The 72,089-nt window shown below is 36.3% G+C and overlaps 2 protein-coding genes across 6 annotated transcripts in view; both read right to left on the bottom strand.

The window, feature by feature from the left end:
* The window catches only part of LOC142344237 (uncharacterized), a 22,950-nt gene extending 6,496 nt beyond the window's left edge, over positions 1-16,454 (bottom strand). Inside the window, exons 1-3 of one of the 4 annotated variants that reach the window (XM_075395791.1) lie at positions 16,379-16,454; positions 7,688-8,692; positions 1,023-1,166 (exon numbers count right to left, since the gene is read on the bottom strand). In XM_075395791.1, the coding sequence (XP_075251906.1) occupies positions 1,023-1,166; positions 7,688-8,679 (1,136 nt within the window). In that variant the 5' untranslated portion in view covers positions 8,680-8,692; positions 16,379-16,454. Of the gene's footprint in view, positions 1-1,022; positions 1,167-7,687; positions 8,719-12,835; positions 12,961-16,378 lie in introns of those variants that run through there. The other 3 variants (XM_075395788.1, XM_075395792.1, XM_075395790.1) reach the window with 3 other exon arrangements.
* Positions 16,455-22,522: 6,068 nt separating this feature from the next.
* Positions 22,523-63,434, bottom strand: LOC142344894 (transient-receptor-potential-like protein). 2 transcript variants are annotated; one of them, XM_075396943.1, is made up of 8 exons: positions 62,906-63,434; positions 55,689-56,347; positions 54,586-55,105; positions 51,668-52,368; positions 41,003-41,017; positions 27,664-27,846; positions 27,338-27,394; positions 22,523-22,817 (listed from the first exon to the last, which is right to left on the bottom strand). In XM_075396943.1, the coding sequence occupies exons 1-8, from the start codon at positions 63,108-63,110 to the stop codon at positions 22,590-22,592; spliced, it is 2,568 nt and encodes an 855-aa protein (XP_075253058.1). In that variant the 5' UTR covers positions 63,111-63,434; the 3' UTR covers positions 22,523-22,589. The 2 variants fall into 2 exon arrangements, with proteins under 2 accessions (XP_075253058.1, XP_075253057.1); XM_075396942.1 differs by lacking the exons at positions 22,523-22,817; positions 27,338-27,394; positions 27,664-27,846; positions 41,003-41,017 and having other exon boundaries at positions 51,027-52,368; positions 62,906-63,432.
* Positions 63,435-72,089: the final 8,655 nt, after the last annotated feature.

Raw genomic sequence — 72,089 nt, 5'->3', positions numbered from 1 at the left:
TTCAAATGGCAGAATCATTTTGCTTTAAATTTAATTTTCCCAAAGACTGATTGTAGCAGTTTTTTCTGTTTCAAATTTGCTCATAAAATTACAATCCATCAAAATAACCTGCTTGCTTGTTGAGTTTCTTTGGACATCTGAACAACTTCAGTTTACTGATTGATTGAACCCCTAAATGTAAGTGATCGCTTGTCTAAACTCAGTTTTTTTCAGAGTGGAAATTTCGAAACGTAACAGTTAATAGCAAGAGATCAAAGCAGTTTAACCATTTTTCTGTGGAAGTGCATAAAACTAAAATAAAATCTCTTCAAAAGTTCAAAAGGTCACGCCTTTTTCGCGCGTTAGCCCAAATCAAAATTCCTGAGCAAAACTATTTCTTAAAGGACACAAATTGTGCTGTGCGTTGATTTTGGTAACATTGTGTATAGCAATGACATATATATCAGGCACTGCATGTCAGGCCTGATCTCATAAAATATCTTCAAACATTTTTGCCTGTTTGTCTTTTTGCTGTCAAATTTTTCAAGGTGCATTTGAAACAATAGTAACTCTATAGTTACTAACGTTCTTTTGTAAACGAATACCTGGACCCTATAGTGTCAAAATAAAACAGTACTCATTCTTAGTAAAAAAAAAATTCATAGTACTCATCGCAGTAAAAAAACTCAGTACTGAATCATAATATCCTAGGACTTTCTTGGTTCCAAGTCTGATCAGTGTATGCTAGTATTCATTTTTAGAATAATTTTGACCTCCATATTCGATTTTTTCTCCTTTTCAATCTTCAAACAAAAACCATCAAAAATTTCGGAAGAAATTGGTTCTGACTTACAGTTAAGCAAATAGATGAAGGAGTAGATGAAGGAACCACATATCTAGAAAAAGGTTTCATATCTTGTATGATCAATTAGTGTCCGTACACAATTTAGACCAACTTCTAAGTTCACATATTTGGATTATAATCCTCTACTAACTATTAAATTACTATTTGTTCTTCCCGTGTATGTATGGACAGTACTAACCTGACGTTTAAATCTACAGTTCCGTCTTCACTCTCGTGGCCACTGACGTCTTCATTGGCAGAAGTTACAACACTCTGTGACGTCATATCAATGGAGGAAGCTCTATTCAGTCCACCCACTCCGTGTTCGAATACAAAACTGGACCTCAAGAAATACACAAATGACTAAGATAGGAAATAAGATGCAATGGAAAAATATGTCAGAACTGTGGTGAATGTGTTGATTTTACATAACTGAGTGTTGAGCTATGGGTTTTCGCAAGCGGAATAAAAAGCGTTTTTAACTAAGTAAAAAAAACAATTTTTCAAAATGAGAGAATAACCAGAATGATATTTTACAGAAGAATTTAGAGATTTGCAGGAGAGATCTGATTATTAGATCAAGATGGTGATTTGATTTTGGGGATGAAAAAAGGCTCAAAAATCAGCTGTATATATACCCATCATCAGTGCGAGAAATTCAAAACACAAAACTAATCTTAGCTAATTAATCTCACTCTAAAATTAGTTATCTAGATTCACCAATTTGAACCGAATATCGATTCTAAGCACCATTTCTTGACGATTCATTTATATAAAGTCTCTGATCAAAATCAATTTGCTTTTTGTCTTTCTAATCTGGTATGTTAAACTTTCTTTCTTTTTCTCATTAAGTTTAAGACTATAGTTTGACCGATATTCTAACACCCCCACTCAGGCTTGAGCTGATTGCGTAAAGGCTGTTCCCATCAAAACTGTTCTGAATGTTTCCACCTTTGATACGGGTAAAGATCTCGTGAAGATGTCGGCTGCCATTTTGCCAGTAGGAACGTGATTAATTGAAATAGTCCCATCTTGCGTCTTGTCCCGATTGAAGTGAAATTTTGTCTCAATGTGTTTGCTCCTCTTGTGCATGACTGGGTTTTGGCATAACTTAATACAACTCTGGTTGTCCTCTCCAATTGCTATTGGATGTTTTTGTTGGATACCGAAATCCTCCAGAAATTGTTTCAGATACAATGCTTCTTGAACCGCTGCTGCCATGTCTTGATATTCTGCTTCTGATGAAGAAAGAGCAACTGTGGCCTGCTTATTGACACCCCAGCTGAGTGCTGCGCAACGTCCACTGAGCTTGAACTAGTAGCCCGTCGTTGATTTTCTGTCGTTACGTCATCAGACCAGTCTGCATCACTTTCCCCCACTAAATCATAACTAGCTTCTTTTGTGTAAATAAATTTTAAACCTTTGAACCTTCAAGATATCGCAGAAGTCTTTTTCCGCACATCCAGTGTTGATTGGTAGGTGCATTCATGTGTCTGGACAGAATGTTGACTGTAAACATGATGTCCGTCCTCGTCTGTTTGGCCAGATACAGAAGTGATCCAACCAAGTTTCCGTAGATCCTCTGGTCCGCTTCTTCGTTTCCGTTCTGTGCTGTCTGAAATTTTAAATTCAAATCAGCTGGAGTTCTTGAGGGTTTGCATTGATCCATTTGAAACCGCTCAAGCATTGTTTCTATGTAGCGTTCTTGGCCGACTGTGAATTTGCCCTCTTCTCGTCGGATTCTTAGACCCAGAAACCAGTGTAATCTCCCTCTGTCTTCTATGTGAAATGTTGTTTCGAGTGCCTTTTTGACATCGGAGATCACTGCCATGCTTCCTGATGTCACTATGATGTCATCAACTCAGACCATGATGAAGGCGTGACCCTCAGTCTCTGCTTTTGCGAACAAGCAATGATCATTCCTGCTTCTGATGAACCCCTGTCTCAGTAGGAAGTTTGCCAATTCCTTATACCAGTTGTTATCTGCCTGTTTAAAACCATAAATTGATTTATACAGTCGGCATACTAACTTCTCCCCATCTGATCCTTGTTTTATAAACTCCTGTGGCTGTTCCATATTTTCTTCTTCCTCTAATGGTGAGTGAAGGAAAGCTGTCTTGACATGCTGGTGCATCACATGGCCCTGCTTCGTTGATAATTGATGTAGAATCCTGAATGTCTCTGGCCTACAGGTAGGCGCAAAAGTCTCAAAGTAGTCCAGTCCTTCCACCTGTTTGAAACCTTACGCCACATGGCGTGCTTTTTATTTGTCCACTTGACCACTGGGTTCAATTTCACTTTGTAGACCCATTTGCCCGGTATGTCTGTGGGTGGTCTCTCTAGGTTCAAAGTCTCGTTGTCTTGGAGTGCCTTGCCCTCGTCCTTCATTGCCTGGTGCCACTGGTCCCAATCGTCATCTTGCTTGGTTCTGTAGACTGTTTTGGGTTCCACATAGTCACCCTCAGTCACAGCAAGATGGGTCTTGACTTCTCCAAAAAATTGCGGAACATTCCTTGCTCGTGTTCCTTGTCTGGGCTCTGCCCTGTCGGCTTGCTCCAGTGCCTCTTCAAGAAAGCCAACTGCCTGTGAGATTCCTTCGTTTCACTGTCTTCCAGTGACTCCGAGTCTCTGAGACTCCCTCTTGTTGCAGTAGATTCTTCATCCAGTGCTGTTTCCTCAACATCTGAGGCATCTCGTCTCAGTGTCGTTTCTTGAGTGTTCACGCTCTCTGCGTAATGCCACTCTTCCTTTATTGCAGTAGATGTGCCCTGCTCCTCTTTGTTGTCATCGTCTTGATGACCATCATCTGGTGCCAGATCCCCAGTTGCTGTGACCCCTCATCTAGTAGGTTGGGCGTCTCTGTATTGTCAGGGATTGAGCCCACTTCGGACTCCTTGATGATCACATCTCGAACTGCCATAACCTTGCGTGTGTTGGGTACGTAAAACAGGTATCCGTTGTCTCCTTCGGTGTAACCCACAAACTTTCCTTCTGGTGCCTTGGGTTCAAGTTTCCTGACATCTCTGTCCCGCTTCCTCACGAAGAAAGTGCAACCAAAAAAAGGTAGTTTACTAATTGAAAGCTTAGGTTTTATACATCGCATCAGCTCTGCTGGGCATTTTTCTTCTCCTCGTCTCACAGTCAAGTTCCTGATCCTTGTTGCATGGAGAATTGCTGCTCCCCGCATCATCTTGGGAAGATCCGCGTCAATTAGCAAGCATCTTGCCATCTCCAGCAGTGTCCTTTTGCACCTCTCAGCTAACCCATTCTGATGTGGCCTCTGTGGTATGGTCTTCTCCTGTAGAATGCCTGCACCTAAACAGTACATATTTAACTGCTTCGAGAGAAACTCCTTCGCATTGTCTTGTCTCAGTTTTTTGCGCGTCACCACACTGAGAACAAAATTCTTCAGGCTGGCGAGTGCTTCACTTTTTGCTTTAAGCAAGTCCACAAACACAAACTTTGTGTACTGGTCTGCAAACACAATGCAGAACCGGAACCCTGACAGTGGCTCTACTATGAAAGGTTCCATCAGGTCTGTGAACACCCTTTCTAGCTTCTCTTCTGCTTGGGTCTCTGCCACTCTTGGTACTGGAGTCTTTGTCATCTTGGCAATGCGCACACATTGCATACATCATCAAGTTCCCCCACTGTCTGCGGTCCATTCCTGATCACATCCGCTTGATTCAAATGACCCAATCGTCTGTGCCACTTCATTGCACTGTCAAGTTTCACGCTGTTGGAACTAATCTTGAATTCTAGAACGCTGCAGGGTAAGTAAAACAAATTATTTTCCTGTGTTGGTTTTACCCAAGTTCCTTTCTGGAGTTTCATGCAGCTATTTCCTTTCTCGAATATGAAGCTATGTCCCCACTCCGTGCATTTTGAGACTGATAATAGGTTGGAACAATAGTCTGGCACACACAAAACATTTCTGAGTTCGCATTGGAATTCCCCTTTATTTGAGGGTATGCTGATCCTCACACAGCCTCTGCCCATCACTCTTGCAGCCTCTCCGTTCGGATTTCTGACCACTGATTGAATAGGCACAAAGACCAGGAACGCATCGATGTTCTTCACTATGTGATCTCTACAACCACTGTCCACCAGCATGCCTGCTCTCTTCCACTTGGTAAGAGCTGCCCAGTATTGCCACTGACTCATGTTTGCCTCCATCTCTTTGTCCGACCTTTCTCAAAACAGTTGCTGCATTGTGCTGTCTCCTTCCTCATGCAGTCCTTGGCAAAGTGTCCGGGGATCCCACACACAAAGCAATTTCCTTTTTTGGGTCCCCTCATGAAATCATGCTTCACTGCCAGTGCCAATGAACCACTTTGTCCCTTGTGCCTCAGTGGTGTGCTCTCATGGAAGTTCTGCAGCCTTTTCCTCAACTCTGTGAAGTTCGTTGCCGGGTTAAAGCTTTCCTGTATAACAAAACTTTCATACCTCAAAGGCAGACCATTAAGGACCAAGGCGTTGACGAGGGTCTCTGAGACTGCTTCCCCGGCTTTTTGTAGCCTTGTGAGCAACTCCTATCCTCTGAGGAAGAAGCTATCCAAATCCTCATTATCCTCGAGCTGCAGTCGAGCTAGCTGTGCCACCAAAGTCACCACTGTCGGAGTCTCCACAATCTGAAATCTCTCTTGCAAAAGTTTCCAAGCCTTTGCTCCCTTTCTGATGCCGTCATCTCCCACACAGTCATGTCCATCAACATGAGGGTTGTTGCATCTAGAGTCAGTGCCAGATGACACCACACATTCTTCCGTTTCTCCTTGATGTCTGCAACGTCCTTCTCATATGCATCCTTCAGCACCTTGTGGTTCTTCTTTTCATCATTGCTCGCCCCATTGGCTAATGGTGCTAGCTCATTGGGTTGCTCCTCCGTCCCAAGTAGTGATTTGTAGAGTCCCTTCGTCTGCATCATTGCCACAAATCTTGTGCTCCAGATTGGAAAGTCCTGAGACTTTCCTGTGTAGGTCAGCAGCTTCACTGTCTGTTGATCCATCGTAGTTTGAGCAGGCGAAACAGTTGTGAAAAGAAAAGGTACTAAGCAGAAAAGGATTATGACTGTCAACAACAAATTAGTTTTGTTTTAGAATTTAGCTTTACGACTTAGAAAATTGCTGGGCCCATAACCTGTTGGGCTCTGGGTTTTCGCAAGCGGAATAAAAAACATTTTTAACTAAGTAGAAAAATTAATTTCTCAAATTGAGAGAATAACAAGAATGATATTTTACAGTAGAATTTAGAGATTTACAGGAGAGATCAGATTATTAGATCAAGATGATGATTTGATTTTTAGGGACGAAAAAAGGCTCAAAAATCGGCTGTATATATACCTATCATCACTGCGAGAAAGTCAAAATACAAAACTAATCTTAGCACCATGATTTACAGTGGGGTCGCTAGTGTTACCCAATATGGTTTGCTTCTGCAGATTTCCTAGAAATCAGTCGCAGGGGATACCATAGATGGTATGCATTTACACTTTTCTAGGAATTCGTTCACATTTCCGGTGGTATCATAATCATTCAATACATGCTGGGAAGATTTTACATCAATCAATCTCACTCTAATATTAGTTATCTAGATTCACCAATTTGAACCGAATGTTGATTCTAAGCACCATTTCTTGACGATTCATTTATATAAAGTCTCTGATCAAAATCAATTTGCTTTTGTCTTTCTAATCTGGTATGTTAAACTTTCTTTCTAATTCTCACTATGTTTAAGACTACAGTTTGATCGATATTCTAACACTGATTGTTTATTTTAGCGTTAATTTTACATGAAAATTTTGCTTGATTTCACGGGCCGAGGATTTCCCAAAAATAATAGGGAAAAGAGTGTTAAAATTAAAAAATTACACCCCTATTTCTCCGATTAATTAAGCGTGGAAGCGTGTAATTATTAAGGCCTAATTTTGAAAGTACAAGTGGAAGGAGGTAGTATGGATTGAACTGAAACTCAGGCTAAGAAAATAGATGAAAAAGGCTGCAAAAATATTTCTCCTTACTTTGTACAGAACAGCTCGCTATTCTTTGTTAGTCTTTGTTTTCATATGAAGGAGAAATCGCAGAAAACTGATAGATTTAATATTTGCTAAAAAATCTGAAATAATCAATGAACTAAAGAAATAAGTAGATACCAACATTTTTCAGATCGAGACAAAATTTTTCGCGGGGACTCAGAAACTTTTAGACAGTCTTGTTCAGTTAAATTCAAGCAATATATGTAAGTTTTAATAGTTATCACTCATTAATGTTCTCTACTTAAATATGAAGCAGAAATTCCTCAAAGTTGAGTCTAATTTAACTATTAAATGCGCAGCTGAAACTAAACGGAAGACTATGCTCAATTACTATTTTGGACCCCACAATTGTGACGACATCTTTCACTAAGTCGGAGGGAAAAAATTAAAATCGAGATTTATTTATCGAGATCGTGGATTTGATTTCCTTTCCTCGCCTGAGTGACAGGAGTTTCAAAACTGCAGTTGGAAAACTGCCGAAACGTTTTTAGAGCGTAAAAAAGACTACGAGAGAATATCTTTTAATTTTTAAGCCGAGAAAATCAATGACTCATTAACTGAGCCGGAGTCTTCTCATGACTCGGAGCATTACTTTGCAAAACGTAAACGTACTTCGTACAACTTAAGACACGCTGACAAAACAGCAAAAAATACTGTTTCGCATTTTCAATGTTTTTTAAGTTTCCGATTGTTTTTCGAATGCGGCTTAGAAGTAGTGTTCTTTAAGAACACTACCTCCTCATACCACTTCACCAGGTCATGTGTGGGGTGGGGGATGGGGGTGAATTTTTAATGGGGTATAACGGGAGGGGGATTCTAGGACAAGAGTCTACCGATGATATCTGTTGACACATTTGGTAATGTCCCAAACATCATCATCATCGTCATCTTCATGTCGCAACATTCCCTCATCTGTCGTCAGTTTCTGCTCGCCAACTTTCTCTGCTTCTGCCCAAGAGCGCTGTAATGGAAGCAGCTTACTCAATTGCGGAGTTGCCATTCCCGAAAACGATTCCCGAGTGAGCATTCCGATTCCTGAGTCATCGAAACCGAGGGTTAAATTGGGTTCGGACACTTCTGTCAAACTGCTAATGCTGTTGCATGTTTTATCGTTGTCCTCCGTTATATAATTAAGAGCAGTTTTGACATGTTCGCTCTCTATATCTTGTTCGCCCTCTTGCGATGGATTTGTAACATTGGTCCGTATCATAGTTTGTTCCATTTCCTCTCTGGGTGGTCTCGCCGTTTGCATCCGGGAGGTCGCTGCATCTTCGATTTTATTGCTTGCGTTTGTTTTAGCGATTAGTGGCTCGATATTTTTGCGATGTGTTCTCGGCGATTTTGGAGTTTTAACTCTCTTTCGACATTTCTCACTTTTCGCGTGTTCCGTTTTAGAACTCAATTTGTCACTATTTTGTACCGAATTTTCGTTAGTAAAACCGTTGAAGTAATTGAACAACCATTTTTCTTCAATATTCGTCAATTGTTTGAAAATTGCAGCCACATTTATTGAGTTAAACTTTGTCGTACTAATGCATCGTTGATAACATTTAGAAATAATAACTAAACAAAGACAGCTAATAGCACTAATACCGAATAATTTACTAATTAAAATAAATCGTTGCTCTTTTACAAGCTTGACTTTGTCCTGAAATATGTATTCATGAAATGCGAGATTTTGTCGTTGAACAGCGCCCAAATAAGCTGACAGAAGAGCTAATCCAAAGGCGCATGTTATTGGTAAGATCGGGAGATAGCAGCCCAAATCACGACATATGACAATATTGTTGATTTTCAATCTTTGGGGCATGATGAGGGCGGCCATCTCGGGTGAAAACCTAAAAAATTGGCAAGAGGTTGGGATCTATTCCCCCCCCCCCACCTCCCAGTCTTTCTTATGCCCCCTTGGAGATCTATTCTGTTTCTGCAATATAATATTTGTTATAAAGCACGTTACTATGTAAAAAAATAGCGCGTGCACCTCCCGGGTTGCTCATCATACACAATTCTTAGTAGTCATACTAGGTCATATATGATTCCTAGTATTCATACAAAGTCATATGATTTGTATGATTTCTTAGTAGTCATACAAGGATCATATATGATTTCGTAGAAATCATACAGGGATCATACAAAAAAATTCAAAGCCTAAAACTGTAAACCTTTCATTTTCTTTTGATGTTGAAAAAATTTTCCGGAAATCATACAAGGTCATATATGACACATAAAACTTTGATTGGTTCCACAAGTTCCCGTACAATGTAGTCAGAGGACAAAATAAATTATTATATCGCATTCGCATTCCACATTTGATTCTTTGTGTGGGCGAAAAAAAATAACTTTCCAACTTAAATATATTCAGAAAACGAATTTGAGGTTATCTGCAAAAAGTGTTGCAAACATTTTTTTATAAATGAGCATTTATAGGTATAAACTGGCTTCAGAGAAATTCAGAAATTTATTTATGTTTTTGGTCTTATTCTTTAATTGCGTGCTCATCTTTGCAAATGATATTGTACGTTTGGGTCTTTTGGCGGATCACAAAGTGATGCCGGGGAATCACATAAGTGAGTCCCTGCCAAATGAAATTTTTAAAAGACAAATGGTTTTAAAATTTATGAAAAATAGATGTATGATTCTTGGTATTCATACTAGGATCATATATGATTTCCTAGTAGTCATATATGATTTCTTAGTTGTCATACAAGAATGGTACTAGGCAATACGTTATGATTTGTATGATACCATATCTGATCCTTGTATGACTACTAAGAAGTGGTGACCTGGGCTTGGGGGCGTAAAAGATTTATGCTTACTAAGCTGGGGGGAGGAAGGGGGGACAGAATAGATCCAAATAAGGCATGTGCGTCTGGTGGTGCAAATAATATGCAATTACTAATTCGGGGGCGGGGCACAAACGGAAAAAAATCAAGATCTCAGGGGGTGCATAACGTACTGGGGGCAACAATGATAAAGATCCAAATCTTTTCCTTTTGTGCTCAACCAGTACATTATACATTCCCTAATTACAGAGAACGTGTCCTTACAAAGTAATTCAATGTGTAGAAATATGGAAAAGATCTCCAATTTCAAATGAGAAGCACGTTTCGTTTTACTATTTCAGTGCTTTCGGATCTGGCACTGTATAAAGGCTGGTAGCGGTGAAAAATTTTTTTCACCGCATTCTGCTAGTAGCGCTGACAAATTTTTTTCACCGCTCAAGCGTTGACAAAAAATTTTACCGCTGAAAAGCATTGATTGCAAATCTTACACTTTACTCAAATTCACCGCAAATCTTGCTTCTTTCAGCAATTTTTAGCGGTGACACCTCGACCCAGGATTCGTTGTAATTTAATCCAAGTATAAAAAATCGAGTATTAATGTATTTTGCCTAACGCTCAGAGAATACCAGTATTTATTCAGAACTATTTCAGAGACGTTTTGATTTTCAGTACTGATTCAGAACAATTTTGGAATAGTTTCTGCATCGATTCTGAAACCTTTCTGAATCAGAGCAAAATTCAATATCAAAGTTTTCTGAATTTCCTCTGAACCAGAGGAAAATTCAGAATGCGCTTCTGAACTACCTCTGAATCAGAATGAAAATCAGAAATAAATCAGAATCTTAAAGAGAGACACAAATAAAGTTTTCATCAAGCGTTTCAATTAGTTTTTGGAACAAAACGCCGAGAAAAAATGAAAAACATCTGTGCTGCTATAATCTGGTATTATAAAACAATTTGATATTGCCTCTTTGTATAGTTATTAGACCTTTGACAATTTTGGTTTTATACACGTTTATTACAGAACATTGGGATCTTTTCCGTTTTTGCCCCCCGTACGTTATGCGCCCCCTAATTACAACGCACGTGCCATTTCATAGCAATTTATTATGTAAAATATGGCACGTGCGTCGGGGAGTGCTAGTACTATGCACCCACTAAGCTGGGGGGTTACAAGCGGAAAAGATCCGATTTCCTGTAAATTGTACAATTGATAAAATGTACAAATGATCAAAGCTAACGGCACTAATGTTCCAACAGCAGACGCCATGTTTGAGTAAATTCAATTGCCCTTTTTTATCATTTTTGCTTTTCCTTGTCGCATGATATCCTCTCTAATCTCTCTGAAAATCCTCTTCTATATTTAGTGGTTTTTCAACTTCAAAAATCATTGTTTATCGCTTTTTTATTGTCATTCGCTTTTTGGATTGTGATTTTCGTCAAAACTTGGTTGATTAAAGGAACTTGAAGAATAATCTTTTGAACAAAAAAATTTTGGATCTTTTTCGTTTATGCCCCCAGCTTAGTGGGTGCATATTATTTGCACCACCCGATGCTTGTTCCATATTCCATATCCATATTCCATAATGACACTGGCTCTGTAACTGGCGGGTGCATAACGTACTGGAGCACAAACGGAAAAGATCCCTCAATTGATTTGAAACGGACCTTCCATTTTCCTTTAATAAGTAAAATATTTTGGTTTGCACCACCAACCTTTGTCACAACATCCCATATAAAAAAATAGCACGTGCGCCTGGGGGCCTAAAAGATATAAGCCCACTAAGTGGGGGGACAAAACAATAGATCCAATTTTGGTATGATTGCTGAAGAGTTGAAACCCGGGAACATGAAGAGATTGTAACAATTTTTGTGAAGTGATCTAATTAGGAGTCAAAATCTTTGAATTGGTCTGATATAAGTTCAAATATTGCGAGAATCATTGTTTTATCAGAAGGCAGAGTCTGCAGAAACTCAGGCAGGGCAAAAAAATTCAGTCATTTTACCGATCTATTTCTTTCCTTTTAAGTTCACGGGTCTTTCCCATTATAGCCCCCCCCCCTATGAAAATATAGCCCCCCATTATGGTATATTTACCATAATTGGGGGGCTATAGGTTATCTGACCACTAAGCTGGGGGGGGGGGGGCTATAATGGGAAAGACCCAAGTTCACTGAAAAAATTAAATTGAAATAAAAATTAGCATCTCCGACAAAAACTAAATTACCATTTAAATCATGACAAAAAGTGGTTAGACGTTGTTCAATTTCTTTAAATTTTCTGCACAACTATAACTCACTTGTCGCATTCAAGGTTCTTGAAACAAGCGCTTGCAAGTTTTAGGACGCCGAAAATCTGTTGCGCAAAAAATGAGATGCTAGAAACTCTCGCCAAAAATCCGAGATGCCACAAATCTGATGCAAAACATGTGGTAACGAAAATGATTCCAAAAATAAAAACAACTTTTCAACAATTTTAACATTGTTTGTACCACTTTTGAGATATATTGTTTGGTATCATTGCCGTTTGTTCTCCCAAGCTTAGTGAGTATTATTTACACCAGCAGGAAGGAGCAGTTGCCTTTTTTACATAACGGTTTACTATGTAATGTCACGTCCCCATTTTAGCACAAAGATTAATGGTCAAGTTACCCATAGCCCCCCCCCCTTGTAATTTGGCACAGTTTTTTGGGGACTGAAGAGGGAGGGAGACCCATCTTAAATAGGGTTATACAAGGTATAGCCCCATGGTAAACATAGACTTATGGGGGTTAAAATCTTGCGGGGGGATCTATTCTGCTTCCCCTCCACGTGTTTTTATGACCCCCAGTTACAAATTATATGTTGTTACATAGCACGTTACTATGTAAGAAAATAGCACGTGCTCCTGGGGATCATAAAACATTTATGCTCACTAAGCTGGGGGGGCCGAAACAGAATAGATCCGGGGGGGGGGGGGTTAATGCGGGATCTTTTCCGTTTGTGCCCCCCAGTTTAGTGGTCGCATGTTGTTTGCAACCCCCCCTCCCACGATCGTGCCATATTTTAACATAATGATTTACTATTTAATGGCACGTACTCTGTAACTGGGCACGCAAAATGTATTGGGGGGGCACAAACGGAAGAAATACCTAATGCGGTAGGGATTTCGTCTTGATAGGTAACACAACATAAAGATATTTTGTCAAAAAAGACTCACCTTCGTTATCTTATTTCAAAAAAGTACTCATGTCTTCTATAGTGATCACCTTCTTAAGAAATAAATGCTACTGAAAACATAATTTCCACGTGCTCAACTATAGACAAAATACGGGTCCCTTTGGCAACACAGTGTTTTTTATCCAAAAAAATGTAGTTCTTTTGCTCGTTATAACGTAAAATGTAGCAATTGAAATTAGGGGAGAGGCGTTAAGTTTTATGACCTTTTGCTTGTGGGAGGGAGCAGAATAGATAAGATGATAATTAGATTGAAAATCCGGATCTTTTCCAAAATTGCCCCCTCGTTGAGCGCCCCCCTGTTATATAGCACTTTCAATTACATAGTAAATTTTAAAAGACGCACGTGCAACTTTTAGAATGTCAGATCTTAACAGTGCCAGATTTTAGAATGCAGATTTTTCTTTATACAGTGCCAGATCCTAAAGAACTGAAACATGTAAAAATGTGCTTTTCACTCGAAACTGGAGATCTTTTCCATATTTCTGCATTTTGAATTGCTTTGTAATGATACGTTCTCTGTAATTGGGGAAGATATAATGTACTGGGTGAGCACAAAAGAAAAAGATTTGCATCTTTTGCATTTGTGCCCCCAGTACGTTATGCACCCCCTGAGATTTCGATTTTTCCGCTCGTGCTCCTCAGTTTAGTGGGTGCATATTATTTGAACCCCCCCACCAACAATTTCGCTCGCCATATTTTAGCATAATGATTTACTATTTAATGGCACGTACTCTGTAACTGGGGGGCGCATAACGTATTGGGGGACACAAACTGAAAAAAACCCTAATAAAAAATCCCTAATTAATGCTCCCGGAAACATAATTTCCGCGTGCTCAACTATAGACAAAATACGGGTCCGTTTGGCAACATAGTATTTTTTATCCAAAAAATATGTTGTTATTTTGCTCGTTATAATGTAAAAATGTGGCACTTGAATTTAGGGGTGAGGCGTTAACTTTTATGACTTTTTGCTTGTGGGAGGGGGGAAATAAAAAGATAATTAGATTGAAAATCCGCATCTTTTCTAATATTGCCTTCTCGTTGAGCGCCCCCTGTTATATAGCACTTTCCATTACATAGTAAATTTTGATAGACGCACGTGCAAGTTTAAGAATGTCAAATCTTAACAGTGCCAGATTTTAGAATGCGGATTTTTCGGATCTTTTCCGTTTGTGCCCCCCCAGTACGTTATGCGCCCCCCAGTTACAGAGCACGTGCCATTACATAGTAAATTACTATGTAAAAATATTGCACGTGCGTCTGGGGGGTGCAAATAATATGCGCCCACTAAGCTGGGGGGGCACAAACGGAAAAGATCCGATTTTTCTTTATACAGTGCCAGATCCTAAAGAACTGAAACATGTAAAAATGTGCTTTTCATTCGAAATTGGAGATCCTTTCCATATTTCTGCATTTTGATTTAATTTGTGATGACACATTCTCTGTAATTGGGGAAGGTATAATGTACTGGGTGAGCACAAAAGGAAAAGAATCGGATCCTTTGAATTTGTGCCCCCAGTACGTTATGCACCCCCAGAGATCTTGATTTTTTCCGTTTGTGCCCCCCAGTTTAGTGGGTGCATATTGGGAGAAGTGTTTGATCAGGGGTCTCAGTCTGGAAAAAAAACTCAGGCAGGGCAAAAAAAATATTCAATTTTACCAATCTATTTGCTTGCTTTAAATTTTTCTCAAATTACTGAAATAAAATCAAAATTAGCATCTGAGATTAAAACTAAATTACCATTTAATTAATGACAAAACTGGATGAACGTTGTTGTTCAAAGTATTCAAAACTTTTTGACGACTATAGCTCACTTGCCGCATTCAGTGCTCTAGAAACAGGCACTTGCAGGGCTTAGGACGCCGAAAATCTCTTGAGCAAAAATTTGAGATCCCAGAAACTCTTGCAAAAAATTCGAGATGCCAAAAATCTGATGCCAAACCTCTGGTAACGCAAATGATTCCAATAAGAAAAACAGAATCTGGATCTTTTCCGTTTGTGCCCCCCCCCCCAATACGTTATGCTCCCCCCAGTTACAGAGCAGGTGCCATTACATTTGGAATCATTATGTTATAATATGGCACAAGCGTGTGGGAGTTGCAAATAATATGCAAGTACGAAGCGGGGGGCACAAACGGAAAAAATCTGCCATTTTTCACATAATGATTCACTATGCGATGGAACGTCCCCAGTTTAGCTCCACTCCCCCCCCCCCTCCGCTTAATGGTCAAATTACCTATGCCCCCCGTCGTAATTTTATCACAATTTTGTAGGGGGACTCTAGAGGGAAAGGGGTCTTTCCCATTATAGGCCCCCGAGCTTAGTGGTCAGATAACCTATAGCCCCCCCCATCATGGTAAGTATACCATAATTGGGGGTGATATATTTTCGTGGGGGTGGGGGGAGGGGCTATAATGGGAAACACCCGAGGGGAAGGCCAAATTTCAAAACTTATTTGGGGTTCTATAACGCATAGCCTCCTCTCGTATACAATAAATTCAGATGAAAACATAATTCCCACATGCTCAAATATAGACAAAATACGGATCTACTTTTTTTCGGCAATCAAGTAAGATATTTTCCTTTTGTTCCCCCAGCTTAGTGGGAGCATATTATTTGCACCCCCCCCCCCCCCCCCGACGCACGTGCCATATTTTAACATAATGATTTACCATGCAATGGCACGTGCTCTGAAACGGGGGGGAGTGTATAACGTAGTGGGGGTACAAACGGAAAAGATCCCAGTATTTTTTTATGACACCAGCTTTCGAATATCGTGTTGTTATAATGTTGTCGTTATAATGTAAAAATGTAGCACATGCACCAAAAGGTTCTGAGCCTTCTTTGCTTGTGAGGGGGCAGCAGAAGAGATCCAATGATAAAGTGATCGAAGATCGGATCTTTTCCGATATTGCCCCCAGTTGAGCACCACCCCCCCCCCCCCTATAAAAGCACTTTCCGTTTCATAGTAAATCATCACGTCAAAATAGCACACGTGCTCTCGAGAGTTGCAATTAATATGCACCCAAGTGGGGGCACAAATTGTCAGTTTGAAAAAATTCTCGTGAAACCAGAAAAAAAATTATTCGAGGTTGGGATATTTTAGTTTTTCCCAGTGAATCTAACCCTTATTTTATAACCCCGACTGCAAATGAAGCAGTGCCATTATATTCGAAGCCCCCCAGCTTAGGGGGTGCATATCATCTGCACCCCCAAGCGCAAGAAGCCATATTTTGACATAATGAATTACTATGTATTGGCAGATGCTGTAACTGGGGTGGATAACGTACTGGGGGTACGTTAGGAAAAAATTCTCGAAATTAAAATGTATTAATATAGCTCATTCGCCTATTATAGCCCCCCCCCCCCTAAAAAATAAATTTGGTAAATTTTTTTCGGATCTAAACTGTTTCAACCCCCCCAATGTTTATAACGCCCCCAATTGCAGTTTTGGTGTTGTTACATATGTTACTATGTGAAAAGTAGCACGTGCGGTTCTGGGTGTAAAATTTATATACTCACTAAGCTGGGGAACCGAAATATAATCAATTCCTTATCTCTTCAGCTCTTTAGTTATAAAGAATTTTAATTACCATTCCTATTATTGGACTATGCAAACCGTTAGCAGTAAACCAAAAAGATTGATTAGTCACGTGCGGTAATGCGAACCAAATTGTTCTTGATTTCGAGGTAAACGATTCAAGTTCGGTACGGTGCATTTTAATTCCGTGGTTGGCTGTCATTTTTTAATGGGATAGAAACCGAATTTTCAACTTTTACTAGCTATAGATTTCTTCTACGTGATGAGCGGATTCAAATCTTGCGAGTATATTGCATGTTGATTCAAAATTTGCATGATTCTTGCAAGATTTCAATCAAGGCAAAAAATTAAATCAAGGTAAAAAATGTTTTAAAAAACATCTTTGAAGCAAATTATTGTTTTCTAAACAAGTTACAAAAACAAAATCATTGAAAATAACTTTGGTCCGGATTCAAAATCTTGCAAGAATCGTGCAAGATTCCATATTCTGGAAAACTTATTAGAGTATTTTTGCAAGTTACAACTATCTGAAAACCAAATGAAAACCAAACTGTAACAAGAATTCTGTTCAGCAGAACTGATTGAAATTGACTTTTTTCCTAAATAACTTTTGAATGTGATAGCTTGCAAGAATTTTTGCAAGATTTTGAATTCAAATACTTCTCGACAACTATGCAAAAAATGAACCTTGTTAAAAAATGGAAGAACTATGCATTCCTGTCGTGGTCGATAACACGGGTCAAAGAATTCAATAAGTTGAATTTTAAATTAAATTTTGAACTGAAAATATACAAAAATTAGCTTGTATTTATAGTGGTTATCTATGCGAAAATATACAGAGAAAATTTAGATTAGCTAAAAATATTTTACATAGTTGGCATGTGAATAGATCTTAACTCCGAATCCCGGAGGTGATTTTCTATTTTCATCAACATTTCATGAGAATCATATATGGCTTGGGTACAATCGAGTTCATTAGTTGGAGGTCGGTGGATGTTAGAATCAGGTTTCTGTTGGTGGGAGAATTTACTTCTGACATATGATTGATAGGTCAACAAGATAATGATAGCGCCAAAACAAAATTAGAATTGAGTTTAGTTTTGTAGCCATTACTTATCGACACAGCAATAAAGTTCGTCAGGTAAGTTCTTCTTTCGTTCTTTGAAACTTTAATAAAACTTCTGAGTTTCTTGATGTTTCATTGAAACCATCACATCCTCCCTCCTTTTTTAAGCAAGTTTGTGGGTATAGGTTCTCCAAATCTGTCAGGTTGTTTTCTGTTCCTGGTTGATGTTCGTGAAGGCTCTGAGGTTTCGGGTTGTTGGTGCTCTAAAGATGATGTGGCTGCAGAAGCTTCATCTTGATGTGAAGGTCCCACATCTGTGTACTGAGGTTGTGGTTCTGATTGAGATATCGTCTCCTCCACTGCTGGTTCAGTTTTCACATTGTCCTCGTCTAGTCTCGCAATTTGGTTGTCGCTCACTAGAATAGTCCGTGCTGAGTTTTCAGGCTGTATGAAAGATGTGTTCAGGCCCTTCCTGATGATGAATGTAGCAGGAACTGTCTTTGTGTTTTCGTTGGCCTTGAATAGAATGGGTTCGCACAAGTCGAAATCTGCTATTGCTGGTAGTCTCACTCTGCGTCCCAACAAGAGTTCAACTGGAGTTTTGCTCCTCGTCTTTGAAGTGTTTCGATGTGTCATCAGTGCCCTTTGCAGGAATGCTCCAAATGACACATTAAAGTTGGGACTCCACGCTTGAAGTGCCCGCTTCACGTTCTGAACTGCTCTTTCAGCTAGTCCATTAGCTCTTGGATGATAGACGGGTGATTCTATTTTCTTAATTCCCAGTGATTCACACCACTGTTTAAAGTCACCACTTACAAATTCAGGACCATTATCAGAAACTAAAGTTTTTGGTATTCCGAATCTTGCAAAGATTTGACTAAGATATATTTTTACTGTTTCTGATGTTCTATTTCCGGCGGGGAAGGCTTCTATCCAACCAGAACCCGCGTCAACAATTACTAATATATTGCCTTGGTCCCAAACATAACCCCAGTCCATGTGGAGCCGTTCACAAACGTCGGCTTCTGGCCACGTAGAGACTGTTTTTCCCAGGCTAGGCCTGTTCAATTGACAATTCTTACATTTACTAACAAAGTGTTGAAGGTCTTGGGTGATGACAGGCCACCATGCTATCATTCTGACTGATGCCTCAGTTGCATTCTTTCCGGGATGTGTCTCATGCGCTTTTGCCAAAACCAAGTGTGGTAGTTTGGGTGGAATGAAAGGAACAACACTTCTGAAGATGATTCCATTAAGTAAAGTAAGTGCATCTTTCTGTTGTTCGAATCCTTTTTCCGCTTCTGAACATTGTTACGAATTGCCTCTTTTGATTCGTTTCATTATGTCCTGAAAGATTCTGTTTGTTCCATGTTCAGTTTTGATTTCTGCTTGGGTCACCAAATCACTGTGGGCGAAGTAGTTATTGATTGCGAAGCACACTCGATGTTGTCGGATTCGTCTTCGTCAAAATCCATTCTGCTCAAAGCATCTGCATGGGGTATCTGCTCCCCTGGTGTGTACTTCAACTCATAGTCGAAGCCCATTAGAGCTATTGCCCATCTTGTGATTCTCCCTGATGCTGTCTTCGGGATCTCCTCGTCTGGTGCAAAGAGATATTTGAGTGGTTTGTGGTCAGTCTGTAGGGTAAATCGTCTTCCAAGAAGGAATTGCTTCAATCTTGTGACCACAAAGACAATTGCCAGTGCTTCCCGCTCTATGTTTGAGTAGTTTTGCTCCGCTTGAGTCAATTTTCTCGATACATATATAACTGGATGTCCTTCTTGCGAAAGAACCCCGCCAATGGTTTTTTCAGAGGCGTCAGTAGTAACTGTTGCTTCTTTTTGTAAACTATATGGCTGTACAAGTGGGTTAGCACATAATCCATTTTTTATGTCTTCAAAGGCTTTTTGTTGCATTTTGCCCCATGAGAAATCGCTATTTCTCATGTTATTTAAGGGTAGCATTTTTGTTGCAAAATCAGGAATCATTCTTCCGTAAAAATTAGCTAGCCCAACAAACGATTCGAGTTGTTTATTGTTAGTTGGTGCTTTTGCATTTTTTATTTTTTCAACATGTTTGGGATCTGGTGCTATTCCCTCCTTTGAAATGGAGTATCCCAAAAAACTAACGCTATCGACTGGTTTTGAGTTAGATTTTTTCTCATTAGTAGTAAAATTTTTCTCACGTAGTCGACTCTTGACTGCAAGCATTCTCTTGTCGAACTGCTCCTTGGTAATTCCATACACCAACACATCGTCTTGAAAGATCACAACACCTTTGATTCCTTTGAGTGTTGATTCTATGCAATTCTGGAAGATTGAAGAAGAGTTTTTCAATCCCTGAGGTAGTCGGCACATCTTGAACAGTCCCTGAGATGTGTTGATTGTGCATATATCTTTAGCTTCTTCGTCAAGTTCAATTTGATAGTAGGCATCTGAGAGGTCAATTTTGCCAAAGTATGAGGCCCCATGTAGGTTGTGGAAGATCGTCTCCATGTCCGGTATTGGGTAGTCCTCATCCATGACCTTGCCATTGATGTGCACTTTCAAGTCCACGCAAAGTCTCAGTTCTCCACTCTTCTTTCTCTGCCACACCACTGGAGATGCATTAGTGACTCCTCCTGGCTGTACCGGTTCAAGGATGCCTTGTCTGACCATTTTTCCAGCTTCTGTGTGACCTTGTCTTGAAGAGGTAGAGGTATTTTTCTGGCTTTGCAGAACATCGGCTGCGTTCCTGGTATCAACTTCACATGAACTTTGTAACCCTTCACAGCAGGTAGGTGCTCGGCTGTGATGTTGTTCACGCCGTGCTTGGGTAGAAGGTCTCTACCAAGTAGTCCAAATTCTTTATCAGACTGCACAACTGCAAGTTGTTTTTGAGTGAGCCTGCTTCCGTTCCACTTAACGTCACAAGTAAGTGATCCCAGAAGCGTTAATTGGTGACCATCATAAGCTTCGAGATGTCTTATTTTACCATCCAACTGAGGTTTACCAAGCTTAGTCCATATTTTTGATGATATCACTGTGCTATCTGCACCTGTGTCTACTTGCATTTTTACTTTGCAGTTATTTATTGAGAGATATTCCCATGTCACAGCATGCTAAAGATTTGTTCTTTAGTATAAAACATTCCCATCTCCGATGCTGGAGATGCTTGCTCTGAAGAAACATTTTCTTCTTCGCAAAAGTTATTCTGTTTATTGTACTTACCTGAATTTGGTTGGGGTTTGCTTCTACACATTTTTGAGAAGTGTCCCACCTTTTCACAGGTGTTGCATTTCTTACTTAGCGCTGGACAAGGTCTACTAGAGTGTGGCTTACCTCCACACCTAGCGCACATGTTGGTGCTTTTATTAGTCGTAATTTTTTCATTTGGTTTTCGAAAAGTCTTTTTGAAGTTGAACCCAACTTCCTCTTTCACATTAAAGGCTTATTAACTGATGAAGAACTTGAAAAAGCCATTGCTTGACTTCTGAACTGTAAACTCTCGGTCATTTCATTAACCGACATTGCTCGTTTTGCTTTAATACCGTCTAGTACTCTAAGTTTTGCTTCAGGGTCCCTCAAACCTGAGATAAACTTTATTTTTACCAACTCCTCTTCGGGGTTGGCCGCTGTTTTCAATTTTTCGAAGTCACAATAGCGTGCTTCTTCTCTGGGACGTGCTAGGAAGTCGTCGTCTGACTCCCCTACACCTTGGATTACGGACAGAAATTTAGCCCTTTCTGCCGTTACTACTCTCTCTTTAGGAGAAATATAATTTTGAATCGCCAATCTGATGTCTTTATACGGAGTGTCTATCAAATTCCTAGGACTCATTAAGCTCCTAAGTTTAAAAATTGCATCTTGCCCGCACATACTAAGAAAGAGATTGGTTACCTGTAGGTCCTGTACAGTACCATCGGTGTTGACCTTGTCCTCTCTGCGCGACATTTCGCCACAAAAGACATAATCCACGCAGTAGCTGATTCTGCATTCTGTAGATCCAAAATTTGTCTGTCTGTAGCTGGTCTGGACACCATTGTCGTGGTCGATAACACGGGTCAAAGAATTCAATAAGTTGAATTTTAAATTAAATTTTGAACTGAAAATATAGAAAAATTAGCTTGTATTTATAGTGGTTATATATGCGAAAATATACAGAGAGAGTTTAGATTAGCTAAAAATATTTTACATAATTGGCATGTGAATAGATCTTAACTCCGAATCCCGGAGGTGATTTTCTATTTTCATCAACATTTCATGAGAATCATATATGGCTTGGGTACAATCGAGTTCATTAGTTGGAGGTCGGTGGATGTTAGAATCAGGTTTCTGTTGGTGGGAGAATTTACTTCTGACATATGATTGATAGGTCAATAAGATAATGATAGCGCCAAAGCAAAATTAGAATTGAGTTTAGTTTTGTAGCCATTACTTATCGACACAGCAATAAAGTACGTCAGGTAAGTTCTTCTTTCGTTCTTTGAAACTTTAATAAAACTTCTGAGTTTCTTGATGTTTCATTGAAACCATCACGATTCCTTTGTAAGAGTTCTTGCAAGATTCTTGCAAGACTTTAAATTTTTTCATCACTAGCGCTTCCTTCCCTCAAGCTGCTTTCTGGGACTCAAAACTTCAATGACCCGCCTAACCCGATTTTTTTATTGGGAACTCACAAAATTTTAAAATTTGTTTTGAAAATTTACATTTTTTAGGAGTTGAAAGAAACAGATGCCGATATTACTGAATTTACTACTATTAAGAGATCAATCTATTACAATCTTTTATAAGAGACAAAAAGTGAAGTGCACCTTCTTTCCACGAATATTTACAGGTTTTTTATTATACAACCCCCCCCCCCCACCCCCCCACCATCATCACCACCACCACATAAATGCATATGTAGCCGCAACATTATTGTATATTGACAGTAATAGGGCCAATATGTCCTATGCCCCCAACTAAGCTGGCTGAGGGAGCCAAAATGGAGAAAACCCGGAATTTTACCTTGACTGTATAAAAAGTTTGTACGTGTTGTTTTTCATAAAGAGTTATTTAACAACTTGTTTCATGCTGATCTGTCGGGGTGGGGGGCTTACGTGGAAAGAAATCAATTCTTTAAAATCAACACGTTTCTATAATTTGTTAAACTTTTTCACCCTTTCGCTCGAGTGCTCGCTTGCTGACAAGGAATCGTGTACAAATGAAATCTCGCATGTTTTCATCTAATTGTGACATAGTGCTCTTGCTCTGTATGAAGACTGGAGAGAGCGCAGCCTTAAGGTCGTTCAAATGATCAATTGTAATCTTTTTCTCTACTTTCTCCTTAGCTGTCAGTCGCAGTGTTCGTCTGCTTACGTTGTCCACCATTTTCTGAAAGCAAAATAAAACATTGTCTCCGTTTGGTTTTTTCAGCCTTATTTACTTAACCCCCGATCATTTCACCCCGATTTTAATTGTTCCGATCCCACTTTAGTGGGGAGGGAGGAATTATATACTAAAATGGGTTTTTTTGTTCAGTCAATTTTAGCTGGTCGATATATTCATCGTAGAGAGTCGTGAGTGGTACCATTAGAAAGCACGTACATTCTAGAATAAAGAACTGAGAAGATTTTTCCGAATTTCGTTTTTCACAGGGAGCTATCGAGGTTTAAAATTTTGTGAATATTCAACAGTTTTCATTCACATTTTTTGTAATTTTCTCTAAAATTTGGCACAATTTTGCTGATATAATTAAAAATACGTTAGAATATTTGATGATAGAGTGCTATTGTTTCCATTAAAGTTAGAAGAACCTTGCTGAATTGTTTGATTGAAGTTTTTTTTGGCTAAAATTTTTTGACAAAATTTTCAAAATCAGAAAATTTTTCATCAAAAATGGGAAACCGCTGACACAATGTCCGTAAACTCCGAAAGAGAGCTATTTGACTTTCCGCGCCCTATATAAGTCTCTTGGAATTAAAATTTAAAATTTGCCGTCTTTTTGCAAATTTAACTCAATAATTATACAAAACGCATCATTGCTTTTTATTTTTGAATTATTTGCCTTAACAAATGATCGAATTCACAAACATTGGGAACAGTTGAGCACGCGGCAAAATCAGGGATAGGTTTGATCTCATCATGGATTCATACAATCAGAAATTTTTTAATTTTTATTTGGGCGCAGCCTTAATTTTTCAAAAAACTTTGCCTTTATTGATTTTTAAGGTTAATTACTGATAAAATTTTTCAACTCACGGTTCAACTAATGACAGCTCCCAATAGCGTAAAAATGAGACCAAAAGTAGACATAGTTTGTTTTCAGAGAAAACGTAATTGTTTTTACGGCTCTGACGAAGAGTTTTAGTAAATTTTAATTGAAATCTTGTGTTTTGCCACCTTTTGTTGATTGTTTACAGTCTGATTTTTAATTCTAACAGATAGAAGATCAGAAACGCTTCTTCAGCGGCATTAATTGAACATATACAAAGCTTTTGGTTGTTATCTAATGTCTCTTATGACATTGAATGTATTCGTTTTAAGAAAATTTTGGTGTTTCGGTGTTTTTTGAACTTGTCAATTTTCAATATCTCATTTCTGTCAACTTTTCGTTTATTCTCAGTAAATACAAGTCGAACTTTCTTGCATATCAGACACAAACTATTCTATATGCAGTTTTTATTAAGTAACGGCTCCTTGGTTGCGGTACTAGTTTTCATACGAAATTTTGTAATTTTTGTGCATAACTGCTTATTTTTGCTGTTCTATACTGTTTCTGTGGTTATTGTCACAATGAGAAAAAACGCAGAAAACGCAAAAAATACACACTTATTGGTTTCATAAATTATGATGTTATGGGCTGCGACACCGTTCTCTTACTCAATTTGGTAGCTTTTTATTTTTGTCCTGTATTTTTTGTTATATTTTGTTGTTAAATGCCATATATTGGGTAATAAAAGGCCTCAATGGCCAACTATTGATTTATAAAAAAGAACTCAATAACTGATATTTGTATATAGCTAATGGTTTTTGTTGACTATTAAATCAATTACCTTCAAAAATTAAAAGTGAGTCAAATTTTCCTTTTTCTGGTTTGAGTCTCTTTTTCGTGTATTACTATTTCGTATTATTTTTGTGTTTTATCCTCAAAATTGAGAGACCTCTTCACTTTTTCGTTGAACCAAACAATTTTTTCTCTGTCCGTTAGACGTTTCGTCTGGTGCCCTTAGTGCTTAATCAATATTTTTCAGCAGAGTTTAGTGAGTTTCAGATACTTCTCAATGTTTGTGGCTCTTTTTGTTGCCATTTTGAGATAGTCCTCCTAAAAAAACTCTTTATGGTGTTCAATGGAGACCCAAGTGAAGATTTCATGTTAACAAATTTTTTGCTTTCATGAGCTTTTGCAAGAAATTTGTTGCGTGCTTTTACTTTGAGAATTAAACTGTCTTACAAATATGGGAATTTTATCACCGCTCGTGGTATAAAAATGGGAGCTTAACCTATCTTCTACTTTAATGGGAGATCAGTAAAATGGCCCACTTTGACAGAAATATTTAAACATTTGTAATAGGGTTCTTATGACTTCGAAATATGCTAATGAAAATTGAGACAATGATGGAATCACTTCTAACTTCATTCTTAGTTAGAATTGGGGGCCGTACAATTTATTTTTTCAATGAAAAGCGTCGATTGGTATTGGATATTTCGTCTCATTTTCTATCTATCTCTTTCCGAGAAATTTTACTCCAGGGGCCTGAGTTCATACTTCCTTGCCGCACAAAGACTCAGTTTTCGGGAAAAAAAATGTTTGTCTTTCATACAGTGCGTTTGGTAAAAAAATACTATAATTTCTCGACATCATTCCATCAGCAGCAAAAAGCGAAAAATGCTGCAGCCGTTAGATTAAAAAAATGCATATAAAGTTTGATGTACTGTAGTAAGATTACTTTCACTTTTGCTCCCTAAATGTGTTGTGGCTACTAGCTATGATATTATTTTTAAAAAATGTGAAACTTGACTCCCAAGCTTGTTCGCATCTCAGTCTCTCTGTAAAATATTCGCACAGTTAAGTGTTTTCTCTCTCTCTCTCTCTCTCTCTCTCTCTCTGATTGTTTTTATGTTTGACATGAGGTTTTTAGTAATATCAGACAGATAGCAATGAATTTTGAGGAATTAATTTTTTAGAAGTACCTTACGCCACAACAATGGATAGAATGCTTGGGTCACGGTTCTGCGAAACAGTGGAGTGAGAGTTATTAAAAATGATTTTGATGCAACGTCAAAGATTGTTTTGGAAAGCATACTTTGGTTAAACTAGATTTCATTTTAGGCGATTATTTCATAGTTTTACCTTACAAATAGATAATACCTCTGACTAATAATTCTTTTACATTGCAAAATAATTATTTAGGTGACCAAATTTGCAATCTTGAATGACACAGAAAAAATTTCAGATCCCGCTCCTTCAATTTGTCATTAAAATTGAGTTCAGATTTTTCTGACAATTTGGAAATAAAAGTTATTATTTTATTATATGAGAGTCAAAACGCTGGCTGATTAAAATTTAGAAATGAAGCATGTTATTGCTGGTCATGATACGACGAGGAAAGTTTTCAGAATTTCAATATTTTGTGAACAGAGACAAAATAAATTTTATGTTTATGTTATTGAAGTCCGTACCGATTTTACAATTCGTATGAAAAAGTGTACACTACCTGCCAAAAAATTTAATTGTCATTGAATAGCGAATATTTTACACTATTATGATTTTGCTGCAATATAAAATGTTATCTATATTACTATACCTAACCACCTAAATTAATAATATTAAACTTATCTGAAAACCTTGCGCTCATTATGTTTGACATTACCTGACATCAAACTGGCGAATTTTAGAACAAAGTTGAAACATAAAATGAATTCAATTTGTGGCGTATGTTAAAAAAGAATTAAAAATGGAGCTTAAAAGTTGCAAACGTTAATCCGTTTTTGTTTAAGGAGCTATTTTGGGAGCACGTATTTAATCTTCATTGTGATAGAATGTTTCACTTTCTATTTCAGTTTCAAAATAAGTCTTTTGACTGCTCTTATTGAAAAAGAAATGTTGTTGCGGTTATTCCTGTCAATTTTTTGTGCAGAAGGAGAACGATGAAGACGCTATGCGTTAAACAAAAAAGAATTGCTTTTAAATTTACTGTCCTAGCAACAATACCAAAAATGGTTGAAAAATTTAATAACATCCACGGGTTAGACCCACTTTTGCGACTTATTTGAAGAACTAATAAAGCCCAGTTTTGGCTCTAATTTAAGCCTTTTTTGCAAAAAAATACATTTTTTAAGACATTTTAAGATTTTTCTCTGCACATTTTAATTAAGTTCTCATACCCATGTCTAAGACTCTAAATCACACTTTTTTGAAAACTACACGGACCATATTGGTATAAATTGAGCAAAGTGCTGAGCAAAATTTTTAGGAAAATCCTTAGTCGTGAAAGATTCTTGAAAGTTTCTTGGAGGCTGTTACGACGTAAGAAAAATTGACTGTCTTTAGTTTAAATATCCATGCAAGAGTGAGGCTCATATCATAACAACTGAAGCAACCATCAATTTTTGGTTTATTCCAATTGAGGATATACATTTCGAAGCGAAAAAGAACACGAGTTAAGTGCCGAAATGAATAAACAAAACACCTCAATCTGCAACATGAACCAGCAAAAATTGGTACTTATTGAGTTAGAAATTTATTCGCTGAATTTTTTTCAATTGAAGTTCGGGGTCAAGTCGGTGTACGCATCCTTGGCTCTTATAGCTTTAATTGCCTACGGCTTCTCAGAGCAATATTCTTGCATACACTTAGAAAAATAGCGAAAAAAAAGAAATATTTTTTACCAGAGATAGACAGTAATTCTTACCCCAATAGCCGATTTCTCTTTTCTGATTTGCTCCATTGCTTCCTTTTTCATCTGCTCCTAAAACACAAAAAATCCAGACAAAAGTCAATTTCTGCGGAGCGTGATCAATTGAAAATTAATTCTGGTTACTTCTGATTAACGTTTATCTTGTGTCAGTTAAGCAGGAACATAATTATTATCTAAGATTTTTTTTAAAAAAAAAACCTTCAAAACTCTTCAGAACAACCACACCACCCCCCCCCCCCTCATGACGTTTATCCTGAGATTAAACAACAATCAGTGCGCTAACTTAACTCAGAACTCCAGCACACATGTGCTGGTCTTACCCTGAAGGCTGGACTAGTCGTGTACTTTTTCTTCTCCTTTGCTTTCTTAATAATATAGTGTTGCACATTCCGAAATGTGGGAATTAGATTCAGAGGAGAGGGAATCCAAGTGGCGTCTTCTGGATCTATGAATGCCATCATCACTTTGGTCCTGTAGAATTTGTACTCCTCGTTGGCTCGTTGCTTCAACACAAAAGTCACAACTTTTTAAAAGTTTTTTTAGGAGTATAGGAAGTTAGATTAATACAAATCTTTGTTATCAAACTTTTGTACTGAAAATGGGAACTTTTTTCCCAAAAATAAAAAGGGAACTTTTGTCCCAAAATAAAAAAGGGATGTTTTATCCCACTTTTTAAATGGGAAATTAATTCCCATATTGCTGACTATAAATAGGAAGCACATTTTTATATCAATCAGTTCAGTCAGTTAGTTAGCTGATATTCATTTCTTCAATCGTTACCAAATATTTGTCCAACAGTTGATTAAGTAAATAATTTAACATATGATATCAATTTTGCTTAAATCTTTGTTTATATTGTACCACCCAAACTGTTCTTATAATAAAATTTTAAATTCCATTCCTTTTATCTTTAGAACAAAAAAGCCAAACTATCTTTGTATACTCCCATTTAAGCGGCAAGTATACTTTGATTCGGAATCAAAAGTTTTTTCTCATTAAAAGTTCCAATGAGGGAGTGTTTATTTTGTTGAAAAATTCTTCATTCTTCTCAATCGCTCTCTATAACATCAGTCCTGATTTTCTCATTTACTCCTTAAATTTCAGAATTCTGCTCTTTTCAATCTTTTCAATCTTCTCTTTTTAAAAGTAGTGTCAAATTAAGTTCTCACCCCTTTCTACTCTCATCCCTCACTACTATGCCCTGCCTCCATTCCCGGTAAAAGCACCGTTTCAAATCGTTACAATGGCTTCACAAAACCATTAAAGGTTTGCAAAATTGCCTTGCAAAAAATTGTTAGCAAATCATGTCATGGGGGTTGACCACCATAAACTTTTCTTGACAGCCATATCAAAGCCATATATTTTGCCTTTTTGATTATTTGGCAAACAAACCCGACCACGAAAAAAAAACAACATCGTTAAGAAAACTCTTAGAACAAACACACATTGAGCTCTGAGTGAGGAAAAATTCATAAGAACACTTAAAAAAATAAAAGTTCATAGTGCCATTGAAGACCATAAAAGCCAACCTTTGAAAATACAAACAAAATGGATCTTTTCCGTTTGTGCCCGCCCCAGTACGTCATGCTCCCCCCAATTATAGTGCACGTGTCATTACATGGTAAATCATTGTGTAAAATTATTGCACGTGTTTCTGGGGGTGCAAATAATATGAACCCACTAAGCTGGGGGGGCACAAACGGAAAAAATTCAAAAAAAACTATACGAGGACATATAAACGAAGAGTCTGTGATTACATTAAGCCTTTGGAAAATAAAAATCAGTTTGTTCAAATTTCTGATTTTTTGTCAACCGTATGCGGTACAATAAATATCTACCTTGATGCCACGTTACCATAAAATTTTAAAACAAAAACCGCTTAGTTTGCTTAAATATAACCGACTTAAGTCGCGCGAATTGCTCTCAAATTAGAAGTGGGGGTAATTGTGATGCATCTGCAGATACAGGTAAAAAGCTAAAAATGGTGGCTTTAATGCTTATATTAGACCACTACTAAGATTTAAATAAAGAGATCTTTTCCGTTTGTGGATTCGATTTTAGAGAACCCACTACTATGCACAACACAGCAAATTAAATTCGAGTTAATTGGTGAAAAGACGCGTGAAGTATCACGTGCAATGTAAAATAAGTTCAGTTTCCTTCCCTTTAATTCACTGAATTCTTGACTCTAATTTAGTGGCCCTAAGTTAGCTCTAAGTTAATGGTACTAAATTTCAATAATTTTAAAGTATGAAATTATTGTAAATCAGCAGATCATTTCAGGAAATGTGAAATAAATTACGAATATTTAAATACACAGATTGGAGCTGCAGTGATATTCGAGAAAACACTACTTGCATCACACCAAAACAACACATAGAAAGTTGTCAAAAATCTACAGAGATTAAGAAAGATCTGAAAGATTTCCAAATTAGGCAATTCGCAGCTAATACCAAGCATGTGACATATCTTGAACTAAATCTCAAAATCATTGTCTTTTTGTTTAAATGTTGTGGGCTTTTCATAAAATTTCCCGCTAATCCGTTAAGTATTACTTTCAAATTTCTGAAAAGCAAAACGAGCCACAATGTTTCACAATTACTCAACACTGTCACAGCAAGAACTAACATGTACATATTACTCCGTGGCTCAAAATACATTTAGCTTTGAGAATTTTTTTTCTGCTATACTGCTGGTCCGTACATTAGATACTTAAACGACGGGGTTAATCGCGGGACCACATGTATAACTTGAGAGTTCAACCCCTAGTTCTACTCTTGGTATATAGTTAAGTATTAAAGAAAGTTAAATGCAAATATGAATTAATAAGTTATGTTAAACAGCATCAAATATGAACCGAGCATTAAGGGATAGAATAATTAAAGTTATAAGATTGAAATAGCACAGATTGAACTATTCTAAGTTAACCTGTAACTTAGATAGAGTTTGAGAGATGTTAAATTATAACTTAGAGAAGTTAAGCTGAACTTACCTGATTTCCAAATTTGTGCTAAGTTAATATTTTATGACTTAGAGAGTTCTTAGTTAAGAACAAGTCACAAAATATTCTAAGTTAGAAAAATATCTCAAGTAAGCTGAGATTGAGCAAGGGAGCAATACGGGAGTATGATTTTAAATCAGAAGTTATCAGGGACCAATTTGTGCTGGTGGTTGAGCGTGCAAGCTCCTTTTATACTTGCGGACACGTGGTTCTCTAGTATCCTATTGGATAGAGATAACGAGTGTCGACAGAGTTACCAAGGTTAACTTGGTGTTATCTGTGTGGCGTGATAATATCACGTCATAGTATTTTAGTAATCTTAAAATAGTAGCTTATTCAAAACTACTTAGTAATTTGTTCACACGTTAAAATGGACTTTGTCCAAATCAAGTTTGTGCTTCACGCACTATAACGTAAATTCTCAAAATAGCACTAAGATTATCAAATAGTGTTACTGAGTGTAGCACACTTCAGTACATCCCATCCCGGTCCATAGGTATTAAATCAAAACATCAAATTTTACATAATCGAATAAATTACTTAGCTTAATTTTATAAAAATTAAGCGTTTAAAGTTTGTGAGGTAGATTACTTGGTTAAAGTTCTAAAGTTCATCGTAGCTTCTTGTTTCTGAGTTCTCTCTAGAAGAAGGATTGACGATGTCCTAAGATACAGGGCTGTACAAAATAATAGATCCAATTTTTTTGGCTGGTCGTTATAATAGACCTTTTGAAGTTTTTCTATAAAATTGTGCTGCTAGTACATCTGACGTTGAATAATAGAATAATATAAGTTGAAGAATATACTGGTTAAGTTAATGGTCTATAATGACAAGCGAGGTAAATGAATAGGGAAATTAAAATTACTGCGCACAACACCATAAAGGCTAGAGTTGCCGCAATGACTCCCCAAATAAAGAATTCCGTTTCATAATTCATCTTTATTTGAGTATTGTTGAAGAATAAATCAATTGTAGTAAGCTTTGTAGCTATAGTTTAAGGAATTAATACTTAGACTTAGTTGATCATTATGAATTAGCTTTAAGAAAAAATTAATCTTGCTTTTTGTCATCAGTTCAAAATAAATAACAATTTCTTTTTGTTCAAAGTCTTCAAGAATTAAAATGACTTCGCATTGAAATTCAGAATAATATAATTCGCAGATTCTGAAAACTTTATCGTTAAAAATAATCTGTTTAGAAAAGTTAACCCATGCGGATTCAACATGATCAGAGAGTTGACAATAATCTTTAAACCATTCGATATCAACACCTCCTTCAAAATATGTGTTCATTTTGAATAATGCAGTAATTCAATTTTAATGTCAATGGGGAGAATGGAAGACCCATTAATTTTTGAAAGGAATTGACAGGAAGATCCAAATAGTACTTAAACTATAAATGGCGGATGGCGATGAATGCATACCTGTTAACGAAAGATTGTAACATTTCTATATCCGTGATCACCAAAGTATTGAAGATTAACATATTAATTGAAATAAGTGAGAGGTCGAAAGTTTAGATTATTGATGTTAAGAATTTCTTCTGTATGAATAAGTTTTAGAATTTCAAATAAATCGTACTCAGGAACTTGATGAAAATAAACTACAATTTCATTAGAATTGTTATCTTGTAAGAATAAGATAATCTCTGACAATGGTGTATAGAATTTATTTCCAACTAAGAATGTTTTCGAAGTTTTAATAACTTGCGATTGAATAAATTCAGCGAGATCACAATATGTTTTGAAATATTTAACGTCTACTGAAAGGTTGTGAGACATTAAATAAATTATGGAATTCGATGGAACAATCGAATGATGTCGTAAGCAAGATAAATTGGTAAAGATAAAGAACAAATCAAATCTGCAATGGACTCATTTTTCACCATAAATTGCGCTAATTGTAATCATTGAAGATTGTTTCCATGAAGATTGAAGAAATGCGGATTACTTTACTTGATATAAGTAATGTAATAAAGGAGAGTAAGGTAACCAAAATGGCTAATAATTAGGCGTTTGAACTAACGACTAATTTTCCTCACCGCGGGAGAAAGAAGAAGAAGTAATGAAGGAAGTACTGAACATCAACAACCACAAATTTATCTATTCCATTCCGTGAGTGCTCAACGTGATGAGCGGAGGATGTGGAGTTGATGCTTCAGATTTGCGATCTCCAGTTGGAGCTCAGTAATCCGTTGTTCGAGCTGTTGAGAGCGTTGTCTTTCTGTTAGAAAGTTTTGTTGTACCTGATAAGTGAAGGTATCAAGCTGAGAAGCTGAGGAGTGAGGTTTGCTGTAATATTATCAAACGGGACTTGTATTGTTTTGTCCTTGAAGGTTGTGATTAGTTAGTAGATAAGAATTTTTGTTCGACAAATATCCACTAAAACCGGGGGTTTTAGCTTGTATCTCAGCTTGATGTTGTTTTTGTAGGCGGTCTTGCAAGGGGGTAGTTGTGTAATGATGAAGATTAAGAAAGTTTGGTCGTGACGATTGAGTAGTTGTAGTGTTTGCTAAGACGTTGGGTACCGTACTGTTTGTCTTGGGTATATTTACTTCTAGCGGTGTCGCTGGGTTGAATGTCTCTCTAATGAATTGTTTACGTGGTTGTTTCTTTGCAATTGTATCTGCAGTTTTAGTTCTCTTCTTGGATGATGTAACCGTCGTTGATGAATTTGCACTAGTTGCTTGAGTTTGTACTGCTGAAATCTTGATAGCTGAGAGAAAGGTTGTAGATGGGGTAACGTGAGTTGTGGGTTGTACTAGTCTGTCGAGTTGTTTAACTCCAGATTGAGGTTTAGAAGTTGATGGTGTATTGTATTCGGTCCAACCACTTGAAGGTTCCTTCTGAAAGACTGGTATCAGTTCGTTAGGGATTGAAGAAAGTTCCTGAAATATCAAGTATTCTCTACTCTTATTCTATTCTAAGAGTATATTTTTTGAAGTTATTTTGCTAGTATTCTCTTTTTCTTATTTTTTTTTTGTATTCTCTTTCAAAGTAAATCAGTAGTATTTTTGAAGTCAGTCTGTATTATCATCATATAGTTTGATGATCTTAAAGTAATAGAGGAATTAATCCTATACTGGAGACGTAGGAACGTTGTGATCGTTTCTATTTTCGTCTTTATTATTCTCATCATGTAGGTTTGGGTAACCACTTTTATTCTCAAATCTTAAAGCTTGTAAGCCTATATTCTCTGCATAAGGTGGAGTTTGAATAACTCGCTCTCTAATATTAATATTTTCGGTTTTTGGAATTTGCATTGTCCGTTCTCTATTTTCATCAGTGTTATTATTATCAGAATTTGTTGCTTGATAGATAGAAGTCAAAATTGGAACTGACATTAAATCAAATGTGGCAGCAGAGAGTGCCTTACCAAAGTGAATGGATGCATCTGTAATTTTGTTAATTTGCATTGCTCGAATTAAGCATAAGACTATGTCGATGAGTAGCTTAATGAATAAGAAAGCGGCAAAGAATATTCCACATCGCTCAATTATATATTGTATTTTACCAAAAGTCTCAACAAATTGATTATTAAAGAAGTCCGGTGAAATGAATGAATCTAGATAAATAGTTCTAGAGTTATAATAATTCGTGCCTGAAATATTTGAAAAGGATTCTCTGCTATCTATTAATGACTTAGTAAAGTGTTTGAGAACTCCTTTCATATTGGAGTTGAAAGTTATTGAATTCCAGTAAGACATCATTTCTTTATATGTGTAGATAGAAGCATAAATACTTGCAGTAATTACATTCGCAATTTGTTGAATAACTATATGTGGTTTAAAGAGTGCAGGTCCTCTTACTTTTGTGATTTGTGGGGTTAGTTCAACCCATGAATTATCATCGTCAACATCTAGTTGTAATAAGTTTGAATGTTTATCAGAGCACAATTGTTCTTCGGCTTCAGTGAAAGTTTGTCTAGAAATCGGATCAACGAAATGAATTTCATCTTCATAAAGAATTGGTATTCGATTATAGCACTTATTAAGAATCTGTAAGGGTGAATGAAATTCAGGACAATTATATAGCCAGGCAACATTGCCATTTGTTTTGAGAAACATAGATCTGTTTCTTGTTAAGGTATATCCAGCTAAACGTGGATTTTCATGAGAAATCATTAAAGTGTTAAGAATAGTTGAGCGCTCTAATTCACAGTCATTTTTTAATAGCTCTAGAGTAGAAGTTTGAAGTTGCCGAAGATTATTAAAGTTCAAATAGTCAATTTTTGTTCCAAGATGTGCTTCGAAATCAATATTCTCATAAACTTGAGAATATGTTGTATCAACTGTTTTGTTGTCACTGGAATAGAATTTATTTTTCATAATTATAGCACCAGTATCGGATTTAAATTTGTGAATGGGTTCTCCAGTGTTCATATCAAATCCGTCACGAAGACTAATGTATAGAGAATCATATGGCGTAGGATATACTATTCGTGGATGACTGCATAAAGACTGTGGTTTATTATAAACTTGGAACATAAAGCTTTGTAAGTCGAAATCTGACTGAGCTGAAGTAAATTTAGGATCCTTTACTATGTAGTATTTGTCATTAGCTTTAATCATTTGAGCGTCAAAAGTGCGAATTATAGTGAAAAGACAATTATTGGGTTCATCCCAAGTGTATGCAAATGGATCAGTAGATGTAGAATCGCAGCCTCCGGCTGATAAAGGACAAGGTAGAGGTATATTTTGCCAGTTATTAACTGTGCCATCTCTAAGGTTTATATTCAGGCTAACATTTTGCATATATGTTTCATAAGTGTAATGTGTAATCCAACCTCGGGAGTTACATTCATTGTTTCCAGTTCCAACATCGCCTGAGTTAAAGTTTGAGAATAAAGATTTGTCAAAATCGAATTCTACTGATTTAGAAGAAGAGGAAAGTTTTATCTTTTTTCTTTCCTTTGCAAGTTTGCATTTCTGAGCATCAAGCTTAACTGAAGTAGTAATAGTATTATGTCTGGCATCTATGCCGCTAGAGTCAAAAGAATCGCAAAACCAACGTAATTGCTGTTGGGTTGCTTTACACATAGTTGCTTCTAGTTTAACTTTATAATTTCTTTGGTAGAGAGTGACTCGTGCTTGATTAGTGCTAATTTTATCAGGGCGAATTTCGCAAGGTGCTACTTTGTTGAGAGAATACATCTGGTTTGAAATCATTTTTGAGCAATCAAAGTGGTTAACATGAAGGTTAGGAGCTGTGTTTTCATAGATACTCATCTTTTCAATTGGTCTGGCGTCAGTGAAAGACGTTAAGAGTAATAATGCAAGAAATATAATAAAGATCAAATATTTTGTATAGCAAGCAGTTATAACGCAGAGAAGTGCAAGAGGTATTATAGCAATAAGTTTAAGAAACTGAACAGAACGAATTTGGTTTCCTATGTAGGTAATAAAATATTCTACTTTTGAAAGAAGCGCTTTCTTATCAGTAAGTTTATCTTTAAAGAACTGGTCTTTAATCAGTGATAGTGGCATATGGACGTTACGTTTTGACCAAATTAATAGCTTTTCAGGAGGGTCTAGAAATTTAAGGTACGGAATTTCTTCAGGTAGACAATTATCTCTACTTACGACACATTCTATGAAGTGTGGATGAGAATCGTTATATTCAACTAGGAGTTTTAATTCTGCAATATGCTGAGCAATTTCAGATTCAATATCAGTTGTTACAGGTAGGAACAGAGTTAAGCAAAGTAATATAAAAATAAGCATTTTGTAACTTACGTTTATTACTTCGTCTATTGCTGGTGATTTCTTGATTTCGCCGTCTTCCATTTAATAAACGAAGACAGTATAAGGTGAGTCTAACAGATTCAAGTTAATATTATCCGTGAATGCAATCTGATATTTTAGCTCGTGAACGTGAGCGGGATTATAGGGTACCCAAAATATGACAAACTTTGCGTTATTTTCTGATGTTACAAAGAATGCAACTGTTCTCTGTTGATTAGAAACAAAACACTTGTCAAGTGCTACAGTTTTATTTCCGAATTTCAATATTTTCTGTAGAAGGAATATTCTAATATACGATAGCGGGTCGAATGCAAGGGCAGTAAGAACTTGTGTTTCAAGGCAAGGTGGTAACATAGATTAAGGGTCTACAGTAAAGGGAGCTTCGATGATATCAAGGTCTATTTCGTCTCTGTTGTTCAATTGGAAATGAAAGCGTTCAATATGTTCTGGTTTGTTAGGCGTCCAACTAACAATTATTTCTAAGTTTACAAACTGGTCTTTAACGAAGAAAATAATAATGTTCTCTTTATATGAAATGTATGATCGATCAATTGTGGCTGTTTTGTTATTATACTTTAAGGTTTTATGCGGGATGTTATAAGGACTGTAAGAAGTGGAGAAAGTTGTTATTGAAGCTATAATCCAATAATCATTAAGCGGAATATTCATTGATCAGTTGGTGGTTCTAAAATCAAACAAGGGACATTGAAAATGTCTAAGTCAACTAAACTTGAATAATGAATTTGATTTAATAAACTGTTAAGTTGTTGAGGGTTATACTTTCCCCAGAAGACAGTAATAGGGTCTTCGTTAGAATTAGTAGCAAAGAATACTACAGTTCTCACTTCGTAAGAAATTTGACAACTGGTTAAGGTGTTTATCTCACTATTAAATTTCAGCTTTTGGTTTGCTTTAATAGAAACTTTCAGAAGTGTATCAGGGTTGATAGAAAGAGAAACAAGAAGACCGTTTCGGTCGAATGAGGCTTCGGTCATAAATGAGATTGATTGGTTTTAAGGTCGTTGTGTATGTTAGCTGGTGAAGAAAGTGTTTAGTGTGGGTAGTGTTGTTAGGACTTAGAAACTTTCTGAATTGTCAGTCTCTGAAGAGTTATAGTTACTGACTGAGAATTGAATTGAGAATTAATATTGAACTGAGATACCTGATATATGTGTTGTGGAGATGTGTTGTGACAAGTATTTGGTAGTCACAAAATGAAATTGTTGGGAACTTTGCTAAGTTTTTCTAAGTTTATTTGAAAGGGGCAAAAATGTGAAAGATAGAATTTGGGACAGAGAGACGAGAGAGAGAGAGAGAGAGAGAGAGAAGTGTTTAAGTTGGAGCTGTAATTGAGAACGAAAGAAGTAATTGATTTCAGAAGTTAGCTGAGAAAAGTGATTTTGAATTTGGGTAAGGCTCTTAAATAGTGGTTCTCAGGGTTAAGTTACCAGAATATGTGTACTCAAACCTGATTGGCCAATGGCTGACCTTGACTAGTGGCATGTAGCATGGTGATAGATTGGTCAAATGACAAGAACATGACGACAACTTTGCAAAATTGAATGTTCAGGATTTGCTATTTTTATATGTTCTATGCGATTAAAATATGTGTCTTAAAAAGGAAATTCTGCTCCGAATTTCAAAAATCGCAGATGTGGGGCTATAGTATAGATGTCAATTGTTGAGTTATGCTAAAAAGTAACACTTGTACTTCAACAGAAATTTTCGGAGACTTTTTAGAATTTAATACTGAAAATTGCTATTTTATGTCCTGTGTGAGTGAATACTATATCTTAAAAAATGTACTTATAAGTCGAATTTCAAAAATCCCCTGTGTCAGGCTAAGGTACTATATGTTAGGAACCACTGGATGTAAATCTCAGTGTTCTAGTGTTTTTAAATATTTTCGGACGAACACAATTGTGGCGTGATTAAGGCAAATAATCAAGTTTAAAGTTAAAAATAAATAAACAAAATATGGAAATTCTGACATTTTCTACCTATTAGTCGGGCTAAAGTAAATGACAAGCACAGGAAACAGATGTTTGGCATTTGTGGTCACTTGACCTGACCTTTAAGCACCATTATGGAACATATGAACACTCAAATGCAATCGAACTTTGACAAAATATGACAAACACACCGTAAAACAGATAAATTTGGCAAAAATGAGGTAAAAAATGATGTGAAATTTAGGTCAAAGGTACGAGTTGAGACCTATACCATTGATCGTAGTTTGGTCCCACTAGAAAAACAAAGGGGGGGTTTAGGGTTCACAGATCACCTCCTGAGAAGATACAGCACTTTAAAAAACAGGCAAAATTAGCACTTTTTGATTATAGGGTAAATTCTGCCCTTTTATCAAGTTAAAACATTACTAGGGCACTTCATATGGTTCTATTTGACTATTTAGGAATTCGCAAAGTTATATACGTTCAAAAGGACCTAAACAAATATATAAAATGAGTATCAAAATTTTTTGATCGCAACAAACATGATATAGAAATTTCGCTCTGAACGTTTTGTTCGTTAGGTTGTTGTGCATATATGGACAAATTTTGAGTATCGTATCTGGACTCCTTCACAGAAGATAGGTCAAAAGGTAACTAAATTTTAATTTTTTTGTATAATTTCTATGATTTCTCTCATTTTATCATTTCAAGTTAGTGGAGGATTGAAATGCATGCTCAACTGACTGGTAACAGAAGTGGGTTTAGCCATATTACTAAATCGATTTCTATTTGTTCTGGTAGCGGGTATTTGTTTGTTCTGAGTTGCATAACTCTTGTGTGTAGAGGTTGCAATTTTGTGGTTAGTTATTTGCTCATAAGTGCTCTAATGTTTATTTTAAACATTCCTTGGGTCCTTAAGCTAGTAATGTTAGCTCTTATCTGTTGACTATGTACGTTGCTTTAAATATGCGTTTCCTGACTAAGTGCGATTTTACGTGGGTTAAATAGTTTGCAAGGGACAAATTTCTGTATTTAAGGTATTTAACTTAGATAAGGTATTTGTTCATGGGGGACTTGCTTCTACTTAGCTTTGCTTTGGGTAACATGTGTTATCAGCGTTAGTTTGCAATAAAAGGTATGCAAGAATATTAAAAATGTATGAGTGTTGAACATGTATAGAAGTTATGGGTGTGTAACAGCTTGCAACGGTGATTAATTGCGTACTTTGTGTAAGATTAGTGTTGAGTGGGCTATTTGCTTTTTGCCTTTAACTCTCGTTAACTCAAGTTGCTCTCTTGATTATTAGATTCCTTCCAAACTTTAACTTCTTATTAACTCTTAATATCAACCTTTGATTCTTCTTTAACTTTTTCCTTAACACTTCGTTTCAACTTTCATTTCTTCATTAAACTTAAATCTTTTTTATTCTTTTCTCCTTAATTTCTTAATCTTGTATCTTCTAATTTTTCTTTCTTTCATACTTTCTTTTATTCACTTCTTTCTTCTTCATATTTTAATTCGTTTAGTCATGAACTGGTATACGATAAATTATTTGAGAGAGACCGAGGAAGTGCGAGAGGAGTTAGATGCTGCCCGATGGAGCATTGCTGTGCGGGGGATGGAATTGGAACAAGTGAGCGAATCGGTGGAGCAGATTCGAAGGGGGCAGTATCTACACTTCCTCTACTCTGATGTGGATGGATTAGGGGCACAAGATTTCTTGTTCTTCTTCTCAACTAGTTACCGGACCTCATCATTGGTATTAACCGATGATGAAATTGGTGGGATACTTCGAGCAAGAGGAAGTTTCTCTCCTTGGGAGAGGAGATTTACTCAATGTGTGACAGAAGACACGGCTGATATGATCAAGTTCTTCCTGGGGGATTATGTGAGTTTACTTTTTAATTTTTGGTTTCTATGTTTTAAACTCTAAATAACAATTATGATTTGGTTATTTGAGGCTTTCACCCGGGTAAAAGAATAGACAGAAATGTTAGGTGATATTAAGTGGAAATGTGTAATATTCAGGTGCATATTTTGGTTTCAGTTCTTCATAAGATTGTACGCAAGACGGAGGAGTGAGGGGGTTGACGAGTGGTGGGACAGGGTGATACAGTTGGAAAATCGCTTGGTGGCATTGCAAAGGGCCTGGTGGGATCTGCAAGTGGGACCTGTATTTCAGGACTGTTACTTGCAGATAAGAAAATGGAACTATACGAAGTGCTTGGCATTCGAGGAGGAATCTTTAATGTGTCGACTTGTGAGGGGGCTTTTGGAGAAGTTTCTCTGAGGAAGCAAACGAACTTATTGGTTTGTGCAGTTTTGTAAATATTATTTTTATTATTTTTATGATTTTGGTGCGCAGGGCGCTTTTAAAGAGATTTTGTTTCTCTATTTCTTTTTGAGTTTATGTATCAAGTCAGAAGGAATAGGTTCACCAAAGAATGTAGGTGCTTTTCTATTACGCTGAGGTCTGCTTAATACTTCATTTGCGTCTGGTAAATTAGATATATTAGGTGATGCTGTAGGTGTAGGATTATAAGGTGATGATATAGGGCTATTATGCGCTGCTTGGGGGAATAATTGTCGTGTAGCTTTAGCTTTACTAGCATTATTAGGTGGGGAAGAAAAATTTTCTTGCTGTGGGCTATTAGGTGAATACATATTTTGTATAGGGTAGGGGGTTGAAATGCGTGGGGGTAGAAAATTAGAAGAGCTTGTGCCTTGTATATGCGTAGTATTATCTACTCGGGTTTGTAGCGATTCTAAGCCTGAGTCTTTTGTTGGTGTAGCCTCAACATTATAAGTTGGCTGTAGTGGAGTATTAGAATTTATAGTAGGTTGTGTTTCTACTAAGGGCCACTGTGAAATAACAATATGTTTTGCGCCGCTATTAGCGTTAGATTTAGAGATATTATGCCTATTATATTGGGTATAATAATCATCAGTGTCGTCGGGAACTACATAGTTCTCAACTAACTCTTGTATTTTCTCTTCTTTCGGGTAATAAGGTACTATATGGTTTCTATGCACTGTTTTCTTTTCATTTGTTTTGTCATGCTGTATTTCATATGTAGTATTAGTTAACATTCGTTGTACTGTATAAGGTCCTGAGCGTAGCTCTTGTAGCTTTTTGGATTTTAATAGTCCTTTAGAGTGATTCTCTAATAGTACTTTTCTACCTTCAGGTATAGGCTTTCCGAGTTTAAATCTATTTCTATACTTGTGCGCTTTATTCGTAGTTTGTCTACATTTAGTGTAGGTATTCGAGTATATAGTTTTAAATGTATTCTCTCGTTTTAACATTTCGTTATATAATCTGTTTTGTAATGATTTCTCTATCTTTTTGTTATTACAAGTTTCTTCACTATGTGAGTGTGGCGGTAGATTACTACAATACTCTGATGTGCATTTCTTTTGATTATCTCGTAGTAGTCCTAACTTTAGTGATAAGGGTATTTGCGGTTTCGTTCCGAATAGTATTTCATAAGGGGTATATCCCGTACTGTAGTTTACTGCAGTATTGTGTGGAAATGCAAATTTACTAGTGTACTCGGACCAATTAGATCCACTTTTACTAATAAAATGTCTTAGGTAATTTGTCAAATGTTTATTTTGTACTTCTACTTTGCCGTTAGTCCACGGTGAATATGCAGTTCGGGGGCATAGTGTAATTCCCATTTCGTTTGTGTAGTGAACGAAATCATTACTAATAAAAGCCTTGCCGTTATCATGTACTATTTGTTGCGGTATACCAAATGTAGTTATAAATTTCTCTAGTTGATTTACTGTTTCGAGAGCTTCAGCATTCTTGCTAGGGTATACTTGTATAAATCTAGAGAAAGCGTCTACTATTACAAGACAAAATCTATTTCCTTTACTAAGTGGTCGTAGTGGACCTTTATGATCAATATGAAGTGTATGTAGGGGTATAGCTTCTAATTGTCCCCATGGTTCTAAGGGTGCTTCGTTCAAGTCTTTGCGTGCTGACTTATTAGTTTGACAACTTAAGCAATCTAACATTAACATTTCAATCCATTTAAACATACCGGGCCAATAGAAATATCGCTTAACTCTATTGTAAGTTGTGCTTTCTGCTCTATGACCACTAAGTTCATGCGTATGTGCGATTTCGAATATCTTTATAAATAGTGAAAGTGGTGCACATATCCTAACGTCAAAAGAGCCGTCTTCACAAGGTTCGGAATAACAGAGTAAATCATATTGATTCTCTAGAAACAACAAGTTGAAATTATTCCTATAAGTTTGTAGTGCTTTAGATTGTTTAATAATATAGTCCTTTTCTGGAGCTTTGCCTACTTTTAGCCAATCTCTAACTTTATTTATCACGGAGTCGTTTACATGTTCTTCAAGAATATTATCAGTGTCAAGATTAGCGTTTTTTGCGAAATCTGTAACTTTAGCTATTAAATCTAATGTATCTGTGTGGACATCCTTTTCTGAGATGTTTTGAAAAGCTTCTGGTTCAATAAGTTTCTTAAATTTTGTCCGTCTGATATAGTCGACTTTAGCAGATTCTAATTGTTCAATAAGTGAGTTTTCAATATTACCTTCTACTAAGTCTAACCAATCTTGGTCATCATAACCTTCTCGGTCATCACTTATTTCAGCTATTTCTTCTATCTCGGAATAGTAGTGATTATCATACTCGCTAGTTAGTTCTGAAGTTAGTTTCTTTATTTGATTTATTTGTGTGCCGTAGCGAAAACAATCAGAGAAACTGTGTATAGCATTAGAGTGTTCATTGATGTAGTCTGGTGCATCATCTACGCTAAAGTCACCTTCATCATTTATATTAATAAGTTTCTTTCTTTCGCCTTTGACTTGAGCAATAATTGGATAACAGTCGTTAGCTGAGGCGTCCTTATCGTCTTGATGCAATACAGAGTAGTTAACTTCTTTTCCGTTAATATGAAACTTTATATCTTTAGGTATCACTTTGTGTTCTAGTTGATAAAGTTTAGCATCTGCTAAAGAAACGTTTCGGCTAAGAATGTCAGGGAACGCTAAGTTTTTGCCTTCAGTGTATATAATTTGCAAATTTTGGAAATTGGTTATTACAACTTGATACTTAAAGAAACGATGTGACATTTGTCCTCGTCGTGACCAAAGAAATAGAATTGGTCTGTGATCACAATATAGGTAAATTGGAAAAGGGGATCCAATCACATAAAATTCATATGTTTGTAATGCAGATATTATTCCGCATAGTTCTCTATGTTGAGGGGACATCTTTTGTTCAGCTTTATCAAATACTCTCGAGTTTGCTGAAATCATACGTTTTCTATCAGGAAAATCTTGTATAAGAACACAACCTGTTCCTAAATTAGATGAATCAGCATGTATATGAAAGGGATAGTCATTAGAAGGAAATGCGTTAGAAATATCGTGACAGAATCTTTGTTTAAGGTCTGTGAATACCTTTTCGTGTTCTGGTAGCCACTTGAATAGTGTCGTATCTTTAGTTAAGTCATATAGAGGTTTTGCATCTATGTGAAAGTTCAAAATATAGGTGTGATAGAAACCCATCATTCCTAAAACTCTTAAGACTTCTGTTTTCGATTCTGGCGTTTTTAGGTTTCTAATATCATCTATGCGCGAAGCAATAGGCGATAGTCCGTTCTTAGATATAACATGTCCTAGAAATCTCACTTTTCGTAAGAAAAACATTGTTTTATCGGGGGCTGCTTTAAGGTTTGCCTTTCAAAGCAAAGAGTGATACTCTTTTACTATTGTGAACATTTCTTGTTTATCTTTAGCTTGTAATAAAGTATCGTCTATATATGTTATGGCTTGTTTACGTTTTATAAGGGGTCCAAATGCATAACGCATTAGTTTGCTAAAGAAACTGGGTAATGGTTTAAGACCATAAAATCCTACTTGATAGGTGTACTGTCTGCCTCCTACAATAAAACTTGTAACCTTCTGTGTATCTTCAGTTAGTGGTACTTGATTATAAGCCGATGACAAATCACTACTTGTAAATATAGTTCCGGTTATTCTTGTCATTAGAACGTTTAGTGGTTCGAGTGGCCAACTAGAATTACTTGTATCAGTTATAGAGTTTAGGTATCTAGCATCAATGACTAGTTTTACATAATCCTTCTTAGGCAATATGATGACGGGATTGACAAACCAACTATTCATATCATCGTTCTCATTGATTTCTCTGATTATCCCTGCTTGAATTAATTCGTCCATTAGTCTTTCTAATTTATCTCTGAGATGAATGGGTATTTTGCTTGGTCGTTGCTTTTTAAAGGTTGCATCTTTCTTCAAGGGTAAATGGAACTTATGTTTAGTTCTGCCAATATCATACTTATGATGTGAATAGACATCATTATCCTGAAGTATTATTTCTATCAACTCAAACAATTCATCATCAGTCAAATCACTTTGCGTGAAATCAAAGTTATCTAAGAACCTTTCTAGATACTCTATGTCTTGAACTGTATTTCTATTTTGCTTAATTACAAAATCACTAACTGCCTTATTTATGATTCGGTTGCTTTGTAGTTTATCTCTAAACTTAGGAAACTGTTCGTTGACTTTAGGTCTACATAACTCTTTTGCTTCGGTAGAGAAGTCTGTGGCTAGTTCTCTCTCATCTTCTTTGCATTTTTCTATTAACTCACTCTCAATAATTTCGAGCACCTCTTCCTGTTCTAGTGTATTGGTTTCTACTTTTTGTAGTTTATCAATATCATCCTTGCTTGTATACACATAGATAGTTATTCCTGAATTGTTAAATGTTTGTTCAATTAGAGAAGATATCTCTCTCCAATCCATTCCGTCTAAACCACAAGCTATTTTTGGCATCGCTATACAGCGTAAATTTAGTCCTAGTGCATGATCTCTCATAGCAAGTAGTGTTGTTTTGATTGTATCAATTGTTGGCTTTTCATAATGATTAGCCTTAGTGATGAGATTATATACTAAGTTATTATCTGCTCTGAAAGTTATTATGTCACCTATATCACAGTTTCTACTTTTACAGTAATCCTTTAATAAAGGTATTCTTTTGGAGATTGTGTTAGCAAAACCTTTTCTCATTTCTGCATCTGAGGATATCGTGTGCGCTATAGGCATATTAGAGTCAAATATAGATTGGGTACGAAAATCTATATATCTAATGCAAGAATTAGTTTGGATTTGCTGTCCTTCTTGTAAATTGTTTACTACTGTGTTCAGTATGAAGCAACTGTTATAGTCCTCACTTTCGTTTAGTATTGTACTTGTAAATTCGGCACAGTTTTTGATATTGTATCTTTGTATAGGTTTGTCGGTTATATCACACATAGCATAACCTATTATTCCTCTATTTATCTGTATTGGGTGATTCTTTTGATTTTCCATAAATATGGGTAGAAATTCTTCAGGTTGTGGACAAAGTGTGTTCACAAAGACTAGGTCAGTTTTTGCAACGTTAATATGGGGCATGAAATATGTTCCTGGTGGAAATAAGGCTTGACTGGGGTGCTTTTGCTTGTGTAATTGTGTACTTTTCTGTTGTAGAAAGATTGGTTGAGCTATGTTTAAAGCAGTCATCTCAGTTATGTATGGGTAATCTTTCTCATTGTTGAGTGAGCCGTAGCAAATTAGATTTCTCTCAGTTTTTAATTCTACTGCGGGGATATCGAAGTGAAGTGCTTTTAAAAACAAATGACAAAAATCTATACCTATTATGTTCTGTCTCTGTTCTTTAGTAACGAATACTTTATGGGGGACTGTATATTTACCGTCAGTTTCGAAGCTAGATTGAATAGTTGTGTAGCCAAGCATTCTGATTGATGAACCAGTATATGTTTTTGAATCACAATTTGTATTTTGCAAATGCAAATTTTGTCCAAGGTTTACTAGTGCAAGGTATGTAGGATGATTGATAATGGTGCAGGTTGATCCTGGGTCAATCATGAATTCTACTTCTAAACCACTATTATTTTTAATGTCTCCGGTGGCAAAGTGATATAAGTGGAGATAAATTCTTGACTTAGTACTACTTTCTTTAGTAGCGTTCGGAGACTTCAAAAGTTTAAAGGAAAGAAGTCTGTTATAGCATTTACGTAGTCATCGTCGCCTTCAACGAAACTTATTTGATTTGGTTGTTGCTGAATATTGTTGGGTTTTGATTGTCTTTGTTGTAGATTGTTATTTCTACTTGGTGTATAGAAGCTAGCACTTTGTTGTGGCTGTTGCTGTTGTTGTGGTGATGGTGATTGTTGTTCAAGATTTGGTTCATTATTTCTATAGGTGTTTTGCTGAGGGAAGGTTTGTTCGTATGGTTGAGTGAATCTATTGCCATAACTGTTGAAAGATGTGTTTTGTGGTTGATAGTTAGGCTTGTTGAACCTAGGATTATAGTTTGAGTAGCCACCTCTTGGTTGATAGCCTTGGTTTCTAGGACCATTGAATCTTGTATTGCCTCGGTTATTCTTTCTATAATCATTAGAGAATGTTATATTTGGCCTTCTTGGTTCAACTAGTTCCTTTCTCAATTTGTTAACACTATCATCTATCTGTTTCTTTGTGCATCTAGAGATGGAATGACCATTGCTTCTGCAATAATCACAGAATCTAGTACTGTTAGGTCTACCTTTTATATTAGGGTCTCTTGGCCTAGAAGTATCTATAGCATTCACTTCGTTGCTTTTGAAAAGACTGGTTAAATCGTTAATTTTGCTCTCGAGTGTTTTAAGTTTATCTATTCCTGTAGCTCCACTAGATTCTGTTGTTACAGAAAATGTTAAGTCTTTCACGACTAAGTGATCAACAAACTGTGTCCAAGTTATTGAAGGATTCTCAATGAGTTTCTCGTGCGCTTTGCGTTTTAAACCTTGTGGTCTTAGTCCTCTTATAGCAAAATCTATGTATTTCTGACTTCGCTGTCTTTGTTGGATTTCTTTCTCTTTCCTGATATTGTCATCACCTTCAATACTTGTTGGTATCTTTTCTGGCCAACCTTTATCAACTCCACTCTTTATTCTATGTAGATAATTCTTTATTAATTCTCCTTCTTGCCTGAATGTGTTCTCAACCTCAAGTCTAAATCTAAATTGGTCTCTACCGTCTGTAAATCTTTTTATAAATTCATCTTTTAAAGTATTCCAATCTGTAGTATCTGTGACTTCACTTTCAAACCATTCTAGTGCTGTATCAGTTAAAAGTGAGCCAAATAAGGATTGTTGCCTTTTATCATAGCTAGTTTGTGCAGCGGGTGCTGTAGGCCTAGTTCCTAGTGAAAAGAGTATTTTGTTTTCTACAGAGTTCCAAAAAGAAGTGGCATCCTGATTGGGATCATTGCCTGAAAAAGATACAAGTGAAAGATTTGGATGTGTTATGGGAGTTTCAGGTGGGGGAGTAACGGCAGGTGGAGGAGTACTACCACCAGGACTGGCCATTGTTTAAAGGACTGAAATTATTGTATTAGAATTATTAAGAACAGAGGAATAGTTTAAATCAAAATCAAAAAGGGATTTTAGTAAGAAGGCCTTTGACTAGTTAACTTACACAAGTTAATTTAATGGCTTTTCTACAATAAGTGAACAAGTTAAATTTAGGCAGGCTTCTCTGATAGTTTAAATGAACAAGTTAAATTGAGAATGCCTTTTCTATATTAAATGAACAAGTTAAATTAAGTTGCCTCTCTCTATTAAATGAACAAGTTAAATTGAAGTTGCCTCTCTATGGCCACCATTTATACTGCTGGTCCGTACATTAGATACTTAAACGACGGGGTTAATCGCGGGACCACATGTATAACTTGAGAGCTCAACCCCTAGTTCTACTCTTGGTATATAGTTAAGTATTAAAGAAAGTTAAATGCAAATATGAATTAATAAGTTATGTTAAACAGCATCAAATATGAACCGAGCATTAAGGGATAGAATAATTAAAGTTATAAGATTGAAATAGCACAGATTGAACTATTCTAAGTTAACTTGTAACTTAGATAGAGTTTGAGAGATGTTAAATTATAACTTAGAGAAGTTAAGCTGAACTTACCTGATTTCTAAATTTGTGCTAAGTTAATATTTTATGACTTAGAGAGTTCTTAGTTGAGAACAAGTCACAAAATATTCTAAGTTAGAAAAATATCTCAAGTAAGCTGAGATTGAGCAAGGGAGCAATACGGGAGTATGATTTTAAATCAGAAGTTATCAGGGACCAATTTGTGCTGGTGGTTGAGCGTGCAAGCTGCTTTTATACTTGCGGACACGTGGTTCTCTAGTATCCTATTGGATAGAGATAACGAGTGTCGACAGAGTTACTAAGGTTAACTTGGTGTTATCTGTGTGGCGTGATAATATCACGTCATAGTATTTTAGTAATCTTAAAATAGTAGCTTATTCAAAACTACTTAGTAATTTGTTCACACGTTAAAATGGACTTTGTCCAAATCAAGTTTGTGCTTCACGCACTATAACGTAAATTCTCAAAATAGCACTAAGATTATCAAATAGTGTTACTGAGTGTAGCACACTTCAGTACACTGCCAATGGGTTTATAAAAGAAGCCCACTAAAGACGCCTTCGCAATTTTAACTAGTTAATTTTCGCTATCGAAAGCTTTGTAATTATTTACTCTTTTTGGAGCATATTTAGCGTTTCCAAAATTTTTGAATAGAATTGCTTTGCGAAAAAATTAACAAAAACAACAACCCATAAATACCTGCTTTTTCCCAGCGCGAAGTATAAAAACTAGTAAAAAAAAACTGAGGCACTTGCATTTTTCATCTTAAACTATTATAACCGAGTCACATAAAGCCCGAAATTGCAAAAACTTAGTCCTTTAAGATTCTTGCATGATTATTACAAGGCCTTACATGCTGAAAAGCTTCTTACAAGATTTTTTCAAGATTACTCAACCTGTTAAAATGAAGAATAAACCTCTGACAAAAATAACACATTCATTCGAGGTGTTCGTTGCTTCAAAGTTTTTCAGCTTGAGCTTTTCTTATAAGGTACGATAGATCGTTTTGGTCTTTTCGCTGTTGTTTTTGGCCTGGATCTAGTATTTCTTCTAAAAAGTTAATCTAACAATAAAAAATGGATAAACGTTTTTTTTAGGAAATCTTAGACCTAGGCAATGAGGTAACAACGAAAAGACCAAAACAACCCATCATACCTTGTAAAAAAAATCAAGCTGAAAACCTTTGAAACAAAAACACCTCGAATGAATAGTAATTTTTCCAGAGGTTTATTCATTTTAACAAGTTTTGAACCGTTTCGACAATAGCTAACAGATACGAAAAGAAAATAATATCGCAAATTTCATGCAAGAACATTACAAGACAAGCATTGTGTTGCAAAATCTTGCAAAATAAACTTCTCTATTGGGAGAATTTCACCAAGATCTTGTAAAATTAATTTGTTGTCACAGAATCCGGCACAGATTAAATAGATATTTATGCTTTAATAGCCTTGTATCATCAACGCAAGCAGTTCATTTTTGCAGAAACTCATTCGACAAAAATCTAATTGATCACAGCTGGCAAATACCCAGAAAATAGCCAAAATAGCTTCGTACCCCAGCAGTCTCGAAAAGACAAAACAGACCCAAAAAAAATTTAGGTTTTTTATGTTAAATTTTGATTAGGAATCTGTGACTTACTGCTACTTCTAATAGATGCCCTCAAATACCCTTCAATTACAGTGATACGCACTCACTTGACCATTCACTCAAAAATGCAATTTCAGAGTGAGGAAGTCATTTTTGAGAGTGAGGTAAGTCATGTTTGACCAAAAACTTAATCACGCGAATGAACAGAACTCTCTCCACTAAGTGCGAAAAATGACGTCACGCACGCAATTCAGTTGAAATTACTAGAACGAATGAAGAAAAAGTGTATTTGAAGTGCTTATTACGTCATATGGTTATAACAAAAAGCTTGACGACGAAATAGAAAAAATTAGGCCAAACATAGCTGGCAGATTGCCAGAAACTAGTGGCAATAATTTCGTAGATCTTCAGTCCCAAAAAAATCATTAAAAAAGCCAGACCAAAAAATATTTAATTTTGATTCAGAAACTGTATATTTTATTGCTGCCTCTATTAGTTGCTCTCAAACCACCTTCATTTAGGGTGACACACATTCATTTGACCTTATCTCTGAATTAAAATAAATAAATTCACCTCTTGAGAGTTCGATAAGTCACGTGTGTACAAAAATTTAATCACTAGAGTGAACAAAAAACTCGCTCCACTAGGGGCGTAAAATGACGTCCCGAAGGCATTTCCGATGAAATTGATTGAACGAATGAACAAAAAGCAGATTTGATGTGATTGTGACGTCATATGGTCGTAACAAAAATGTTGAATTAAAGATGCATAGAAGGACGTACAATTCAAAGAATTTTCTTTGACTAAACAAAAAAGACCTAGAACGGACCATGAGTGAATTGGGAAAACCATTTGCAAAAAATCAGATCAAAAAAATAAAAAAACCGATAAAAGCGAAAAAATCAATATCAAAATGTTGCATGTGAACAGAAAACCACTAGCGAGAAATGCAAATTTGCTTCAAACAAAAAAACTAGGCCTGGAATGAACTATGAATGGATTTGGAAAAGCATTTAGAAAAAAATCTGATCCAAAAAACTGAAAACAGTGAAAATCAAAGTGGAATTGCCGCATGTGAGCAAAAAGCCACCAGCGAGAAAGCGAGTTTTTGTTCAAACCCCGTTTTCTCACTCTACTTTAAAATTAGAGCGAAAAAAAATTCACGCCGCAAAACAATTCGCTTTTTCGCTCCACTTCCTGTTTCGACGTGACCAAAATCACTACTCCAATTTGACTTCAAAAAACATGAAAATGTGTGAATAGATCTTAAGAGACAGCGCCCGAATGCAATTCAATTCTTTGAATTGCGAAAAACCAAGAGAATGCCAATAATAGCCCCAGCTATCGCTGTGCAGCTTTTAATGATGACCTCAGCTTTCGCTTCACCGCTATTGAAAAAGAGAAAACACAATGTCCATAAATGTCACTTAAACGTTTCACGCGATATACAAAGCAATTATAAGTTCTCACTGCACAATTCTACAATATGGTTATATAGTTTCACATACACACAGTTTATAAATTTTTCATGAAAGCTTGCAGCTTCTTATCAGCTCCATTGCCCAACTTCTGTAGCCTCGTTTTGTAGTTTTTCGTGAAACTGTTTTGCTGCATTTGATTCTGAAGGTCAGCAGAAGTACCCGCTTTCATCATCTGATTTCGTTTCCGCAAATATTCTTCAGTTCTTGCGTGAACATTTCTCACCCCGCCTGAAGTATTGTTCAGTTGTGAGAGGAAATTCCCTTTAATTTGTTCAATATCTCTAACGCCGAGAGTTGTTGAAACTTTCGACTTGCGCAAATCGCGCAGAAGCGCAAGTTTCATTTTCCGAATTTTTTCACGCATTTCTGCAATTTTTTTCAGTTCATCTTCTGAAATGACTTTCAGGTCGGTTTGACTTTTGTTTTGAGCATAACTCGAAATTCGGTATAAACTCGGCACTATGTTGAAAGGCGGGGGTAATGGGTCGGAGCCGCCTATGAACATAAACATAAGCATTGCCCGCCTGCACTTGTAAATAACTGCGTCCCGTCGTTTCGCTTTGATAACCGAAAAAATAATCAAAGAAATTAAAATATTCAGCCGAATAATTAGCGTGAAGAACGAGTAAAACGAATAGAGTATAGCCAGTGTCCACTCTTGTGCATTTTCGTAGACTGGAAAATTTTCCAAAATATGAGCATCAGCCGAGAACATTCCAAAGAAAAATAGGGTCAAAACTTTTTGGTAATTTTGAAACAGGTCCATTTCTTTAAGGTTGATGGAAGCGAATTGCGTTTCGCATGGAACTCTTACATCGATAGTTGTTGTAAATTCTCCATTTAAGCTCTTGTGGCAGTTTTTGATGTAATCCCGATAAGTTCGCCATATCAAGCCGTTTGCTCCAATAGAGCACGCGACCAGCAGACAGAAAAACAGGAGGAAAAATTGAAAGCTGGCGTTGAAAGCCTTTTTGAGGAGGTACTGAGGCTGGCCAATAACTTCCGTGATTCGAAGTAGCTTGAAAACTTTGACGAGCAACAGTAAGAAGCCGAAAGCTCTGATAGAGCTTGCAAGTTGTAACGGGTGGCCTGTTTCGTCCCTGAACAAAGGTTGAGGTTGATAACCCTCAGAAGCGATCCAAATGTATCTCAAAGAGGTTCCTGTTAGGAAGCAAAAGTTGAGCAGAATATTGAGAGAGTTGACCCAGTCCGAATTGTAGGCGCTAAAGCCGTCCGCCCAGATTGTCTGGAACTCTCGTTGGATGTTGCCTGATCATTATGATATCATGGTACCAGAGAAACAGGTCAAAATGAAAATATATAGCTTTGACAATAATACAGGTTAAATATAGCTGGATGAATCCAGAATCAGCCGTTAAGATAAGCGTGGTTGCTGTGCACTAGGATAGCAAAAGGCTCATATAGCCGAAAATAAAGTTTTTTCAAAGCCGTTTGACCAGTTGGATCTTACATTCAATTGAAATTGTGGAACTGTGATTGGTCAAATCAGTGTCCCATGTGACTTGATAAGAGTTTATCACAACCGAAAAAATGATCCGACAACAGTGTTATACTAATTTGGGACAGCTTAACTTAATACTCCTTAGAGTTTCTTTTCGGCTATCTCAACCTTCTGCTATCTCATAAACCACCGTGTTGCCTATCCTCACTTAAGTTTTTTTTGTAGGGTGCTCAGTCGAAAAATGTCAGTGATTGAATATTTTTTTACAATATATTTTGACAAAAAAAGTTATATTGTCATCAAACTCCGCATTTTTGTTCCTCAATTCAGGGAACAATTAATTTTCCCCGGAAATTGAAAAAAAACACATTTTTAGCAGAATGTAAAAAGTGACAGTTGGTTCTATTGCTTACCTCGGGAATGGTGCTACCAAAAATTTGTACAGTAAGGTGTATGCTCAATTTACCCAATTCCATTTTACCCAATGCCATTTTTCCCAATTCCAACTTAAACTTACTCTAAATAGCCAGAACAACTATTTGGCCGTTAAAAATTAAATGGCCCGTGTGACTTGATATGAAACTTTCACAACCAATAATCGGATAATTGAACAAATAGATCAAAGAGCATAAGGTAAGTTGGCATTAGGCAAAATGGCATTGGGTAAAATGACACTTGGGTAAAATGGCATTGGGTAAAATGGCATTGGGTAAAATGGCATTGGGTAAAATGGCATTGGGTAAAATGACACTTGGGTAAAATGGCATTGGGTAAAATGGCGTTGAGTAAAATGCCATTTTACTCAACCTGCCATTTTACGCAATGCCAACTTACCCAATGCTCTTTGATCTTTTCGTTGAATTATCAAACGTTCTGCTATGATAATTTCATATCAAGTCTCACGGGCCAATTAGTTATATAGTCGGCTAAATAATCGTTCTGGTAATTTTGACAATAGGGTAAAGTAAAAATGGCATTGTGTAAAATGGCATTGGGTAAAATGGCATTGGGTAAAATGGCATTGGGTAAAATGACACTTGGGTAAAATGGCATTGGGTAAAATGGCATTGGGTAAAATGGCATCGCGTAAAATGACACTTGGGTAAAATGCCAGGTTGTGTATATGGCATTGAGTAAAATGTAATTGGTTAAAATGGAAATGGGAAAGCTGTCATGTAATCGTACAGTAAACATTTTTATATCAAGGTACGCAGGATTACATAAATGCTTTAGTTCGGGAAGCAAATAAAAAAACTGTTGAGAAATGTTTTCGATTCTGTAGTGCTTGCCTGTTTTCTTCCAAATGTCGATAGTCACTTTTGCACAGTGTATATATTCCCGTTTTTTTTTAATTTTATCGAGCAATTATAATCTATAAAAAAACAATGATTCTAAAAATAGCGAAAGAAAATATAATGGCATAAAATAAATTTTTTTCCTGTTGAGTTCCTTTGGCAAGCTGTTAAAAAGCCTTTCAATACATTAGATGCTAAATCCAAAAAAACGCTCCCCAAATTCTGGATGGCCAGATTTTTTTTTAATTTATCAAAAAATTACTTTATTTATGCTTTTACGGTCAAATTTTCAGAAAAACTTTGTGCTTCAATTGTATAAGTTCGAAATATTTTGGTAAATAACTCAAATTTTAACGGAAGGTACATTAGAGTTCTTGATATCTTATTTGCCTCGTCGTACGGACACTTATCGTTTGCCAATGTTTTCGGGACGGACCTAAAAACCCTATTTACATCCTCAAGCTGTTGTCAAAAGTTGTCAAAAAACCCCATGACCTTTTCAGGAACTTGCAAGCCCCCGATAGGTTCAAAATCTTTGTCCAAGGTCTTTACGTGGTTCTTCTTCTGGTTTTGCTCAAAATCAACAAATAGATGATTGACATGATGATTTTTGCTGTTGAGAAATCTGCAAAAAAAAATGTTTATAAGCTGAAGCTAAATGTATGTCCAGTCCACTTTGTAAAGTTCCTTTACAAAAGCACTCATGATATCATAAAGCAAGAAGTTTACCTAAGGTCCAAATAGCGATGTATCCATCCGTAATGTAGTGTTCAGAATTATTAGTCATAACCTGTTCGTACACTTGGAACGTCTGACCCCGAAGATACAATATGTACAAATGTGGATCCTTTTTGAACGTCTCTTTTTGCTCGACACTTAATCGGGTGTTCGAATCAATGCAGTCAAACTTCCCTTTACGGACATGTTCCACACATAGTCTCCCATTGCCTATCTCAGTCAACGGATCCATCGGAAATATTGTTGCGTGTACCGCCGAAATCCAGACCATAACTATCAGCAGGAAATAGAGTGAAATTTGGACGATAAACCTCATGAAGGGCATTTCTATCCAAGATTTCACAAACTTCCCAGTCGGGGTCTGGCTAGCTGGGAAAAACAGGTAGAGGAGGAGCCAAATAGGCACCAAAGCAACGAGGAATGAAATGAACAGACTTCGTTTCACAATTCCGGCTGATGCGAAGTCTGTTAATCCGATTGGACCTTCCATGAATTTCTTCTTCATCAGTTTCTGAGATTTCAGGCTTGTGTTACAGTTTAAAAACTTTGTATTCCATAGATGAGACGTCCGACCTATATAAAAAGACCGTGGTGGACCGATTGTTGGGTATAATGACGGGGTCGACTTGAATGGCCGGGGTTGATCATTATAGGCGACCGGTATTGTTCGCGTTCCTTGCTTACGTTTTTTTGGAAATAAGTGGTCAAGAAAAAAAAAGAAAATTTAGTTTGCAGCTCAAATGCCATACAAAATCTTAATTCACGTGTTTTTTTTTTTCAAATTTAACTGCTCATAAGTTTAAAAAAACAGTATTTACAAAAGTATTTAAAAGTATTGATAACTGTAAAACTCTATTATTGAAACTAAAAGAAATCTGAGCAATTAATTGAGCTCAGAAATTTGGCTGAATGTTGAATTTTTTTCATTCACTTTGTCCCAATTGTTGCTCGAACTTTTGAGACCTTATCAAAACATATTTCCGCCATTTAAACAAAAACCAGCAGTTTATGCGAAACAAAACGTCGGCAATGCTCAACATCAAAAACTACTAATTGAGACTTAGTCTAATTCGTTGTATAACAGTAGCACATGCCTGCACACTAGCATTCGCCACAAACTCAATATGATTGTTAGTCATGGCGTACTTCAGACGTTCCCAACGATCGCCAGGAGCTACCAACGTCACATCTTCAGTTGTCATCTGGCTCAGTGTCAACTCCAAATCCTCAAATGTCGCTACTTGCTTGATAAAATTAGCTGCGAATGTTTCGCAATTGTTTTTAATAACCATGAGGTCATCTTTTGCAACGTCGAGGGTCGAGGACATTTTACTGCAGGTTTCTGAGATCTTAAAAGCCATCATAACTGGATCCTCGTTCATAACACACAGGTACACTGGCTTCGAAAGTGCAACTAGCACTTGGTAAATGGCGTCGAAACGAATGATGTTATTCAATTCTGATGGATCGTATTCGGGAAGCTCTAAAGGTTTTCCTCCCCTCGCGAGTAAGAACTTCAACATTGACTCGTTTTCCATTAGGGAAGCGACCATTACAGGCGAGGTACCCGGCCGACAAACTGTACCTGCCAATGTTTTCCGGTTGACCAGTTTTGGATCGTGTTTTATTAAGTAGTCAACACATTTTTTGTAATCTGTCTCTACTGCTATTATCAGTTCTTCTTTGACCTTGAACTTTTCATCTTCGATTAGATACTTGATCACGTCGAATTGGTGCGATTTAATTGCTCTACCTGATTAATTTGCTTTCATTAAAATTTAGTGTCGTAATTTTTCATTACAGAATGAACAAGGTACGTTTCTTACGAAACAGCGTGATCTGTTATCTTTTCCAGTACCCGATAAATACTGTTCCATCAACCCTGCTATGATTGTAGTCAGTTAATAAAACTCAACATAATACGCTTCAACGGTTACATTAGCTCGAGTAAACCTAAAATTACCCGCAATTTTACCAGCCCTATTCACGACCCTCTTAAAATTAGGGTGATAAGCGTCTGTGCGCATTTGTGACTTAAGCGAATTTAATTCAAAATTTCTTTGTTTCGAATCGAAATATTCGTGAGTGTCTACCAATCATACAAAAACCAATGCTACAAAAAGCACAGGAACGTGTTCATGAGTTCTGAATCAGTCATGAAACGAGACTGAACTAAGACTTTCCCAGTACTGAAATTGGCTTGGCATTAGGTCCGGGCAGTGTAGACTACCACTTATATGAAGGATGAAATTCAAGATTTTTCCGTCACTTTTGTCCATGTTTATCATTTTAATCGTGAATGACAATGACGTTACATGAGAATTTGAGACAAATCAATCTCCGTTGCGTTGTCCACGGAAATCAATTTTAGCTAAATTAACATTTTGTAACGGCATTAGTTCTGGGCAGTATTGGTTCCAATCAAACAATTTGAACGCAAGCAATCAACAACCTTAGCGTTTCTTAGTTACATTTTTGGAGCCTATTTCAATTAGATTTTTTAGATAGCCCATCTTTTTAAAACTGTTTGGAGCCTATCTAAGATAGTTTCCAAACAATCTGAAAAAGATGGGCGCCAAACAATCTAAATAAGATAGGATCCAACAACTTAAATAAGTTACGTTGAGGTTATTGATTGCTTGCGTTCAAAAATGAGGACGAAAGTTTGAGGACAACTAAACTCCTAAATTCCGACAGAAACCAGCGGTTTTTTAAACGTAATAAACCATCTTGATAATTTTCCCAAACAAAATCCAGAGCAAGTACAGCAAGTGCTTTTTAAACTGAAGGGTCCACTTCTAAAAAAGAGTGAGCAAAAATATCCGAGGCAGCAAATTACCTCGTCCAAAATTAGGCACTTTAAAAAAGTGAATGAAAGAGAAATAAAACAGTTTATTCTAAAGCTAGATTTGTCAATTTTGCCATTTTAATTCCTGCAATTAATGAAATTTTAGCGTTGTTACCATTTTTTCTATACAAGCTATCTTTTGTTTATTACCCGGGTCGAGGCCGATATGGTTAACTTGTAGGCTTCAGTCCAAACAAAACAACACATGAAGGGATTTTTTGATTGATTTGATATAAGAAATTTTCCAGTTATATTGTAATTGGACAAAATAAGGAAGCATCAAAGACCATCAGGTTTATAGTCCTTTGAAGAAAAATTCTAGATTGTTCAAAAATTGTCTAAATGGTCAAAAATTGACCATGCCTATCTCCATGGCAGTGAGTTTTTATGATTAGAAGTGTAAATAGTTACATAAACCGTATGATATGGCCCCAAAAAGTCAAAGGACAAACTGTGTCATCTTGGAAGTGTCCCGGATGCAAGAAGCTGGTAAAAGACGATGACTCCTCAGCTGTTGGATGTCACTCTTGTGGGTCCTGGTTCCATGGAGAGTGTCTCCCTGACTGTGGATGAAGTTCTGTGGATGGGTGCCCGGTCGAACTTTCTGTGGCTTCGCTACTCGTGCCTCTCCTCGACTTCCGAAGCTAATTTGTCAAATTTAATAGTTCAAAATATTGATAAAAAAAATTACGCCATCTTTGAAACAACTACCAAAAATCTTGTCCGATGCTCTACCAACTGCCTTGACTAAAAAGTTCAAAATGTGGTTACAGATTCCCTCCCGTCTTACCGCGATGCTCTCCAAAAGGAATCAACCCAGGTAAAGCAGTCCGCTGAGCTGCAATTTGTTATCATTAGTGTTCCCGAGAATGAAACTTTATATCTTAAACTGGAAGCAGATTCAAAAGTTGTCGATGAAGCTGTGGAACATATTGGTTTGCACCCAAGTGGAAACATCAGTATTGTCAAACGCCTTGGAAAGCGTTTGAACCCGGAATCAAATCAACCCAAGAAATGTCGCCCGTTATTGATTACCTCAAACAGTCACTCCATGAACAACTCTTTTGCGAGGAGGCATCATCTTCAGGACATCCGCTTACCAATCTACGTGAAAAAGTTATTGCCATTCGACGATCGCAAGCTCGAAAAAGAGATGCTATCAACACGGTACAACCTAATCCAGAACAAAGGATACGATAGTTCCCTAGTCAGAATCAGAAAATTTAAATTATTCTACAACAACCAGCCGCTAACAGCAACGTGGTTAACAGAAACGTGGATAACAGAAACGTGGATAACAGAAACCAGCCGAATATTTATAACAGAAACGTGGTTTTATTATAACGTCAAAAACAGCGAATTAGCTTTCGGAGCAGGATATGATTTAGTCTCAAGAACTGATCAACGAGCAGGCCAACATGGTGGACTTTTATAGCTGATACCAAATTGTCAAATCTTCACGTTACGAATATCCCAATTTCTGACTATCGCTTCTCTTGTTTGTGTTCGGCATTCTGATACACTATTGTTTAACTTACTTAGCTACAACCCACCAACATCTTCCTCATATCGTTTTCACTTTGATGATCTCTGTGTATTTTAAGTTCCTTTCAGCTGTTTGAAGAAATTAGAAATCAATATGGGTGTCAGTCATATGTTATTTACTTATTGGGTGATTTCAACTTACCCGGTATCAATTGGAAAACATACACTGGATCCTCTCGTCATGAGTGCTCTTTTCTGGAGCTTATCAATGAGTTGGATGTCACTAGTAGTTGACCGCCCAACACAAACAAAACAATATTCTTGATCTAATTCTTACCACTGCTAACGAAGTTCCTTTCATAATTGTTGATAAACTTTTCTCCGATCATTATCCTATAATTTTTCATTGCTCTCAATGAATACCCAGCTGCTGTACAGTCATGCTACTCTCGATCTCCTTTTGATCTATTAATTTTTAACTCGTGTCTCCATAACTTCTTCAGTTATATTTCTCGAGACAACTCATCGGATCCATCATTTCTCGACTCGTGGTTTTACCTGTTAAATTTGTCGATGAAAATACTCGTTGCGGAAAAAAACGCAATAAGTGGCTAGCACTCCTTTCTTACTATTCTTCCCATACAATCCATCTTCTGAACCAGAAGTCCACAAATTTTCAAAAACTATTCCATAAATGGTCCTTGGAGCTCTCTCTCAAGCAACTGGAGCTGAGCGGGGCTGTCTCCGAATCCATTGATCTGGATAAAGAAGTATTTATTAATCAGTTTAACCTACATGACATACGAAACTGCTTTAAGCTTTTGCGAAGTTTTGGATTCTCGTCATCGATTCCCACAGCCTTGCGAAATAAAAAATCAGTCCTCTATACTGATTCGGAAAAAGCGGAAAGATTAAACATGTATTTTAGCTCTGTTTATCGCGAAAGCCCAATCACAGCTCTAACTAGCACCGTGGAGTCAGAAATTGTTTTATTGGATAATGTAAATATATCAGTCCTGTCTATTGAAAAATATTTGGCGTCATGTGCAGATTCGGCTTTAATGGGCAATGATTTATTTCCATCATTCATTGCCCGAGATTGTGCCTCTCAGTTAGCTCCTCTCGTTGCAGAACTATTCTACTGGATTTTAAAAAACCAGAAATGGCCACCTATTTGGAAAACGTCCATAGTTTTTCCACTTCATAAATCCGCATCTACAGCACTTATATCCAATTACTGACCAATCAGCATTTTACCAGTGCTGTCACTAGTCCTTGAACGTGCTATTTTTGATTATGTTTATCCCAATTGTTCGCCCTCTCATTGTTCGTGGTCAACTTGGTTTCATTTCAAAACGCAGTACGGTTATCCTATTCATCGAGTATCTGGATCTTGTTTACACGGCTCATAATCAGAACAAACCATGTCTTGCTATTACACCATTCCTCATGTTCTGAAGAAATTGGCAAATGTTGGGCTCGATCTGAATTTTCTCACACTAATTTGTTCTTACCTTTCCAATCGGAAGGAGTGTGTCGAAATAAATCAAACATTCGAACAGTATTCCTGTTACTTCTGGTGTTCCCCAGGGTAGTTTACTCGGTCCCCTCTGTTTCATTTTTATGAATGGCTTACCTCTCAACATATTCCGTGGCTCATATAATTTAGACATATTTCCACGACTTCAAGATTTTCACCGTCGCTTCTCCTGAACTTATTCAAGATGATCTGGACAGTATTAACTCATGGAGCTTATCAAATGGTCTTAAATTTTATCCTGCCAAATGCAAGATTCTGCCATTCAATTATTCTTTATCAGATGAATTAGTTCTGGGTGAAGTGATCTTACCAACTGTAGACTCCGCTCGAGACCTGGTCCTGCATGTTTGCAGAAGTCTGTCTTGGAATACTCATATTCAGGATAAGCTAGCAAAGTATTTTACTTTCTAAAAAGGCATATTCCATTTTCCACTCATGTACATAGAAAAAAGATGCTTTATCAAAGTCTCTTGCTTTCCGTTATACTATATGGTTATCCTGCCTGGAATGCATCAATATCTTCTCTAAGGTCACTTGAGAGTTTTCAGAAAAAGATTTTACACTGGATTCTTCCATCATTAGATTATGTTTCAGCCGCTGGATATGCTACCGATCTGTTTCCAGCTCATCAAAACAGATCTCATACTACTGTAGAAATTCAAACAATCAAATAGACATACGTCACAAATTGTCATTATCCCAACAACAGACTCGCTCTCAAGCTCGCTGCCTATTCGAAGTTCCAGCTACTCAAAAACTCAACAGTGATGCGGACTTCTACGTGAGATCAACACGCGCAGCAAACGAGCTTCTGCGACGAAACATTATTTCTTTTGACATCCCGTTTACATCTTTAAAGTCATCTATATCAAACTTCAATTCTACTGTGTCATGTACATTCTTCATAAAATGTTACTGTAACCTCTGTCGTTGATTAGCTAATCCTATACACTTTTTGTTTCATATCATTTGGTTTTATATACTCTTTTGTACTTCCCGAAAGGTGAATTGAGTCTTAGTACTACTACTACTACAAAGCTATGGGAGATTAAAACAAAAAACAATAAAATGGGGGCAGTGGTCGCGCAGATATTAGCTTTTTGAGTGCCGCGCATTTCCAAAACCGCTACAACTATGCAAACATTTATAAAAACTTAGTAAAATAGTTCGCCAAAAATCGCAATTTGTTGAAATGAATTTAAGGTAATCATTGTCTGAAGATCCAACTCTTCTTGCATTCTCCAATGCAACAGAAAAAAGATAAAATGATAGTTGCAATTTTTTTTGTCTAAAATGTTTCATAATTGCATGTGATGTATATAAATATATATACACATATACATATATATATATATATATATATATGTATATATATATACATATATATATTATATACATATATATATATATATATATATATATATATATATATATATGTGTGTGTGTGTGCGTGTGTGTGTGTGTGTGTGTGTGGTTGCGTGTGTGTGTGGTGTGTGTGCGTATGAAAAAATTGAATTCAACCAGGAATGCAACCCATCTTTAACCCGAGAAAACAAAAAATCAAGAAATAATCAAGAAAATTAAAAACAAAACTGAAAGTGAACTCTTTTTTTGATGCTATAGATAAAAAATTTGCTTTGTTTTTTGTGCACATGCGCAGAATATGTGTACATTGATATCTTGCGACGTTTTTTTCCTATAGCATAGGCAGAATGGCAATCTTGTAAGAACTTGCAAGTTCTTAAAAGTTAACCATTCGGCCTCGACCCTGGTATATACACCAAATCGCCAAGTAGCTTCAATATCAGTGTTCGATTGTAAACGGAACATAAAGCTGCAGTCAAATGTTCTGGAAAGTCATTACCAGAAAACGCCCCTCTATTTTTCTATAGATGCTTTTGTTGGAATCTGAAAACCGAGTTAGAAAAGCTTTCATTCGACAATACAAATTGAGATTAGAAGTTCCTCCACAAATATACGAGATTGCTCGCAGCTGAAACAGGAAAAACTCCAAACAAGGACTTTTCCATACCTTTTTCCATACTTTTCCATTCGATTAATTTAGTTTTTTTGTTTAGCTACTCCTCTAAGCAAAATATCCATCATCTCACTGGCAACACTTCTAAGTGCTATGAAAACATTGCCATTTTTTGCCAAGAAAAATAGGCTTAATCTGCAAAAAGATAGAACCCTAAAAATTTTCCGGATTTGAATGACACTGTGCCTGACTTGATATAGGCAAAACGGTTCTAAGTAGTGCTTGTTATATGTTAGGGGGTATAAGCGGTGACAAATTCGAGAAAATTTATTGAAAACTATTTTTCGTAACGAAAAACTATTTGTTGCAGCATACAAATTAGGGAGGCTTGGCATGTTCAATTTTTTTCATTTGGGCTTAGAAAAACTTGAAAGCAAAATAAACGAAAAATGGTTCTTGCCTAGTAATGTATATCCGAACTCGTCCCTGAAATGCAAATTAAATAAATTTTGCAACATCTTTGCCCTTCCAATCGAGTGCTGCAAGTGTCGAAGTGGACTGTCCGTTTTCAAACTTCGGCTCATTTCCTCCTCCAATTTCTGCTTGATCACTTCCCGATCGTTGTTCTTTTCTTCGTCGGAATCTTGATCACGTTTTGTATTCATCTTGTTTTTTAAATTTTGTCCATCAAGCTGTTAAAATTTGTCGCAATTCTGTAACCTTTTTCGCTTTTCGTTGAAGTGTTTGTAGAAACGATATAAACGACGCAATTTCTTAGTACTTGAAGTTAATTAATGCCGGAATGGGAAGTCATTTAGGACAAAATGAATATTGTTAGCAAATATAATATAATTAAAATGATTTTAAAATGATTAACAGCGGCATTTTAAACAGTTTAATTTGAAAAAGTTGTTTTTACAGCGGTTAATGGCCTATCCGCGGTGAAACTAATGATCACCTTTGTATATAGTCCGTCCCATAAATTTGCAACGCACTTTTCGAAGGTCAAAGTTCAAATTTAAAACACGAAGATATTAATCATTTGGACATCTGAGCGGCTGGAGGTTTTCGAACGTTCGCTTGCGTTGCAACTTTATGGGACTATATTCCGTGCCATAAAGTTGCAACGTTCAAAGTTTCAAAGTTTAAAGTTCAAATTTAAAACATGCAGATATCTTGCAAAACACTGCCCATTTGAACGATCGCGTGATTTTCAACTGTATAAGACTAACTATACATATATATAGCATGTCCCATAAAGTTGAATTAAGCGAACGTTTCAAAAGCCACAGGCTGGAGTACAAAGGTCAAAGTTCAAATTTAAAACATGTAGAAAAAATTGATGAATAGAAGCTTAATGGCAAAAACATTGACATTCAAATGACCAATTTGATGCTCACTTGCCTGTTTTTGACGTTTTCGAACGTTCGCTTATTTCAACTTTATGGGACAGGCTATAGTAAATCCCATAAAGTAGCAACGCAAGCGAACGTTCGAAAAGCTCGGGGCATGCAAATGGGCAGTGTTTTGCTAGATATCTGCATGTTTTAAATTTGAACTTTGGGATCTATTCTGTTTCCCCCCCCCCCCCCCCCAGCTTAGTGAGCATAAATTTTTTATGACCCCCAGGCGCACGTGCTATTTTCTCACATAGTAACGTGCTATATAACAACATATAATTTGTAACTGGGGGTCATGAAAAACACTGGGGGGGGAACAGAATAGATCCGAACTTTGACCCTTGAAACGTTCGATAGCGTTGCAACTTTATGGGACTGACTATATTAAAGTTCAAGATCTTTAATGCTTTTCACCAAGAGTAGCTTGATAGGCAGTTCAGGTCACGTATAGCCGAGAATAAGTACGTACCGAAAGCCTAAAAAATGTAGTTCAAACGATTGTGAATAAGGAAAGAAAGTGTTCATTTTTATGGGCATATCTGAATGAAGTAATGCACGTTTTGGTATTGATAATGATGTCTCACGGTACAAAGCGATGATATTCTTGCAAGATCTTAAAAGATTCTTGCAATAAAATTTTTATCTAAGATTTTGTGCTGCTTTTCTGGCAAGGCTCTCAGAGACTTTTGTACAAGATGCGCGGGGGTGTAAGATTCTATCAGAATCATATTGTATCTTTCAATATAACCATTCGGGTCTGTCCAGGGGTAAACACTAAAAAGACAGAGGTGGAGCTATCCAAATCTTCCAGTTGATTCCAAAAGTTTTTATCGGCTTTGAAAAACAATCTTATAAAAAATAGCAGTGAAATTTTAGATTCTGTCACATTTTTTGCCCTATTGCTATCAACTTATAGCATAGTCTCAGTAATGGCAGGTCCCATATACTTTCAAATGAAACTAAACATAATCTGTTAAGCTATTCTTTGTTATAAAATGTATTTTAATGACTTCGCTACTAAGAGTTTTACATAAAAAATTTTCGATTTCCGGTTGTTCACTAAAATTTGTCGCCTCTAAAAAATAACAAGAGAACTTTTCTAATGCTTTGAGTTGATTATGATTTCTTTTATCAAAGTGTTATTTCAATTTGTATTACTCTTAACATTTGGAAAAAACACTCGTTTTTGCTTGACATGAAGCGATAGAAAGGCTAATTTGTCTCATCGTGGATTTATAGAAACAAACAAATTCGAATTGTACTGGCGCGCTGTTTACCTTCAAATCTTTTCATAATTTTTTTTGTTTTTGTCAATTACACACTTGTCAATTTTCAAATCAAGGCCCTATTAGTAAAAAAAAATTTATGTTTAATTAAACACCCCATTATGAAACACATTGTTTTTATATGACTTCTTCTGATTTTGTCTCAACCATTAAGAATCTAAAAGCCTCAAAGCAAAAATCTTTCAAAAATTTTGTTGAAATTTCGAGCAATATCACTTATCAACCTTATTGATTGAAACTTTCAGATTAGTCTCTATAAAGGCAGGTCCCATACACTTACAAATGAAACAAAAATAATCTGCTAGCTTGTTATAAAAATTTTTTTCATGCCTTTGATACTACGAGTTTTAAATAGAAAATTGTTGATTTCTGGATATTCGCTTAAATTTCAACTCTTTTCAAAAAATAAGGGTACTTATCATATGCTTTGAGTTCTAATGTTTTGTCCTCAAATTTTGTTGAAAAAAAGTATTTTAAAACATTTTTTTTTTAATTTTGACACTTAAATCGTTTTTCTGTCTACCTATATCTTATTCTCAGTAAATACAGCCCAAAAACTCTTCAGCGACGAAAAGTAAGCTGTTCAGTGACTCTAAGATTTAGATAATGTTGTTTTTGGTTTCATAGTACAAGTTTTAATAACAGTTTGTGATTTTTGAATATTTTTTCAAATTAGTGAGGTTTCTTCCTATTTGTCTTGTCATAATATCAGAAAAATGAAAGGTCTTTGTGGTGTGCAAGTGTGTTTCTGCTGTTTGGTTTTAGCCTTTTTTGTTTTTTTTTGTAGTCGTAAGACTTATTCTGATCAGGTCTCCTTCCTTTGCTTCCCATTGAGATATAAACAGACCTTGTTAATGCCTCCAATTTTTAGCTAAACAGTTTATTGACTTTGAATCTATTTGTTTCGAAAACAAAATAATGAAATATTTTAAAATTTATTGACATTTTAAGACTTGTTGTAAGGAGCTTCGGGATTTTTTTTGGTTTTCAAAATGTATCCCTGTAATATCAAGTTTTGCTCCATTTTTTTATCTTAATGTCGCCTAGCTATTCGATCTCATTATGGACAGAATCCATCTGCATTTCAGAGAAAGACAAAACAATTTTTTGTAGAAGTTTTAACTGAAAGTATTTTGACCTGGTTGCAAAGTGTTTTGAAAAACAGATTTTGAATTTTAACCGTAATTAATGCTTTTTTGTTTCCTCCTTTTTAGGCTCTCTATTAGCTCTTATAGGTCGGTCTCATCGGCCCTCTCAAACGACTTGAGATTAATTATATCTTTTAGTAGTTTTAGTTTGTAACAAATGTTTCCGAACCGCTTGTAATTTTGAAAGTTTTATATGTACTCTCTCTCTCCATATGGCAGATACTTAAGTCAGAAATGTGGATCAACTGTGTCAACAGAATGCAAACTCACATTGCCGATGATCCTTTTGGTTTCTAAATCGGTATCAATTGAGCCGAATATAAAAAATAATATTGCACAACAGAAGATTTTTCTGGTTTCGAGTTTCAACTGACTTGTAGGTGCCAAAACCATTTATAAGTAGCAGATTGAAAAAAACCGTCGAAGAATAAATTTTTTAATAAACAAAAAATTGATACACAACAATTGAAATGTTGAGCAAAGAACATCACTATGGTAGCAGAGCAAGCGTTTTCAGATCGAAGGGGTCTGACTTTCTGAAATCTCTTCATGATTTATTTTATTTTGTTGATAGACTTCTCCACCCCAATTTCAAGCACAGTTGACAATCAGGTATTTGCTAAAAAAATTGTGGTTTTCAGTGACTAGTTTTCACATATCATGGTTTTCTACCTTAAAATGCAAAAATGATGACTTTGTCTCATTTCTTCTACCTTCTTCTTCTTCTTCTACCTTAAAAGTTTGTCGCAGGGTATTCAACATGAAAAATTCAATTTCAAAAAAATTGCCTGTATTGAAGCGTAAGAAAATTGATAAACCAAAGCACGAAACCATACGCTAACAAAAAAAACGTGGAAAAAAACAATTGCAAAAAAGGCAACGAACCTGAAGATTATTACCGAGAAAAAACATTAATAACTTCAGACCAATTTTTTTCAGTGATTCATGTGTATGATTAGTAAAAAATGAGATAAAAAGATTTGAGTTAGATCCGCAAAATTCTTAGAGCCGTTTTTAGTCTCTGGCTATATCTAATTTGTTGTTAAGTTAAAATTGATTAAAATATCAACCTATAAATGATTCCGTTTTTGTGCATAGTTTGCGCTGTTACGTAGGGTGGAATCTTCACCCGACCATTTTCGTAGAAAGCAGAACTTAAATGATTTATTCGATTTGGTTGGGATACCCTTTTTGACAGATAGCCTATAGTTTTTAATTCGATAGAATAAATACCATGAAAAACAAAACGAGAGTCACGAATTCAACTCAAAGTCCGTATGTAGCGAACCAAAATTATCAAAAAATTGAAAAACCAATTGTAGATAGTGCTCCAAATTGTGTTCAAATTTTTACAAAATTAATTGGCGCCGACTTTAACTTCAACATTAGCCACCAATTTACTCAGATGTTTAGATTCAGATATGCTCATTTTGATCTAGGAAACTTAAATGAATGCGATTGAACAGCAGGGAAACAAAAAATAACAGCAATAGCCCTCATGCCTTAAAAATAAATTTTGTTTTTCACAAAACTGTCAGTTAAAAAAACATAAACCATAGTTTCTCGCCATTGATAAAGTTCGCTGATTCAAGTAAAGCAATCATTGTGAAATTTCATTACTGAGACTGTAACAAACCTACAGAATAGAACATCTAAAACCAAAACTCAAACCTATACGTTTTTTACTAGAGTAATCACGAGTTTTAGAGTAACCAATGCATTTAAAAGTTAAAGAGAGAACTTATATAGCTTTAATGAATTTTATGTGAACGTCCGGAGACTTCTCAGTTTTGGGACTGAGATACAAAAACTAAAATTGGACAAAAATTTGGAAATTTTGAAAGAAAATATGTAGTATCAAAGTCAAAAAAATCGTTAGTTGCCCATTGAGCAATTCAAGCAACAGCAGTTATGCACCAGCAACAAACAGAAATTGCATTTGTTAGATTCAGTAGTTCATATTTTGTACGTAAAATTTTGATATAATCTTATAAAAGGACATGCGTGCATGCATCAAAGAAGTTGATAACAGTGAGATCAGTTTTCTTCATTTCAATAAAATGAACATTAGAACAGATGGTATGTCAGACATTAATTCAAATCTAACTCAATTTCTTTTTATCAAGTGAAAAACTCCTTTTTCCAAACAGCAAAATTGAGATCCGGAAATCAACATCTATCCCGTATTCAAACTAAATTTCAAACTGTGAAGTCCTTCAAGTAAAAAAAAATTATCAATATTCAGCTTGCCGGACTTTTCATTATTTCCAAAATGAATCAACAAGAGCAATGTAAATGTACATTTGATCTCAGATATAAAATAAATTGACCTCCACACTCAATTTTAAATATTAAATGAGAGTGCAAATTCAAATAAAGGTCAACCCAGCTAGAAAACTATAAGTCGCGCTTGAGGTAATTCAGGTTTGACCTTACCACTCCCCAAACCTTTAAGTCTTTTTCAAGCAAATTAGTGATCAACTCAATTAGACCTGCATGTCTGAAAATAAAAACCTAAGCATTTCAATCATTATACTTCAACAGAAATTAAGAGAGGAATGGCCGAAAAAGTCAGATGGCCGAAAAAGATAAAAAACCAAAAATGGCTCTAAAATCGGTAAATAAAAATCCAAATTCAATTTGGTTTTTTTCTAAAGATGCGGCAAAAAAGTTACTCCAGATATGACTTCAAGTTTCAAAACAAACACATGATTATGGAAATTGGTCACAGAACTGAGCAAACTTTATAACGAAAGTCTTAAAAAAGTAAAAAAAAAAATGTGATCAAAATCAGAGTTAAAATTGAAATGTTCGCAAAAATTTCAAACCACGATAACTCCTTGGAAAAGACAAAGTTTTGAAAAAGCTATTAAATTTCACACTCTACGCTGGATGGGCTTTCTAATGTTCTAATGATACCGCTCACAGCTGTCTACGATAAATATATGGATCGGCCACAATTGACTGAACAAAGAAACCGGTTGACCATATAGTTCCTCCCTCCCGCAGGTGGGGTCGGAACGAATATACCTCGTTTGATTCATAGTTGAGAATGTACACAAAACGCAATATTATTCCATTAAAATATACGTTATTTTATTACAATTTTGTGTACTCCGCAGTCTTTACTAATCAATAAGGCATTGATTTATATTTCAAATTTCTAGATAAAACGCCTTGCGGGCAAAAATTGTGCGCTCGAATGACAAACTCTGGTGAAACCTATGAGCGCACGACGAAAGTCTTGGCAGTGATTTTAACATGGTCTGATCAAAGGCAGTTTCGATGTCGGGGGGGGGGGGGTATAAGCAGGCGCAACTACTGTGAAATGCTCAGTACTGGATTCGAACCAGCATTTTTTACTTGCAAGCCTAGTGTGCCATCATTACATCAACTGATCATAAGCTCTCGAACTTAGGCATCTCTTATAACCCGTTCTCACGTTCTTTCTTGTTCCTCGAGGCTTCATTGCTCTAGCCAAGTATACGCTGAACAAGTAGAGCTTCTTGTCAGGTTATGGCAAGCTTAACTTATGCACAATTTGCATTAGGTTATGCGCAATTCTCAACTTTCTAACATATAAAGAACCAAGAACCAACTAGGCTGGAAAAAAATTTTATTAGTTGTTTCAAAAAATATAAGCAAGAACTCACATATATCTGAGTCAGTGCAGCCACTATCAGCGCTATGAGGACATTTAGCCGAACGAGAATTTGGAAGAAAGCGTAAGCAGCATACAGCATGGCGGCTGTGGCCTCTTGGGGTGTGGAGTAGGCGCGGAAGTTTGACAGCAGTCTGGATCTTGGGTCAGCACCAAACATGGCGAAAACCAACTCGAATCCAACCCCCACAAAGCTGAAAAGAAACAAGGATTCGTAGCCTCAATAATTTCAAAGTCGAGCATATTACGACCTTAGAGTTTTTAGGGATCTATTCTGTTTTCTGTTTCGCCCCCCCCCCCCCCCCAGCTTAGTGAGCATAAATTTTTTATGACCCCCAGGTGCACGTGCTATTTTCTTACATAGTAACGTGCTATAGAACAACATATAATTTGTAGCTGGGGGGTCATAAAAAACACTGGGGGGGGGGCAGAATAGATCCGTTTTTAGCTTCATTTTTTTAACGTAAACAGTTTCATCCCAAAAATTGAAAATCATCCATTTTGATTTTGGTCTAACCCTAGTCCAGATGACCAAAAAGTTGTTTAAAAATGTTTCAATATCATTCGTTTCGAACGTAGCAAAGATTCGGTTTGGTACATTTTAAAGGTTTAATATACTTGGCTTGAAAAAGAAAGAAACACTTCCGTCTGGTCCTTTTGAAAACGTATTAAGCGAACTATTTGTTACCCCCCCCCCCCCCCCCCCACCGTAACCCTCTAAATCCAGTCCCCCCATCCGCCCTCCCCGTTTATATGGGTTTGGAGGTGCATCAAAATCAACTTAATAACAAGGCCATTTGAAAACTCGTTGCTGCTGCCAAACATGAGATTTGTTACAGCTGGAACTTTTGAAGGCTGAATGTTTTCTATTAGGTAATATTAAATTAAAAAAGAATTGGATGACTCGAGATGTTTTCAGTTGTTTGTTGGAAACGTGTATTTAAATTCAAAATCTTGCAAGAAACTTGCAAGATTTCATATTCTAAATATATTTAGGAAAATAATCAATTAGGGTCAGTTCTATTAACTGAAATTCTTTTAAGAGCAATTCCGTTGGTTTCAATTAGTTTTAGCTACCAAATTAATAAAAAAAAACTTTTTGCAGAATTTGAAAGCTTGCAAGATTCTTTTTGCGAGAGGCTTTTTCCATGGATTTCAGTTTTGTAACTTGTTTATTAAACATTAATTTGATTTGAAAGATGTTCTCTAAATCATTGTCAACCTGATTTACCTTTTTGGCCTGCATTGATATCTTTCCTTGTCGAGGTTTGGCGAGGAACTTTCGTAAAAATGCCGTGAAATGCGGTAAAAATAAATAATTTTCACCGCGTATTTCTTACATTTTTTTGCAGTGAATGTGGTGAATTGCGGTGAAATATCCATTTTCACCGCGTTCTCAATATTCTAACAAATAAAACTTCCTTACACAGGTACCTCTTGCATGCCCTCAGCTTCTTATTCAACTGCGCCAACTGTCACGTAATTCTTTGATAATTCTTGAGAATTTAAAACAGATTAAGTAAACGTTTCAAAGCAAATGCGGTGAATTTCGCAGTGAATTTTTGTAAGAAATGCGGTGAATTATTTTTCTTCACCGCATTTCTGGCATTAATTTGCCACAAACTTTGATGCAGTGAATTTTTGTAAGAAATGCGGTGAATTTCACGGTGAATTTTTGTAAGAAATGCGGTGAAACATTTTCTTTCACCGCATTTACCGCAATCACCGCATTTCTTACAAAAATTGACCCAAAAACCTCGAACCGGGTTGTAAGATTTTTGCCAGATCCTTGCAAGTTTTGAAACAGCTCATCACTAGGGATTTGCCTTAATCTTGCCTTAACACGAGTTTACTTTAGTCTCATACGGTAAATTTACCTTAACTTTTTCAGTGTGTTGTTATTGCAGATTAACAGTTTTAGCAGTTTTACAGCTTTATATTGCTACATTCTGTATCCCAACCTTATCATGTCTCGTATAAACTGTCGATCTGCAATGAAGAATTCATTATCAGCCAAGAGGTTCCGGCACTCTAGCTCAAACTCCTCGGCCAGTGTGTCCTCCAAACTTGATGCGTTTTGAGGCGGTGGTCCTCCCGCGCTTGGGGGCAAATTTGGCGCCGATTGTCTTATATTTCCCAAATCGGATTC

This window comes from Convolutriloba macropyga, chromosome 8, assembly GCF_964194025.1.
Source record: "Convolutriloba macropyga chromosome 8, txConMacr16.3, whole genome shotgun sequence".
NCBI classification, from domain to species: Eukaryota; Metazoa; Xenacoelomorpha; order Acoela; family Convolutidae; genus Convolutriloba; species Convolutriloba macropyga.
This window is presented reverse-complemented; position numbering and strand designations above follow the sequence as displayed.

Excerpts from the sequence above, each read along its gene's own strand:
- LOC142344894 (XM_075396942.1), bottom strand. The coding sequence starts at position 63,110 with ATGAATACAAAACGTGATCAAGATTCCGACGAAGAAAAGAACAACGAT. Across the intron at positions 56,348-62,905 it reads GTTCGGATATACATTACTAG|GTAGAGCAATTAAATCGCAC; the intron begins GCAAGAACCATT and ends CAAATTAATCAG. Across the intron at positions 52,369-54,585 it reads CATCGCTATTTGGACCTTAG|GCAACATCCAACGAGAGTTC; the intron begins GTAAACTTCTTG and ends CATAATGATCAG.